The following is a 72,089-nucleotide window of genomic DNA, read 5'->3' as shown; positions in this document are numbered from 1 at the left end:
ATACAGAGTGTGACCATCTTTTACACCTGACAATTATTAGGGCAAAAAAAAGGAAAAGTTTGTGTGTGCATTGGCAGATATATATATAGAAGTTCATCCTTAGCTTTAAAATCCATTGTGCCCAGCCATGTGGAATGGCTTGAGAATGTAGAATCTCTGGCACCCAAATCCTTTTATCCAAATAGGTTAAATCATACTCCTCCCCCCATCCCATTTTTGATGTACTGATGTGTTATGTCTGTCACAAAGACAGTAACCAGCTTTTTTAAGTCTTTTATCACACAGGGGCATTCACTCAGTGAGTCTTACGTGCCATAGCCAGTAACGGAACTAGGTGGGGACGGGCCCTGCTGCGGGCCGTGCGGCCGGGCCCGCCCCCACCCTCATCCGTGTGATTTTTCTCTGCGGCTGCAGCCAACTCCATCCAGCTGCAGCGCGCGCGATCTGCCGGGGGGCCCTGCGGGGGTGCGGGCCCTGGCCCAGTTGCACCCCCTTCTCCCCCGGTAGTTACGCCCCTGGCCACAGCTATATGTTATAAACAGTGGAGAGCAGTGTTTGCTATTATTTTCAACTAGAGGTGGTTGCATTTAAAGAGGCCCTGTGACATCAGCCGTGGATGAATTAGGGGAGATTTTTGGATAAGATCGTGGAGCTCATATCTCACATGGTAAAAATAGTTACATTTTTATTTCCTTTCAGCATCCACTATTAAGAGCTAGTATCATGCTTTCTCTGTTACATTAAAGGGTATGCAAAGGCAAAAAAATAAAATCCCTTTTTTTCTTTCATGAAAAAGAAACCTATCTCCAATATACTTTAGTTGAAAAACGTGTACCGTTTTTATAAGAAACCTGACTGTATGCAGTAAAATTCTCCCTTCATTTACTGCTGTGGATAGGAATTGTCAGACGGTCCCTAACTGCTGAGCAGGGAAACAATCATACTTATGAACAGCAGGGGGAGCCCCCACCTTACTTCCCAGCTATGCAGAATTCAAGCAACTTTGTTTGTTTCCCGTGTAGAACAGTCAGCGACTGTGTAGAGATTTGTATTGGATTTTATTTTGGCTTTACAACCCTTTTACTGTTTCCAGCTCCAGCTGCAGGGACAAAGATCATGGAGCCAGATTTAAACAGATAAACTGGGATTCTATTTTAAGGATTTTTTTGCTGCAGCCACTGCAGAGTTCTGCAGAGTTTTAGAAAGTTTGTATTAAACAATACAAAAACTATAAAATCCACATTAGATTACATGACAACACAGGACCCAGTGCAGTCTGCCTATTCTGATTATTAATCAGTCTTGCTGTATCGACTTCTGGCAGATATTATTTGACTTGTGCTGTTTTGATAATTTATGATGATCCCTAAGCAGCACAGACCACACTGAGCATGTGCACAGTCTTGGTCTTGCAATGATATTTAACAAAGTTACAAGATAGTGACCCCCTGTGGCCAACTTTGAAAGCATAAATCATTTGTTTGATTAGGCTTGTGGTGCAGTAAGTTCATGTTTATGTTTAGAATACAAAATACAGCATTTCTAGCCTTGTTCTATTTTAGACTTTTATTCCCCTTTAAGCGGGATTCATGTCTTCTGCAATACATATTCGTGTTTACTAGCATATTATCAGATATGCCTGGGTTTTGTGGTTTTCTGTAGAAGAGGACTTTCTGTAATTAGGAGTACTGTGCATTGATTAATGTCATTAAAAAACATTTATAAAAGAGTTGCCATCACCATGGATTTATTCCTACTTACTTACAGATAAAAAGTCAGTCACAAAAAATGACTGCTTGTTTACATATTTTATTGTGTTACATTGATTTTGCTTACTATAGATGACGGCAAACAGAGTTCACTGATCATATCTGTGTGACGATTGAAGCAGAACTGATTATATTCCTACCTGCTTACTTGAAGGACAAAGACAAAGGTACATTTTTTGTGTGGTCCCTATCAACTTCAGTGTGCTCAAGCACATTTTTAGATGAGACTCTGGTTAAAATTGCGCCTATCGGGCGACTTTGGAAAATGAAGCACCGGAAAATTCGGCTCTTCTAGTGCAGAGAGTGCAATTGCGCTCGCTGCACTAGCAACGTGCACCGCCCCCGACCCCCTCCAGCACTGAAAAGGTCACAGAAAAGGCCGTCTCCCATAGACTCCATTTTATTCAAATAATCCAAATTTGTAAAAGCGATTACCCTTTTCACTGTAATAATAAAACAGTACCTTGTACTTAATCTCAACCAAGCTATAATTAATCCTTATTGGAAGCAAAGCCAGCCTATTGGGTTTATTTCATGCTTACATGATTTTCTAGTAGACGAGCTATGGAGATCCAAAGTACGGAAAGATAAATTATCCGGAAAGCCCCAGGTCCCATACCTGTATTTAAATGTTAATTGAGAAATCTCAGAGAGAAGCGAAGCTTGTAATGAAATGAATTAATGTATTTGTTCCCACGTGCTGCTGTGGAACTTTCCATTGCCAGGGAGGAATTCACAAAAGTGGTGTAAATTCACTTAAAAAAAATCATTTTTGACATTATATTTCTGACACTTTATTCCCATATTGCTCTGCACATGTACAGTAGAGTAAAATTATTGGATTATATTGTAATAAAAAAAAGTGTGAGTTGAGATTTTGGACATTTTAGCCGTAGCATTTCCAAGTGTCCAGTGTTGTGTCAGAGGATATTGGTATGTAGCATAAAATGTTGATATAAAATCGGACTTTGATAAATAATCCCCCATATGTCGATTTTGTTCCTTCTTTTTCAGCTAAAAGGTGAGTGCTGCATTACATTTGATATCAAAGGTTTGAACATCCAAGGTTACTGAAATGAACCCTTTGTACAAACTGATTCAGGGACTGTTCCAGTTGTCCTTTTTGGAGTCAGGAAAGAATCCCCCCCCCCATGCAAATTGGACACCGTTTTGGATGGAGTTTATTAGCTTTTCTTTGCCTAGAAGTTTAGGTAGGTTTGACTTAGACAAAAGGTTATACTTCATCAAATTGTGATCTTCAACATCCCCTGTGTAACTTTGTGATACAAATCTCCTGCTGCAACAACATCACTGTAGGAGTCATTGATTGCAAGTGAATTTGTGTGGGAAAAAATCCCATAAATTAAGTTATTTAAGTTTCATCATAGGGAACCCTGGGGCTACCACCACCTCTAAACCAGATTCTGGGCTTCTACTAATAATTTATGGGCAAGTACATTGTCTTTACTTGGTAGGCCAGTGAAATACCAGGCAGGTGGCAATAGCAATATGTATAGACTAAGCAGTGCACTCTGTGCTGAACAGACTCGGAAAGAAGTACAGCTGCCCATACATAGCAATATGTGCCCTCTTGGCCAGGACATCAGAAGAGCAGATGTTTATCTAGACTGGTTATCCCATTAAATTTCACCTATTGGATTTCATTAATTTAAATGTAATGAATTTAAATTGATTTTAATGGGGAAATTCAAACTACTGTCATTCTCGCACGTTTAATGCCACTGTCCCAAATCTTTTCACAGTCACTGGGGGGCTAAGGTTAAAGGTTATTAAAAGTAGGTAGAGCCACAGTCAGTCAGATTTCACCCACTAAATTTCATTGGTTTATATTTAATCAACTTGTTGATGGACACCTATGAAAAGTTTACTGAAATGGAAGATCCTGAGAAATAATTTGAAACACCTAGTACACCCTATCTACAGAAGCAACTACATATAATAAAAAAGCACACAATTTTCCCAGATTCAGTAACCAATAAGGTGTTAAATGTTGCAGATAATCCAGCAAAGGTTATAGATCAAAGGGGAAGTTCAACTTTAAATGCTGCTATAGACTATACCTTTATTATATTATTATTATTATTATTATAATTATTCCATCAATAACATAATTCCCAGGCTCAGTGGAGTTTACATCTTAGGGTCCCTGGTTTATTTATTAAAGTCTCTCTCAGCACATGCATACACTGCTATCCATTTGAGTCTGTGATGCACAAATAAAATGTGTCTGTGTGTACTAAAATCTGTTTTTTAAAAGGGAAAATATTTTTATAGCTTTAAAATGAATTAAAATGAATTAATCAGGCAAGCCATATTTCCATTTTCCCAGGATTAGGCGCAAAAAGCCTACAATCAATTCTTTCTAACTTGGTATTATAATGACCACAAAAACATTTTCAAATCTGATCATCTAGAGTTGTTTTTTGCTTGTCTTGATGGTCCTGCTGGATGTGTGTCTCCTATTTGCTGCTGATACTGAAGGTCCTCCAAATTGCTCACTGACTGTTCTCTGTATCTTCTAATTCTTTCTTCTCTCGCTCCAAATGAAGAGTAAAAACGGGTCCTCATCCTCTGTAGGATGTATATTTGCATCCTGTAAAAACCTTTCACAGGTCCTACATACGCCACACTGTACATTCTACTCAAAAACTCTGATCTGAAGCCACATGCACCCATTGCGTCACTAAACAGCATCACCACTTGCATACAAATGAGCAGCTCGTATTAATTCAAAGCACCAAGCCACTACTCTCTTTGTCAGGAGAATATCAGGATAAGTCAGGGGGTCATGATTATCCTGCAAGGACCGGAAGCCCCAATTTACTTGCAGTCTGAAGATACGTATGATCATATGCATGCTATCAATCCATTTGGCCAGTGGGCTAACTGAGCAAGGCTATTTAAAGTAATATCAATGTCTATTCAGATATAATGTCTATGGCTAGAGTGGTTTGGAGACAAGAATAAAAACTATTAGGCAGTAGCCAGTGTTAAAGCCAGATGTAATAGATGTTGATAGCGCTGTGGAAACAGGTAGCTGTACAATACAAACAGCCTTTGTGCTCCCACATGGAGCAGGAAACTAAAACTGGTGGTGGTGGTGCTGCTTGATGGATTGGGTGCTAAGTTGATCATACCACAATATGATCGAGTGGCCATGTCCTTGGCCCACCCAAACCATACCCTATGGCCAATAGTATAAGGGGTAATTTTACAATAAAGGCTTGAATAGAGGTTGTCTTAATTCCTAAGTGTGAGGAATTTCAGGTCCTTGACTCCCTTTCCCTACCTCCCCATATGATGTTACTTTAGGGGAAAGTGGGTCAAGAACTTGCATAACCCCATTTAGATGGTGTCTTAGGATTCTTATGCAAACAAAATAAAATTGCCCCTGATCCCATAGGCTTACCAAAGACATGGTCCCCGTCATAAGCGGAGACAACTGTTGGCGGTAGTTAGGCCAGTGATGGTAGACCCAGTTGGAACAGGTATGGTCTAATAATAGAGGCAGTGATATTGTTAGGCGGAATGGGTAGGACAATTTTAAGATGCAGATGGAGTAGGTATTAGTAAGGTCAGATGGCACAGGTAGTGGTCCTATCAGTTGGAACTGGTGGCAGTATGGTATAGAGGAGCAGGCAGTAGTATGGCCATGTGAAGAGTTTGTGTAGCCATGAGGCAGATCTCCTTAACCACTGCACAATATATGTTATATCAGTGTCTATTCAGATGTAATACTCATGGCTAAGACAGTGGTACAGAGAAGTATAATATGCAGTGGTATATCCAAAAGTATTGGATAGTAGCAACTATTAAAACCAGCTGTAATAGTTGTTGATAGAGTTGTTTTAGAGCAAGTGGTAATACACCCACAGAGAGCAGGAAACTAAAACAGGTGTTAGGGCTGCATGATGGAGTGGGTGGTAAGATGATCAGGTAAATGCAGATCCCATACCAGGTAAAACAGAATGTGGCATGGCCAGATGAATTAGGAGGTAGCACAGCAGATGGTGTGAAAAAGCTTACCATAATATACCAGCTTCAACTTGTAGTACCATAGCTGTTACCACCTGGCCCACTGTCTGCAACATGATATATCCCTGCTTGCTCCATTTGACCCTATGTCTACCTACCTGGACATGTCACCATCTGCACCTAAAAACTTTGATCAATAAATATACCATTGCCTGAAAGCCTTTACTTTCCTGGACAATGGATTCTTTATATTTATGCTAATTGTGCTAACATTTTAAAACTTTGCACAGGATTTCATAACCCAATTCTGATAAGTGGCCATGTCCTTGGCCCACCCATTCCCTACCCTATGGCCAATGGTATAAGGGGTAATTTTACAATAAAAGCTTCCATATATGTTGTCCTAATTCCTAAGTATGAGGCATTTCAAGGCATTAACTCCCAACCTCCCCATATGCAGACAGGTTAGAGAAAAGTGGTCAAGAACTTGATCTACCCCATTTAGATGGAGTTAGGATTCTTGCGCAAACTGCTTAAAATTACCCCTGATCCCATAGGCTTAGGGTAGTGGCCGACAGGGAAATTTGTCACCCGCGATTATTTATGTGCAACTGTGGGCGTCACATCTCCTGAAAATGTGTCTCTATTGGAAATAACTGAAATCACTAGTGGTAAAACCAACATATTGCAAAGTCACTGAAAGTTTCCTCCAGGGTCAGCTTCGGGCGACTTCAAGATATGTTAGTTTTACTGCCAGCGATTTCAGTTATCTCCAATAGAGACAAATTTTCAGGAGAGTTTTCAATCGCAGTTGTGCATAAATAATCACAGACCGTCGACCACTGCCGTTACCAAGGACATGGCCACTTTGTCAGAAGTGTGGACAACTGCACAACTTTTAAGTGTTAGCAAACATAGTAATTTTTTTAAACACCACAGGGCCCATTTACTAAGCTCGAGTGAAGGAATAGAGGAAAAAAACTTCAAATGTTTTTTTTGGCTACTTCAACCATCGAATGGGCTACTTCGACCATCGACTTCGACCTTCGACTTCGAATCAAACGATTCGAACTAAAAATCATTCGATAGTCGAAGTTCTGTCTCTTTAAGAAAAAACTTCGACCCACTAGTTCGCCACCTATAAGCTACCGAAGTCAATGTTAGCCTATGGGGAAGGTCCTCATAGGCTTTGCTATCTTTTTTTGGTTGAAGAAAAATCATTCGATCAATGGATTAAAATCCTTTGAATCGAATCGATCGAACGAATAGCGCTAAATCCTTTGACTTCGATATTCGAAGTCGAAGGATTTAACTTTGACAGTCGAATATCGAGGGTTAATTAACCCTCGATATTCGACCTTAAGTAAATTTGCCCCCCGGTTTAAGCCATGTGAAGTAGCAATGGTGGTCACACATAATAAAAAGCATTTGCTGATTAGCTGCATTTGGAAACAGGCAGTGCCAAATACAGGTCTGAGTAGGTGTTGGTAGATTTGTGGCAAGCTGGTGGACAACACAAATGGTGGTGAGGGAAGATGAAATGGTTGTATGTGCAGCTATTTATACCAATGGATGACTTACAGGTAGGTATAGGAATGAGTAGATAAAAAGTTGGCATACGGTGTTAATGGCTAAGCCATGGCAGCACAAACTTACAAACTCTTACCAGCTGGTATTCAAATATGTAAAGCGTTCAAGGATGGTGTTATCTGAATCTGAAGTGGTGTTGCATTGGAGGAATGGAAGGTCGACATTTGTAAATTCAGGGTGATTCTGAAAAACAAAAGTAAATTGTTAGTGCAATTGTTGCTATACAGAACACACTGCAGGCACAAACTGCTTTGCATCAATATTTCCTAGGAAACCCCACACCTTTCTTTACCAGTTATGACAAGGCTGTTAAATACCAAGGAGAATATGGTATATACATATATAAGTGCTGGGTTCGCACAACCTCAAATCTCAAATGCCTCAGAAAATAATGAATTGAGTATTTAAGATATGAATATTAAGCATTAGTGCTTCTAGGGCTGCATGATCCATTCTCCAAATTATGAATATACAGAGATTATAAAAATGTTGAAAGAGAGCTATCATCCCTCTGGTAACATATTTGGTGACATATTCAGTATGGCTTCTTTGGGTACCTAACATGCACTGTTATATTCTGAGGGTGCATCTCATTGTATAAATGTACTTAAATAGCTTGCCTATGCATACATTTTTATATCAGTCACTGAGGCTACTTGTCTGATACAAACTGGTGGGGGTTAATATCTATCAGAGCCGAGGAAGAGCTAATAGAGTCTAAACAGAAAGAAGTGCATCCCATAATCATTAGCTCACATCTTCGGATTGGTGGTGGAATCCTTTGACTTTCAACATCTTCCCAAGTAGTTTGTGTGGTCTTTTCTTCAGAAGCTAAGAAAGAAAAGAATAGTTGTTGCACAGTTGTTTACATAGTATACAACTCGACTGTCCCGTGATTAGTTGTGGTCAGAGTAGATTAAGTCTGTGACTCCAAATGCCCAATTTTTAATTTTAGTAGGTAGGTATGAGTTATCAAAATCCGAAAATTTCTGATAACTTTCAGTAAAATAGTCCGACCAAATCCGCACTGATTTTTCCCCCCTTTTTTTATCAATACATTTTCCCGAAACTTTCCAGTCCCGGAAAAAAAATTGATTAAATCATGAAAAAAATACGAATTGTACTAATTTTTTAGATTTGACACTCAAAAACTCCAACTTTTTCGAAACCCACAAAATCTTTGGATTGTTGCACGAAACCCAGCAAAACCCAACTCGGCAGGTCTGAGTACTTTTTATTTTGACTTTTAACACCTTTGGGTTTAATACATTTAAGTTTAAAACATACAGATTTTATAGTAAAAAAAGTACAGTGTATCAGTTACCCCATCAGCAGTGTACAGTATACAATTACTCCAATTATTGTTATTCCTAAACTATCAACTATTCCTAAACTATAAATTAATCCCAGCATCACATCACCCCTTAGTTACCAAAACAGTCTATTATAAAAGATGAAATTATCCAGAAAGCTCAAAACATGCCAATGTTATTTTAGTAGACCATTTTATATTTAATTAATTTACCTTTCTTCTTTAATAATTATAATTATCCAGTCAGTAACACCCCTTAGTGCTCATTTAACAGAACTTCCAGTTACCCCCAGTCTTTACCTTACCACTGCCTTTGGTCAGGGGCAGAGGGCTACACAGAGGCTTGTAGAATGACGAGGCAGGCACCTGCCTAAGGTGCAAAGAAGTGGGGGCGCTGGGCAGGTACCTGTTCAAAAGTCTTCTGCCTACTCCTAGTCCGGGTGGCTCTCTCCCCTGTTGGTCTTACCTCCCTCCTCTTTCCCCCCTCCCCTTTATCACTCTCCCCTACCTCCTCTGCCATTCCCCTCTATTACATCCCACACGTACATGGGAGGGGGTAGCCGACCAGGTGCCTGGCCCTGTGCAGAGGCCTGCAGCTATTCCCATACTAACCCACCCATTGCAGAAAATTGGTTGATTGTAGCCTTATCTTACACATTGCACACTATTTAGGACATTGTAAATAATCTCTAACGTGTAGCTGTCAACTTATTCACATTAATATGTATTTGGTGATATGTGTTACAGGGGTCACAAATTAACTGCTCAATCAAAAACATGTACTATAAAAAATGCCCCAATAATGGGCACACACCAAGGACAGGAATCTATTGGGTTGTCACTGGCCATTCATTCAGGAAACACTGGCTTCTCAGTGAGCATGGAACTTCTCACATCCTGTTGATAGCTGTCATCATCAAACGTGGATATTCCGATGGCCATTTCACTATTATCCCAAATGTCCACCAGTCTATTGCTGCATTGTATTTCTTGTTAGCAAGCATCTGAAATGTAAAGAAAAGATGTTATCAAATCGTAAAATAAATTCAAATCATAACTTCTTCATTCATTGAACTCAACTGAAACAACGACAAATCTCCTCTTCTTTGGGGCGACTAATCTCCCAGAACTGCCTTCCCACCGGCTAAATTGTAAATTGACGGTGGGATGGCACTCGGATCGATTTGTTTTCTGAAGTTGCCCGAGGAAACTTCAGGCGACTTCGGAAAACAAATTGCTCCGAGTGCCACCCTGCCGGCGATTTACATTTTAGCCGACGGGAAGGAAGGGAAGGCAGTTCAGCGATATTAGTCGTCCCGAAGAAGAGGAGATTTGTGACTAATCTCTCCAAATCTGCCTGTGTGCTCTGACCCTAAGGGCTATGATTAAGGAGTGTTTCTGAAACGTGTTAGGAGTTCTATGCACTCCAGCTACCTAACTTTTTAAATGATCTAATAAAGAATATTTTTTACTTTAAGAGGTGGTGTGCCACTTAATTTTTTCAAGTTTTGAATTGCTGCAGTTGAGAAGCCCTGCATGATTTTGGGCACACCTGGTCCTCATCAGTCCCTCCAGAGCACTTTGGGAGGGGAGTGTAGGTGAGTCTGTGCCCTGCTATTGTGAACAATAAGTGTAATACATGCTACTCTGTGGGTAACTGAAATTAAATTAATACTTGTAGCCTATTGTTTTAAGCATAAATAACACTTGTTTTTGTTATTTCTTGAGTTAGATTGAAGCTATTCCATGTTTGCTCCTTGTGACGTAGATAAGTAGACTATCAGTGCAAAGCTTAAAGTCCATTATGCAGGGGGATTTTCTGATAATTTAATCATCTGGAGTCATATTTTTTTTCCATTTGCTTATAACTTTCAGCAATCTCATGGTTTGCCTCTGAAGTGAATAGAAGTTTTAAACATATTGAACAGTTTCCTACCTCTGGGGCCATGTACCAGCATGTTCCTGCTTTTCATGGTTTTGTGGTTAAACACTCCTTCTGCTGCAACTCCAAAATCAGCAGTCTTCACATGTCCTTGACAGGTAAGCAGGATGTTTTCAGGCTTTAAATCACTGCAAGAGAGACAATGAATTTGTTTTGTGGCTATTAGTAAATGATAAACTACAGCCCTTCTACCATAGTCCCATAAGGGTAGGACCTAACCTAACTGGGACTATTTTACCCCGTAACTGGGGCTAACTGCTAAGTCACCATATCATGCACTGATAATCATTCTTCCATAGCCTTATAGTGTTTTTCCAGTCCATAATTCCTGTCTGATACAATCCTTCATCCTACCCTTCCTCATTTTAGAACTATTCAGCCCCACTTTCCTTGCCTCATACCCACTAATTCCCCTTCTCCTACCCTAATTGCTCAGTACCCCTTCCCTTAATTCATATACCCCTCATTGAGCCTTTCTGCTTCCGAAAAAGCCTTTCCTCCAGTGGCGTAACTAGATATTACTGGGCCCCACAGCAAATTATTTTTCAGGCCCCCAAAATGTTTAGAGGTTGACTTGTTTCTCCAATATTTATTGAAATTGTATATGAATCAGGGCCTCATGAGGCCCCTATACCTCCTGGGCCCCCCTGCAGCCGCAGGGTCTGCTTCCTCTATAGTTACGCCCCTGCTTTCCTCTAAACTCAGCATCTTCCGTCTCCTTAATTCACCATATGAAGTGAGAATCATTGCCAATTTGCATGTATTGAACTCCTTGGTAGAAGTACCAGTAATCTGTGGTCGCACCTACAAATATAATTTGACCCTCCCTATTGTCCTTTCTTCATTCTGACTCCAGCCCACACAAGACAGCTGCCCACCTCTAAGGATGAAAGCCACAGGAATATAGGGCCAAAAAGTGGTGGGTTTCAACCAGAGAAATGCCAAAACATTAAATCTGCATCATTACCTTAAATATTAACTGAACAATAAAAATTTGTGTAAACAAGTGACCCAACCGTATACTTACCGATGGATGATGCCTAGAAAATGAAGATACTGATGCATATCAAATTAATAATAATAATAATTAATAAATACTCATATTGTATCCTTACTATAAAAAGCTAATTTTACACTACATCTAATTAGAAAGAAAATGTGCCTATGTGCCTCTTCCAGCCTGCCCTTTATGATTACAGTCAATTTCATAAACACCTGATTCTGTGGTGCAAATGGCAGACTACATAGTGCATACATGAGAAAAACATGCACCTGTTTCTTTGTACTTTGCACCCTGCTCTGCACTGTAAATGAGGCCCAGCGTCTGATAAATGTTTCATACCTCTCTGTGTCTTAACTATACATTCCTTGAAGTCCACTGAATTATCATGCATGTCACACTTTTACAACATTGTATGCCCTTTATTTTTTAGTTTTGACAGTGTTACCTCAGCTACAATTCTGGATATGGTGCATCCTTATGCGCCTTACATGCTGTATTCCTAACTCCGTTTATATATTTATTTATTTACATCCACCTTGTCTTAGCGATAGTCTCTGTTTTGACTTAAAGCTGCAGTTTCAAAGTCTTCTCTAAGTACACTAAGCTGTTGTAAACTTCCCATGCACAGTGTGTGATAACCCAGTGCTGGGTGTAGCGGAACTGGAAGAATGCACACAGAGATGCCAGACTGCAGATTAGAAGTCAGATGTATTACTGGCTGCTGTCTCCACACTGTTCACTCCTCCCCCTTCACTTCCCCTTCTTGTGTCCATAACCTTTCTCATTATTCCACCCAGTGCTAAGCTGCTAATGCATATTAAAATGAACATTTAGGGGCAAATTCATCAAGGGTCGAATATTGAGGGTTAATTAACCCTCAATATTCGACTGGGGAATGAAAATCCTTTGACTTCGAATATCGAAGTCGAAGGATTTTGCGCAAATACTTCGATCGAACGATCAAAGGAATAATCGTTCGATCGAACGATTAAATCCTTTGAATCGAACGATTCGAAGGATTTTAATCCAACGATCGAAGGATTATCCTTCGACCAAAAAAAGTTAGGCAAGCCTATGAGGACCTTCCCCATAGGCTAACATGGGGTTCGCTAGCTTTTAGGCGGCGAACTAGGGGGTCGAAGTTTTTTCTTAGAGAGACAGTACTTCGACTATCGAATAGTCGAACGATTTTTAGTTCGAATCCTTCGATTCAAAGTCGAAGTCGTAGTCGAAGGTCGAAGTAGCCCATTCGATGGTCGAAGTAGCCAAAAAAACACTTCGAAATTTGAAGTTTTTTTTCTTCTATTCCTTCAGTCGAAGTTAATGAATTGGCCCCTTAACATCACAGGAATGGACGCAACAACATTACATACAGCAGCCAAATACAGATGAATCCCTAGAGCATAAAAACTGTACCAATATGGTGGAGGCTGAAACGGGATATAAATGGAAACATTTAGGAACTGCGTTAGAGAGATTTGGAGACAGGCAACTAGTAAAACAAACTGTATGGCAGCATTAAATATAACATACGTTGGCTTGTAAGGCTGCCTAGCCATGGCACAAGAATGGACTGCCAGAAGTAACTTTCAGGATTCTGGTCTCCTTCTGGAGCATGCCCTTCTAATGTTCTGTGGGTGTCTTCCTGATAACTTTTACAGACACTCGTTCTTTCTTCATTGGTAACGAAGCCAAAAACACCTAAAAATACAAAATACTGACCAGAAATACTACAACTCTAACTGTAACAGAAGAAGTTTAGAAGCAAAAGACAGAACTCTGTCTGTTAATTGGCTCATGTGACCTAACAAGTATGGTTTGTTGGTTTGTTTGTGCACAGTGATTCATACGATCCCAGGGGATGGCCCTTATTTTTTAAAATGGCCATTTTCTATTTATGATCTACCCAATGGCACATACTACTATAAAAGTATATTATTATGAAAATGGTTTATTTACATGAAGCAGGGTTTTACACATGAGCTGTTGTATGCACTATCTTTTTATAGAGACCTACATTGTTTGGGGGGTATAGTTTTCCTTTAAGGCACTATAATATAATATAAATCATATGAGCTTTAATTTGAGCAACCAATTTTGGGAGTTTTACCCTTGAAAGCAAGCAAGTTCCAGGTAACAGTAGCCCCTGTGTTAAATGTATATGAAGCAATAGAATTCTCAATGAATCAGATGAAAGTGAGTGTAGGACTGACCAGGAATGACTTTGACATAGTTGGAAAGCTTAAAGGAGTTGTTCACCTTTAAATTAACTTTAAGTATGATGTAGAGAGTGATATTCTGAGACAATTTGTAATTGGTAATTAATTCATTATCTGTGGTTTCTGAGTTATTAAGCTTTTTATTCAGCAGCTCTCCAGTTTACAATTTCAGCAATCTGTTTGATACGGTCCAAACTACCCTAGCAACCATGCAGAGCATGCCCATAAAGACAAAAATAAGCAGGTTTTAAATAAGGGCCTGGAATATGAATAAGAGAGGGCCTGGATAGAAAGATGAGTAAAAAAAAGTAGCAATAACAATATATTTGTAGCCTTACAGAGCATTTGTTTTTAGATGGGGTGAGTGACCCCCATTAGAAAGCTGCAAATTGTTAAAAAAAAAAAAAGAAGGCAAATAATTAAAAAAACTATAAAAAAATAATCAATTAAGACCACTTGAAAAGTTGCTTAGAATTAGCTATTCTATAACATATTAAAATTTAACTTAAAGGTGAACCACCGCTTTAAATATATTGCAATATATGGACAAAATATCTGAGTTGTCCTTAATATATTTATAATGGGTTGAGTGCAGAGGACCTCTTGTATTTGTCTATATGAATTTTGTGGTCACGGCCTCATTGCTCCCCTACTTAATGGTTTAAAAATTAGAGAAGATAATATAAGAAGGGTAAGGAGTAATAAGCTGGCTTGATGATCTTTCCACAATCCCAAATTCCATCTCATACTTTCTAGGGAGCACATAACTTACATTGCCAAATGAGCCTTGGCTCTTTCTATCTAAACGTGGTCCCTGTATAGGCAATTTTCCTTCCTTCCTTTCCGGTGACAGGGTCCATGGGCTTCATCACTGAGCCTCTTTTGTAGTGTTACAAGGATTTGAATGCTGTACTTTCTCAGCATACACTTGTAATGCATCCAAGTTGTAATTAAGGCATACACTAGTGGAATACACCTCATGTTTGCATATGTCACCAGCTGTATATAAGTGATGGAATTATGACACAGGTGCATGGTCTCCCGTCCCTCTTAAGTATTCTTGCATTTTCCAGTGACTTTCATAATTTTCAAGCAATTTTGTGACAAAAATCTGCTGGCCACCAAAATATATAGAGGTTGACCTGTTTTACCAATATTTTTTGAAATCGTATATGTATTAGGGCCTTATGGGGCCCCTATACCACCTGGCCCCCCCCTCTGTAGTTACGACCCTGGTGACACGCAAATCTGTCCAATTTTGCTTCATGTGAAATTTGTGAAACAGTGACAATTTTTAAAAAGGTGTATTTTAACATAATTCATTTATTTTATAGAATTTTTTTCACTGCACAAATTGTGCTATTTTTGGGCCACTGTTGAAGTGCCCCTTGGCTAGTTTGGGGCTGGTTTTCTTACTGACTTTGGCTGGTTTTGAAAATTAGACCTTGTAACCCTGGGCACAGCTGCTTTGCCTTTGGTGCACAGCTGGCATCGCCCGGTACTGCTGACCAAGCACCTTTATTTGATCTTTTGACACAACAGCGGATGCCATTAGAGCTAGGACAGCAGAACTTCAACTTGCACTTGTTTTTGCACCTTGTAAATCATTTATGAGACACAGACAATCTTGTCTCATAGCCTTTCAGTCACACATGTCACAAAATACTTTTTCAGCCTAGTGATCTATTCTTCGCTGCTACTGTCACACAGGTGGCTGACTGGATAAAGGTGCTCATACATAGACCTATAAATGCTTGTGACTAGGCATGTTGATGTGGTCCTTGCAGGAAGGCAGGTGCCCAATGTTTGTCACAGAGATTCTGGAAAGTTGATGAAAATATGGGCAGGAAGTTCCTGAAGAAAATAACATGGGATAACATTTATAGTGAACGCATCAATCAAGATGGCGTATGGGTTGCTTTTCCTGTTGTTTGGAAGATAGCACACAGACAGACATGTTGGCACATATCACTTTTATTAATCTTCTAGCTATAAACAATCGTTTCTGCCTGAGCAAGGTATCTTAGAATTGTAAGAGCTGTGCGTATGTAGAAGCCAAACTGCAGTCTACATTTTTTGTAGTGAATAAAAGTGTCCAGCAGGCGTCAGAGGAACGCTGCAAGTCGATCAGTCGCACTTGCATTTTTACAAGGTAGACTGACCCCAACAGCAGCCCGTACCTTATGCAGTAGCCAACAACAGTCAAAGGGCTGAGTGGGAGCCGGCGGATACCAAGGGAAAGTATTTGGCAGCGCTATGCAGTGAGGATTATAGAGCAACACGAGGCTGCTAATGAGTGCCCAGCTTTGCGTTCGTACGGGAAACGGCAGGTAAATACCTTAGCAATGGACGGGAAGTAAAAGTAAGTACGGGCTCTAAATGGTGTTGCTACACACACAGCCGGCTCCTTTGCTACCACTGGACAAATGTACATCTGGGCAGTAGCCAATCAGTTCTTAGCTCAGACAGCTGATGGAGTCATTTATGCAAAGTGTTGTTTGGTTGCCATGGATTCCTGAACTAGTGCTAATTTGTACAGTGGCCTTAGTAACTCTTAAAGCTTCAGGTTGGTTCTTAACTAAAGTATATTCCCCAGAAGCTACATCAGACACCTGAACACTCAAAGGAATGCTTGTGGGCAAAAATGGAAGGAAGGGAAGGAAATAACTTAATAATAGGGCCCATAAGGACTTTTGGGACCCCTACTACCTACTAGCTGGTCTCTCCCACCACACGGGGCTCAGTTATTACTCCTCTGTCCTCCTGCCTATCAATGTAGGTTACCTATTAAATAATGTAGCTACACAATAGCACTGACAACAGTTTTCCCTGCCGAATTATTAGTATTGTTTATATAGTACAGGTATGGGAAACCCATTATCCAGAAAGTTCCAAATTACGGAAAGGCTGTCTCCCGTAGACTCCATTGTAAATAAATTATCCGCATTTTTAAAATTGATTTCCTTTTTCTCTTCAACAATAAAACAGTGCCTTGTACTTGATCTCAACTAAGATATAATTAATCCTTATTGGAAGCAAACCCAGCCTATTGGGTTTATTTCATGTTTACATGATTCTCTAGCAGACTTAAGGTATGAAGATCTAAATTACGGAAAGATCCATTATCCGTAAACCCCCAAGCATTCTGGATAACTGGTCCCATACCTGTACTGCTGTCTCTTTACAGAGTAGGGAGGACAAACACAACACATAACAGTTAACATACAAAGAATGAGAGCTTGCTAAAAAAACACATACATTTAAATACAGACTGAGAAAGGCCGTGCCTAAACAAGTTTACAGTTAATGGTAATGAGGTATAAGGTGGGGCATACTAATGCTTTTCAAAAGTATTTTGTATAAAATGTCAGGTATGTTGATGACAACCAACCCAACAAATTGTTTGGTTAAACTCTTCCAACATATTACTTGAAGGCTGTCAGAGGGTAGTGGGATTTGTATTTCAAAGGAATGTAATCTAATAATCTATATTAATAATAATAATAATAATAATAATAATAATATTAGGTTTCCCCATACCTCTTGCCAGCATCTCTCCCACCCCAGGGGGCTGTAATTAGGCCACTGTCCCCCTGCCTATTTATGCAGGTTACCTAAAGTACCTACAGAATAGCAAAGGCAATAGTTTCCCTTGTGGAATTATTGTTATTGTTTATATAGGAGTTATTGTTTATATAGGAGTGTTGAGTATGGCAGGCAAACACACTTACAGTACAGTTAACATGTACAAACAATCAGCACAAATGTAATAAATTAAGTTATTTGATCAACCTGAAAAGAAGCAACCATTGTACTGAATGAATATTTGGAAATAGAGAGGAGCACTTTTCATGTTACTAGGTGTGATGCAAGTACAAGTTGTTACTGCATTGATACCGAGAATCTGTCTGTGTAATCACACAATGGGAGTTGGGTAGACACAGACAAGAATACAAACACACCTGGGTAAATACACTTTAGTGTTCTCAGTGACCCATATCTCATTATTTCTTAAGACAGTCCATAGGGTTCCCCTATGTGCCTGGATTTATGGCTTATTCGTAAAGCAGTTGTATTGATGACTTGAAAACACACTGTTTCTATTTACCCCCTAGTTGTTGAATCTGAATAGAAAATAATTTTTGTTAACTATGCGGCTTGCACTTGTGGAAAGGGAGCAGTCAATAAAAGTTGTATAAGGGAAACCCAGCAGTGATCAGAAAGGTGTGACCTGTTGGTGATAGATACTTGTACTGCTGTTAACAGATTTACTCACTTTTTGTCATATGTGGGAAATCTGAAAGTCTGTAGAGGATTGTGACTGGACTTGTATGAGGTCAGTGCATTGTAGTTTAGCTCCAACTATGAACAGCAGGCGGACTGGGAAAGGCCAGCAAAACCTGATCTTATGGTGTTATAGAGCCAGTGCAAAGATTTGCTATCTTGCAGAGTAGTAGAAGAAATATATGCGTACATTTGGAATCCATGACCTTCATAATCAAACTGTTGCATTTCAGTTGGTCCACGAATAATTTTGGAAGTAGCATAGATTGTACAGTCGCTTGTTAGTCGGTTGTAGATTCTGGATTATTAGAGGGATTTCCCTGTGATCTGCAGACTCAATCCGTTCTTGAGCATTTTTCAGCTGCAATTGTAATTGTGCATCTTTTTTGTACACATCAAGATTTATAGAAGTTTCGGTGGGCCCTATGATCCTATTTTTTATTCCGTAACCTTTGTTTATTAAATTATTGTAAGACCCCTGTTTATTATAAATTACTGTAAATGCTGAGTAGCTTTCTGGCATTATATAAATAAATGATGATTATGTCAAGAACTGTGATTAAATCATCCATTTTGTTTCTTTAAAGGGGACCTGTCACCCTAAGAAATAATTCCAAATTCTTTCCTATCATGTTAGTCGAGCAAAACAAACTTTTCTTACACTATATTTATTATTTACATTTTTCCTCGAAAATCAGATGGCACACACTAAAGCATTCGTGCTAAATAGTTGTAGTTTTATTGAGATCCCCACAACGTTTCGGAGGCACAGCCTCCTTTCTCAGGTGCTCGTTGTGGGGATCTCAATAAAACCACAACTATTTAGCACGAATGCTTTAGCGTGTGCCAACTGATTTTCTATGAATATATGGACTAAGGATACCAAGAATTGCAGCAAGGATCCCAGATAGAGCACCACCCAACAAAGTAAGCAGATTCTGCAATACTATATATATAAAATTATTTACATTTTGTTTCCTTCAGTCTTGAAACTACACAATCACAACAAGCAGGCAGCTGAGAAGGGAAGGGGTAATGTAAGGAGCAAAGTGACATATACTGTAGAAATTGCTAAATGTAAAGTGAAAGTGATTGACTGCCCCACCTCTATGCCTCAGGCATAGAGGTGTGGAAAATAATATCCGATTGACAGCTCATTTATTTAAACACCTTTATAACAGGTATATATGTTTTAACACAAAAATAAATTGTGGTCCATGTTTCACTTGCAAAGGATTTTATTATTATGCAGGTTTTTATGTGTAGGGGACAGGTCCGCTTTAATGTCTGTGCATTGGCCTACCTCATTCAATTGTGACATTATCTTAGCCGCTGCTCTGCTGCGTATTTTAAATTTCTTCAATACCTCACTGTCATTAGCAGCATTGGTATCAGGTTGAGAGTTGGGTCCTAGATAACTAGTGTAGCCATAACAATAGTAAGCAAGGTCTGAGACTCTCGGGCTGAAGTTGTGACGGATGAGCTATACCTCTTTTTTTTCCTTTTCAGTCATCCAAACAGTTATAAAGCAAAATTAATATGGACAAATCTTCCCCATTGATTAGGGATAAAAAGCATGTGGATGAGGATCAATCTCTAAAGCCACAAGCTTGAATCATTCCCCCATGGCTCCCTTCTAAGCTACGCTCAAAAGAATATAGCATCAAGATTTTATTGAAATAAATATTCAAGAAAACAAGAATTTCAAAATAGGATTCCATGTCGTTAGAGCTCACTTCCTGCCAAATTAAGAAAAACGTAAATGAATATTTCTTTTTGTACAAATTTATCAAAATATCTAAATAAGCCGAATCATATAGTGATCAGTCAATGCATATGTTTTTATACACGTTTTTATGCAATCAGGCAATTGAGATTATTTTTTTAATAAATAAACATACATTTAAGATTTTTGCCCTTCCAACTTTTCTTTTTTTAAATTTTTTCCAAATTTACAACCCAAACTTACAATTTTGGTAAATATGGCTCTACAACTACATTGAAGGCCTCGTTATCATAATAGTACAACCATGACCTTTTTGGTTTGGGTGCCAATAAAGTTAGGCAGCAGAGCTGTCAACCCCCCCCCCAAATTGTTTTGGGAGTTACCAAATTTTGTGCCGTGTCCCCAGTCTCCTGTTACTCTTACGCATTCCCCCAATTTATGATAATGTTTTTCCACAGTTTGCAGGCAAAAAAAGCTGCATTTCTTTATTGTATAAGTATGTATATTGTATTTATATAGTGCTGCTTGAGAATGAAGCACTATACAGCAAAGCAATAAGTAACTGCGTTGTTACAATAATAAATACAATACAAATAAATACATAGTATAGTTATAATTAAGATAAAGAGCTTTGTGTCAAGAAGAGAAGCTGATGGAGGTCCCTGCCCCATAGAGTTTACAATCTAATAAAGGTCTAATGAAAAATGTGTGTGATTTCCGTCTTCATGTAATTGGTTAATTGAGTTAGATGATGAGCTCTTCCTCCCCCCTTGTTGCAGCATACACTTACAAAAGTATATTATTTAGAGGGTTTGCCTGTTCACTGGTAATCTACTTCAAAGAAGTTGAAAACTGAAAATAGTTTTGGTTTCTGAGTATGCCCTGTTTAGCTCAAGGCATGACAAATGTCATAATTTGTTTTTAGCTAAAACATTATGCACAAAGTATGTTCAGTACATGCCCTATTTATTGAATTCGTGTAAAATAAGAAGTATACTGCTCCTTTAAAACTGTAATGACAGCTGCAGGAAACCGCTTCTTTCCAGTTTAGCACAGCTTTCTAAGGCCTCAGCCTGGAAATATCAGGGCCAGTCAGAGATGTAGCATGGGTTCTATGTGCTAACTGGAAGGAAAGTGTGCCAGTATCATTTTACACTTGCATTGAGTGTGCTGACTCAGTTAAGTCTGTGTGTTCCCTTGGTTTTTTCCTGCTTTCAATTCTTAATGGACTTCTACATACATTTGACATCAATAAAAGAATAATTGCCCAGTGTGCAGTGAAGTCTGAATTTACATACTCTGAGTTAACATCAATTTATAATGTATTTTAATGGGTGCTTTTCCCTGATTCCCATGTTTTCCTGGATCTTACACCAAAACAAATTTTGCTCTGGTGTTCCCAAAAAAGGTTTAAAATTCTAACCTCATTCATATTTTGCCATTGTTCTGTCTGCAAATCAGATAAAACAACCGATGGGACTAGAGTGTAATTGCTGAAAAGAATTGCAACAAATAACAACAGTTGCTAATCTATGGAGCATACAATTATTTATCATATTGCTTCATGGATTGCATCAACACTGCTTAGCCAACAGAAAGGAGTGTTGTTCTTCTGGGCTTGGGTGTAGGCAATAAAAAATTTTTGTTTGGTATATCTTAACAATATTACCCTTTGATCCCCCTCCCCCTATTGAGTTATCTTCAGAATTCTTAACTTTATTTGTTTTGTAAGAACAAAGAACACTTTTTGCATTTTTGGGACTACTTCACATAATGAAAGACATTAAATGTGTCAATGTTTTCTGCAGTGGCATAACTAGATATTAATGGGGCCCACAGCAAATTATTTTTCAGGCCTTCAAAATGTCTAGAGGTTTACCAGTTTTACCTATATTTATTTAACTTCTATATGAATTTGGGCCCCTATACCTCCTGGGCTCCGCCCTACAGCTGCAGGGTCTGCTTCCTCTGTAGTTACGCCCCTAATTTTCTAATGAATCCTATCTGTGCCCTTTCTAACAAAAACATACACTGAAAAGATAGCTTTCGAAAAACAACATTGTAAAGTTCAGGAACAGTCAAGTTTTGTAGTCATTCTTTTTCAGCCCTAATCTATTCAGATATGTTCAATACCAATGCTATGTCTGACTCACAAATATTTATACAGTATTAAACACATATATTCAACCCTTTTGTATTTACAGCATGTGTACATAAATATGACCTAACACGTGATCTGTTTTTTATGCAAGTCCTAAAATTAGATAAATTAATAAAATCGAATAAAAACATTATACTTGTTCATTTATTTATTGAGGAATATGATCCAAATTTACATATTTATATGTTTCAAAAATATGTGAACTCCTAGGATTACCATTTTATTTAAGGGGGAAGAGTCAAGTGTTTCAATCAATATCATCATAATTAGCTGTTCGTGTGGAACGTCCTGTCTTAAAGGGCTTCTCTTCTTCTAAAATACACTGTTTACACTGAAAATAATTCACTCTACAATATAAAACTTAATTCATTAACTAACAATTGTATTTTTTTAGTTGTAATATTGGTGTGTAGGTGCATCTCAGGTCATTTTGCCTGGTCATGTGCTTTCAGAAAGAGCCAGCACTTCAGGATGGAACTGCTTTCTGGCAGGCTGTTATTTCTCGTACTCAATGTAATTAAAAGTGTCGCAGTGGGACATGGATTTTTACTATTGAGTGTTGTTCTAAAATTTACCAGGGAGCTGTTATGTGAGACACTTGCCTGGTGGTCTAGTGGGGGTACAACAGGGACGCCCGACGCATCAGTCCCTTTGGTGCCGTCCCCCTGAATGTGTGATTTCTCTTGCTTGCTTCCGGGTTCCCGTCACTCTTTAGCAAACTGGCCATCTACAGATCATGTGGCAGAAGTCTGTTGAAAAAGTCTTCTCTGAACAGACGAGACCGAAAGATAACTTTTGTTTCTAAATACCATGTCCATTTCCATTTTATGGAAAGTCTGAACACATTTCTGAGAGTTTTAGGGTCAGGTTTTATGTGTTAAAGTTTTGATAATGAAGATGAAATTGCCCTTTAAACTGCAAATCTCAGTTCTCCCAAGAGACCTGCTTATCTTACATAGTTACAATTGTTTCTTTGCTTATCTTAAATAATTACAATTGTATCAAAATACAAGTGCTGAGTGTTCTGGGCTCTCTGCCAAAAGCCTCTTATTTTAATTAAGTTTCAGAAACTCAGTAAGAAATCCTTGACTGCAGGCTGAGCTATTAAAATCCAGACTGTCCTGCAAAAAACGGGACAGTTGGGAGGTCTCCTCTGTATATAGAGTATATGTAGCCCTCCCATAAAACACACTGGCTAGATCACCACTTTAACCACAAATGCCTGTAACTAGATGATCATTTATAAAAGGATTTCTCAAAAGCTAAAACATCTTCACCATTTTTACTTTGATAAATTAACATAAATAAGCTGTAACTATTATAAATAATTATGAATCTTCAGGGCTGGTGCAGCTTTGTACTGTTAGGGGGAAATTCATCAAGGGTCGAATTTCGAGGGGTTAAATCCCTCGAAATTCGACTGGGGAATAGAATCGAATAGAATCGAATAGGCAATTCGGGCGAATTTACACGCTGGCGAATAGTCGAATTGGCGAATATTTGCCAGGCGAATAGGCGTTTGAACGAATATTCGCTCGAAGGATTTTCAATCGATCGAATGCCTTTTTATTCGATCAAAACCTTGGAAAACAAGCCTATGGGACTTTCCCATAGGCTTTTAAAGCAATTCGGTAGGTTTTAGGTGGCGAAGTAGGCAGTCAAAGTATTTTTAAAAGAGACAGTACTTCGACTATCGAATGGTGAATAGTCGCAGCGTTTTTGTGCTCGATCTATTCGATTCATTCTACTCAGGCGAATTTACGCCAATTCGATAATCGAGGAGCACAAAAAACTACTCGAAATTCGAAGTTTTTTTACTTCGAATCCTTCACTCGAAGTGAATCGGCCCCTTAATGTCATGCTGAATTTGACCCGTTTCGCTTCGCCAAAAATTTGCCGCCGGCGAAATGTCGCAGACGCCCATTAAAGTCTGTGGGCGTCAAAAAAAATTTGTGGCGCGGCGAAATTATTTTGTAATAATTTTCGGCGAAACGAGGCGAAAAAATTCGCCCATCCCTAATGCTGATGAATCATTATCTAATCTAATCATCCTGCTGGTGAATCACAGGAATTACATTCATGCCATTAATTGCTGTACAATTAGATCAAAGAGGTTGTTTTTGTTCTGTTGAATAAGCAACTGGATTTCAGAGGATGAAGGAACTAGATGTGGTACTTGATCAGGTTGGCTGCTGACCTCCCTTGTGTGCTTGTTTAAAGTGCCATCTGCAAAACCTATTTTTCAGTACTAAAAGGCAAAGTGCAATCTGATGCATTGTAAATGTGTGGTCTGACTGTGAAACAACCCTGCAATATTGGCTTGCCATATTGATCTTTGTTTGACCAGCTTTAACTTGTCAAGATAACTGCGTTCAGCCATTCTGACCCTAACAGATAACAATGTTTGCAATGATTTTCAAAATCAAACAATCTATATCAAGCTTAAAGAGCAAATTGATCTTTGATTTAACTTTTAGTATATCATAGAATAGTCCATTTTAAGCATAATTTCTTATAATTTTTTAATTATTTAACCACTACTTCAAATGGGGGTCATTGACCCAGGCAGCCAAAAAGACTTTTGATCTGTGAAACTACAATTTTATTGTTATTATTTCTCTTTAGACCCTTTATTATTAACGGAGAAGCAAACCCTAAAGTTAAAAAAACCCTACCCCCTACCCTACATTGACCCCCGCCTCTCCCCCAGCCTAGCTGTTAATCTTGACTACCCCTCGGTGCAGATTCTGTCCAGCGGAGTGCACGGGCGCCATCTTCTTCTGTTTGGGAATCTGCGGGAAGTAAGTGTCGTATTGTCGCATGCGCAGTTACAGCAATTTTCTGTTTCGCAACAACTGCGCATGCACCAAAACTCAGTGAACTTCGCTGGACAGAATCTGCACTGATGGGTAAGTAAAGACTTAAAGGGGAAGGAAACCTCGTCGGCGCTAACCCCCCTCCCCCCTCCCGTGTATTGCCCCCCCCTCCCTCCTCCCCCCTGGCCTACCCCTCCCGCTGGGCAAATGCCCCTTACTTGTTACTTACCCTTCTGCGCAGGTCCAGTCCAGGGAGTTCACAGCCGACATCTTCTTCCACGCGATCTTCTTCCTCCTTTGACCGGCGTTTTGGCGCATGCGCAGTAGGAGCATTTCGCCGGTACGGATCTACTGCGCATGCGCCAAAAGTCACGCACATGCGCAGTAGATCGTACCGGCGAAATGATCCTACTGCGCATGCGCCGGTCAAAGGAGGAAGAAGATCGCGTGGAAGAAGATGTCGGCTGTGAACTCCCTGGACTGGACCTGCGCAGAAGGGTAAGTAACAAGTTAGGGGCATTTGCCCAGCGGGAGGGGTAGGCCAGGGGGGAGGAGGGAGGGGGGGCAATACACGGGAGGGGGGTTAGCGCCGACGAGGTTTCCTTCCCCTTTAAGGGCATTTGCCCAGGGTAGCAGCTAGGCTGGGGGGGGGGGAGGGAGGGGTCTATGTAGGGTAGGGGATTGGGTTTTTTTTAACTTTAGGATTTGCTTCTCCTTTAATATTCCAGTCTTTAATGCAAGTCACTGCCTGGTTGCTAAGGTAATTTGGATCCTAGCAATAAGATAGCTGGTGAAATTCCAAACTTTTGAGATAAAGGTCTCAGAATAGTACATATACAGTAGAATAGTCTCAGAATAGTACACACTACATTATAATAAAAGTTAATTTAAAGATTAACAAAGATTTTTTTACATTGAATCAGCATTGTATTTTAGGTTTATTGTCAATTAATACAAACATGATTTTTAAACTAGGAGGTAGAATTAACATTTGAATGGGCATAAATGATTACGGGCATGAAAATCATGCCAAGTGTGTATCACTTGTCATTTAATAGAATGATACCTATAATAATACATGCCAATGGTATTTTCAGTGATGTCAAGTATGGGATCCGTTAGCTGAAAACCATTTATCCGGAAAGCTCCGAATTACAGAAAGGCCGTCTCCCATAGACTCTACTTTATGCAAATAATCCAAATGATTTCCTTTTTCTCTGTATTAATTAAACAGTACCTTGTACTTGAGCAAAACTAAGATATAATTAGTCCTTAATGGAAGCAAAACCAGTCTATTGGGTTTATTTAATGCTTACGTGATTTTATAATAGATGTTAGGTATGAACTCCAGGTCCCGAGCATTCTGGATAACAGGTCCCATACCTGTATTAACTAAAGGCAAAATGAAAGACAGGAAAGAAGGAGTGTTTTGCTTCATTAGCTGTCCGTTGTAGAACACAGAGAGACAACCCCTAAATTAATCACAGTTTTCTTTACTTATCAGACAGTTTCCCTGCAATGAAGTCTTTTTGTTTTGAAACATGATGTTTTTCAGGCTCACGGTCAGTGAAATTGATATTCATTTTTGCAGACGTAACTATATATTTTTCCCCCATTTTTTTGAATTTAAATATTCCATGACTGCCTTTACTAAGTGGAAGATCTAATACAGGAGGCCAAAGTAGTTGTGCTTTTAAAACATCACAAGCAGAACAGGTTGAACATCTGCAAGGAACATGCACATTCTTGAAAATATCCTTTGTCATGTCTTAAACAGCAGATAGCTGTGCGATAAGGCTTCAGCTTTGTTTACATTCCCTTCAAACATATAACTCTGCAGTGAGCAATTAGAGCTGGAAAGGGCTGGGTGTCTCCCAAGCTGTCCTTTTTTTAGAACTTTGCAAGAGGCGACAGATCTGTAAGGTGCTGTTAATTGTAATTTCCTTTGTTGTATGAATTGTACCTTCTTATTTGGTTCTTTTTTTTTTTTCTAATTTTACTCTGTTCCCAAAATACTTTTCACACAAAAAATGTACCTTACTTTTATTATGAACATGAATCTTTTCTTTTTTTCAGTTCAATGTTTCTTTTATTTTTCATTTTTCAAAAAGAAGGGGATTTGAATATGGCAGCCATCAGTATGTGAACATTAGGGATAATAGTGGCCACTGGCGAGTAAGGAAAATAGAAACAGAGAGAAGAAATTAGGGTACAGGCTGTAGTCCATATATGTGAGATGCAATTAACTGTCATGCAATTATTATAGGGTAGCTAAAGTGATATATTAGAATATTGTGTTTGCATAACTGTCCATGTCTATTTATATTGAAGAGTGTAAAGCGGAGCTGCCCTGTGGTTTATCAAGTATAATCTGTTGTCACTAGAAAAGTGTTTTTTAAGATCGTAATGGTGTTCAAGTAAGATAAAATAGTATACTTTTTACCTTGTATTATCACACCATATTATTATTGTATCCTTCAAGTTTTGGTAGTACATTGCTGATTGACCTTGTGAGCAGTTGGATCCCATTTTACATGTTATCTCTCATTCCAACCGTACTTGCATATAAATAAGAGATCTCTGGGCTACCATAAAGGGGAAATTCACCTTTAAGTTAACTCAGGGAGTCACATTTATCAAGGGTCGAATTCCGAATTCATGTGAGTTTTCCCATAAATTCGAAATTCGACTAGTCGAAATTTATTGACAAAATCGAATCCAATTTGAATTATAAAAACTCGATTTGAATTTAAAAAACTCAATTCAAGTTTTTTCCTCCAAAAAAAAACTTGATTGGCAGGAAGGCTACAAACATCGTCAAATTGGTCCCTGGACCTCTACCATTGACTTATACATTAATTCGGCAGGTTTCAGGTAGCGAATAGTCGAATTTGAGTTCTTAAAGGGCCAGAGTATTATAAATCTCAAAATTGGAATTTCGATTTGAATTTAAACTCGAATCGAGTTTGGATAATTCACAATTCGAATTCGAGAGCTTTGGCCAAAAAAAAGAATCGAAAATTCGAATGTTCACTTGACCCTTAATAAATCTGCTCCTTAGTATGGTGTAGATTGGCATTATTTTAGCAACTTTCCCAGTGATTTTTTTGTGAGACCGTGTATTTTCCTAAACAATAGAAAAGTAACATTTGTGTAACTGAATCACAGCTATTTTCAGCTAGTTTCACTTCCTTTAGGTTTTCCTTTCTGAGTACAGCTGGCAAAGACACAGAAGATATAACGGCTAATCAGAAAGGTATACTTCAGTTCCTCTGTAACTTTTGTTAATAATACAATTGTTAAATGTAATTAACTTTAATAACTTGTTGGGAAATATAACTGGAATGTATGGGCACTAGGACATAATTTTGTAGAGGTGTAATGTGTATTCTGTTCTTTTGTTGTGTTTTTTTTTTCATGTCATTCACCAAAGAATCTAAGATGCAGTATTTATATATAAATAGACAATATTATGCTAAATATTTCTCTTTTGCCTCTCATCCAGAGCCAGACGTGTATTTCATTGTAAATTTCAGATTGACTAACCTAACTATAAAATGTTGTGATGGCACATATTTTTTCAGTTGCATTAATGTTAATAAATTTTATTTTCTAATCTAAAAGTGTATACACTAAAACAGGGGTGCCCAAAAGGTAGATCAGATTTACCAGTAGAACTTTAGCTGGTGATCGGTAGATCTCAAAACATGTCAACAAATAGCTTGTCTAAATCACCCTCTTATTTCATGCTTTTCATTCAGATATTTATCATGTTAAGGTTACATAAGAAATAGTTGTTTGTTAAACATAGCAATATATATTCTTTCATAAATCAATATAATATTTCAGTAATATTTTCCATGGAACAGAATACTAATTGCTTTTATGGATGTAGATCATAATGGGACAACATCACTAAAACTAGACCTCGCATTAGTAAATTATGGGCATTCCTGCACTAGAAAATGTGTAGTACTGTGACATTTGCTGGTTGTTTTTTTAGTAAGAGGAGAGAAAGAACTGCCTTTTGCATTAGTCACTTCCTGCTTTGATTTAACAATGCACACGAGGAAGGGAGGAGTTCAAGGACAGGCCTTTTTTTTTTTTTTTTAGCCTTCCGTAACATTACCATGCACTGGCATCAGTCTGTCATTTGTACCAAGGTATGTACATTGATAGCTACACTCACTATTGCCAATGAGATTCTTTTATTCCAGGATAATTCTTGTAAGATGTCTGAGTTTTTATGAGATATACTGGTTAATATTGTTCCTTTTTTGGTATTTTCATGTATTTGCTACCTTATACAGAAAGCTTATTTCTCTTTTCTCTGTAATAATAAAATGGTACTTGATGGTAACTAAGCTGCATGAATCTATATTGGTGACAAAACAATCATATTGGCTTTATTTAATAATTAAGTATTTTTTTAGCAGAGTTTATACTTAATATTGTCTGTTTTATAGTATGTATATTAATTTGCTCTTTTGGGGGCAAATATCTTTCAGCTTTGTGGTCCCACCCATTATTGCCTTAAATATAACCTAATAGTTTGGTTAGAACATGTGAACTGAAATACTTCTATAAATATGCTTGTATAAATGCAGGTATTAAAAATATACATGACACAGCAAAGGTGGAACACTGCTAATGCTCTGTTTGGAACTCCCCACTGTGTCTTTTATGTCATTCATTCTTAACATACAGTATATGTATTATAAGTAGACAAACATTGTGTTAAAAGAAGATCCACAAACCAGGTTAAAAACACTACTAGCAACTTAACCTCCACGGGATGAGATGCATAACCAAAAAATAATACAGCCTAAACAGTATAGCTTAAATTTATCATTAATTATTGTGTCAAAATATGTGAAATCGTTTTTTTTTCTAGGAAGAATTTGCTGAATTGTCTCGTAATGCATTTGTGAAATTTAAAATTCCTAGTAGTCTGCTGCTTAGTCTGTTTATTGGATGGCTTCTGCACTAACTGTGAAGTGTGAGAGCCAAATGCTTATAGATGATGGCATCCCACCTGCCAAGAAACCCAGGTAAGATTATATATTTATATAATTATTTAAGATTACATTGTTTTTGTGAACAATAGTGTGTTGTGTAGCCTCAGCTCTGTGTGTTTTGCTTGTTGATTCCTGGTGACCCCTAATCTAAGCTTCTCATCAGCAGCCTGAAGCATACTGAACATATGCAGGGTGATATTTAAAAGCCTGAAACTTTACTTGTATAGGACTGCTGAATCAGCTGGTTCCATAAGGTCAATATATGAAATAAACATTTCTAGCTATATTCATTTGTAGACTTTCTTTAAGCAATGTAAATATGATATCCTTGTTATATACTGTACATGTGATCAGTGGTACTTTTTCACTAGAAGATATGTCAAAGGGATTTGTAACATATTACAGGTATGGGATCTGTTATCCAGAAAACCATTATCCAGAATCTCCGAATTACGGAAAGGCCATCTCCCATAGACTCCATTTTATCCAAATAATCTAATGTTTAAAAAATTATTTCCCCTTTCTCTGTAATAAGACAGTACCTTGTACTTGATCTAAACTAAGATATAATACATACAGTAAGAAAAAGAACATACTATGGGGTTGAGAAAATGCCACATTTTGAAGCCAACATCATTTATGTTAAAACAAAAAAAAGAATCAAATTGGATTTTAGCCAACTACAATCCATAAACTGTTTGATCCTGCAGTCCTCTGTTGCCATATAATGTGTTCTTGGCCTGCAATATGCTAAAAAAAAGCATTTTATTTTATTTAAAGCATGAATCAACACTCCATCAAAGAACTGAACCGAAGTACAGGTATGACCCTGTTATCCAGAATGCTTGGGACCTGGGGTTTTCCAGATAACGGATGTTTCCATAATTTGGATCTTCATACCTTAAGTCTACCAGAACATCATGTAAACATTAAAGGGGACCCGTCACCCAAAAAAATTATTCAAAATCCTATTTTATCACATTAGTCAAGCAAAATGAACTTTAATTACACTGTAGAAATTATTTGAATCTTGTTTTCTTCAGTCTGGTAATTCAAAATGATAGCAAACAGGCAGCAGCCATTTTGTGGACACTGTTATTAAGACAAGCCTTGCATCATCTCAGAATCTTGTTTGTGCACCAGAATGGGGGACCCGATGTCCATTTCTATGCACTGGCTACACAATTAAATGTTAAAGAGAACGGGGGAATGTGGGGAGAGCAGTGAAATCTAGTAAGTGCTGAATGGAAAGTGAAAGTAATTGCCTGCCCCGCCTCTATGCCCATGGCATAGAGGAGGGGCAGACAATATTTGATTGACAGCTGATATTTTTAAATGAGCTTACAACGGCCATGAATGCTTTAATAAAAAATAGAAATTGGATTTCATGTTTAATTTGAAAAGGACTTTTATTATACAGATTTTTGTGTCTGGGTGACAGGTCCACTTTAAATAAACCCAATAGACTGGTTTTGTTTTCAATAAGGATTAATTACCGTATATCTTAGTTTGGAATCAAGTACAAGGTACTGTTTTATTATTAAAGAGAAAAAAGAAAACATTTAAAAAATTTGGATGATTTGATTATATTGGAGTCTATGGGAAATGCCCTTTCCGTAACTCGGAGCTTTCTGGATAATGGGGTTTCCGGATAACGGATCCCATATCTGTATAATACACAATATGTTTCTTAGTTAATTGTAACAATGTTCTTTAATATCACTGAAGGTATTAAGATTTGAACATTTAAAAAGATATGACGTAATTTACTGCTTTTTATGTAGCAATGAGATTGTTCATAATTTACATTACTCATAGCAGCTTTAGAGAAATGGCAGTAACTAATTTATGAATTAACAGTGTTCAGTAGGAACCAACCAATGTTGATTTATATCAGCTTAAAGAGCAAGCTCTCTAGTTATAGGGCTGCAAGTGGCAAAACATAAGAGGCAGGCAAATACATTTTTTTAAATGGAAATCACTTCAGAGCAAATAATTATTGTTAACTCTCATTGCTGCAAATACAAGTGACAATCCCAAGACCTTCTTGAGGTATGTTTGGGCTGAATAGAAATGTATAGGCTCTTCATAAGATAAGGATTCAGAATGCTTTTCTAATATGAAGGGCTCGTGCAGAGTTAAAGGAGAAGGAAAGGTTAAAACTAATTAACGTTTTATGAGAAAGGTCTGTATAAATACACCAGTAAACCCTGAAAGTAAGCTGCTCTAAAGAAACACCACATTCCCTTCTATTGTGTACACATGGGCTTCTGTATCTGACTTCCTGTTTTCAGCTTCAACCTCCAGGGCTAGGGCTTGAGCATGCTCAGTTTGCTCCTCCCTCCTCCCCTCCCTGCTGTAATGTGAGCCCAAAGCTATGAGTGAGCAGAGACTCAGGTAGGAAGTGATGTCACACCAAGTTAAAATGGCAGCTGCTATCCTAAACAAACAGAGACAGTGTCTAGAGAGGTTTGCTCAGGTATGGTAAAGCATTCGAAAGAATAAAAATGGTGTTGTAACTTGCACTATTGTGGCTATTCTATTGGCAATGAACTGATTTGGTAGCTTTCCTTCTCCTTTAAACATATTATCCACAGGTCTTTTTCCTGTAAAATATAAGGTCATTATTTTCCGAGCCCTGTAAGTCCCAGATGCAGTTACTTAAGCCACTGATCAGTAACAAGCATATTTTTCCTAAAATGCTATATTTAGGCAGGCTTATACCATTTCCTTGGTTGTTGCTGCATGTGATTGTTTACATTTGTTGTGCTTCTAGAGAAATTTCCAATAGAGCCTATTTGACGAATCATAATGTTTTATACATAATACAAAATGTTTGCAAAATACTTTACCCGGTATTTTGAAAGGCGTATACATTTTTATAAGACTATATGAAAAAAGTAGTAAAAATAGTACATAGTCACATTTTAAGGACCAAGGAAAGCAGTGGAGTAGATTCTAAACATCATTTCAAAATCTTTAATATATTTGTTACACAAAATGTTTTTCATTTCAGAAAGCTCTTGCCAAGTTTGAAGACAAAGAAACCTCAGGAGCTTGTTTTGGTTATTGGAACAGGTATAAGTGCTGCTGTTGCACCTCAGGTTCCGGCTCTAAAATCTTGGAAGGGACTAATCCAGGCCCTTCTTGATGCTGCTAATGACTTTGACTTATTGGAAGAGGAGGAAAGCAAAAAGTTCCAGAAATGCCTTCATGAGGACAAGAACCTTATTCATGTGGCTCATGACTTAATTCAGAAGCTGTCACCGGTCAGTGTTATCCAGAGTCATGTTTGATTGGTAAAAATATTTTTTTAGTGCTATTCACAACAATGTACATTACATTACATAACACATGGTTACCGTAAGGCAAACAATTGAGAGGCATTCTTATTTTGTGCCTTCCTTAAAATCCCCCACATCTCAATGTTGTACTCATTGCAATAGAGCTCTGAATTCTAATAGTGATAGGATCCATTATCTAGAAAGCTCCATATTACAGGAAGGCCATCTCGTAAACTCCATCTTATTCAAATCATTCAATTTTTTTCCTACTTTTTGTCTATGTAATAATAAAACAAAATCTTGTGCTTGATCGAAACCATAAGCAACCCATAGCGTAAAACAAGTCTTATTGGGTTTACTTAATGTTATGTACGCGCACCCTGGTGGTCTAGTGCCCGACATTGTGTTGTGGTGCGAAATTTGAACGCATTTAAATTTAAAGGGGCTTCTGGCTGGAAGTGATTGCCCATTGTTAGGTCTATTTCATTAGTTCCTCGGTGCGTTTTGTCAGTGTATTTGATCCTGCTATTGACCCTTGCTTGCCTGACTACTCTGAACGCTGCCAATCCAGACCCTTGCATACCTGACTACTCTGAACTCTGCCAATCCAGACCCTTGCCTGCCTGACTTTTCTGCACTCTACTGATACCAAACATTGCCTGTCTGACCTTGCTTGAACTCTGCCTGTACCGACGCCGGCCTGTCTGACCACGATATCCTGTTTTGATCCTTGTAAAGTTAGTGTTGCCTTCCGTCCTAAATCCTTGATAACGATTGTGGCCCTTTGCTTGTCCAGAACTCTTGCTTGGCTCCTCTCTTATTAAGACCTGGCGGCATCTGAGTAGCTGAGGGCTCCTCCCGAGGCCAAAGGTGGCTGCTACAGGCGGAAGCAGAGCCGTGACCAGGGAGTTACATTAAGTAGTAGAAACAATAACCTGCCAGAAAGCAGTTCCATACTGAAGTACTGGCTCTTTCTGAAAGCACAGGATCAGGCAAAATGGGATGAGATGACTGCCTACACATCAATATTTACAACTAAAAAAATTCACTTGTTGGTACAGTAATAACATTTTATATGGTAGAGTGAATTATTTTCAATGCAAACAATGTAATTTAGAAATAAAAACTACACCATAAAAATAATGACATAATCCCTTGTGGAATTCTTATGTGGAAAACTCTAGTTCCCAAGCAGTCTGGATAACAGATCACATACCTGTATTAAAGTGATACTGATACTAAAAATGTTTTTTCAAAATATGAAAAGTTACCTATATGTCATGTTGATCGTTTTTCGCTGTCAGTTGGAGTTTCTAATTCTAAGACTACTGCTGCACAGATATGGCAGCTCCCTCATAGGGAAAAAAGGGGGTAAGAAAGGTAATGTAAAAGCATCAGGCAGATACTTTTAGGCTTGTGACACACGGGCAGATTCGGGGAGATTTAGTGCAGGCGACTTTTCATTATATCGGACGGAAAGACACAAAGGCATTTCGGGGAGATTGTTATCCAGAAGAAGAGACGATTAGTCGCCAGGCGACTACATCTCCCTGAATCTGCCTGTGTGTGTCACAAGCCTTATGGTAAAATTATAAATTGCATGCAAAGATAATGTTATGATAGATTTTTAGATAAAAAAAAAGTTTTTTTTTCCAGTGTCAGTAGCTCTTTAATTACTAAAGACTGCAAAATGCTCCACACAATAAGATTTTTTTTTCTGTAAAGCATCAGCTGCTCTATTTCATCAACTTCCACAAGGTGGTAAAATGTTCAAATCATTTCCAATTGTTATCTCTAAGCAGCAATGAAGTAGTTATCCAAATGTGCTTTTCATTCATTTTAAGATGTTTGCAATCCATGGCACCCTTCACAAATAACACCTTTTCTGTACAGTGTTTCAGCTTATTCTGATACTTATTTACATAAGTACTATTCATGACTTTAAAAAGTTTTCTAATATTTTTTCGTATACATTACTCCACAGCGTACTAGCAACGTGCGGTCCACCTTCTTTAAAGACTGCTTGTATGAGGTGTTTGATGATCTTGAGTCAAAGATGGAGGACTCTGGAAAACAGCTGTTACAGTCAGTGTTACAACTAATGGAGCACGGAGCCCTTGTTTTAACTACTAATTTTGACAACTTGCTTGAAATATATGCCATTCATCAAGGAAAGCAACTCGAATCATTAGACTTGACAGATGAAAAACAGGTAAGAATTTTTTTGATGAGAATGTTTGAAGATTATTTTTTAGAATATTTCTAATTGCCTCTTCTGGTCCTAAATTTTTTCAAGTAACAGTAACATCAAAAAATAAAAGTGTTTTAAAGAAATAAAAATATAATGCAGTGTTGCCCTGCACTGGTAATACTGGTGTGTTTGCTTCAGAAAAACTAATATTGTTTATTTAAATAAGCTGCTGTGTAGCAATGGGGGCAGCTATTCAAAAGAGAAAGGGCTCAGGTTATACAGCAGATAGCAGATAAGCTCTGTAGAACATAATGATGTTATCTGATATCCACTATTTAACATGTGCCATATAGCTTTTTTCCATTTTCCACCATTGCTACACAGCAGCTTGTTTATATGAACTATAGTAGTGTTTCTGAAGCAAACACATCAGTTTTACTAGTGCAGGGCATGATATTTTCATTAATTTAAAACACTTTCATTTTTTGGTGTTACTGTTCGTCTAAATTCTTTCACCTTACAAAATTTTTACAAATAATTTTCTATCATGTTGGTTAAGCAAAATAAACCTATACTATATCAAATATTTAAATCCTGTTTCTTTCAGTCTTGGAATTCACTATGACAGGAAGCAGATAAGTGCCATCTTGTGGACACTGTTATTAAATCAAGCTTTGCATCATGCCAAAACTTTTTTATGGGATATCATATGCCGATGGACTTGCGAAGAAAGGGGCAATGTGAGGAGTGCAGTGACATCTATTAGCAAGAATAGAAAGTTGAAGATTTTAAAATAATTTTGTGGATGTTTTAACAAAAAAAATTGATTTGTTTCATGTTTAATTTGAAAAAGTACTTTTATTATGAGGCTTTTTTGTGTCTGGCTGACTGTTCCCCTTTAACATAATCCAGAATAAGGCAAGAGTTATTGAACCCCACTGTAAACGATATTATCGTTGTTACTGCTTGATAAAAAAATTACTGGCCCAATATCGTCCTTGGTCTTCCCATATACATATGTTTCCTAATATTTTATTTGAGTGGGCATGTTGTCTTATACACATAGATAAAGGTAAAAGCATGTATACTACAAAATCAGAAAGGCAGTTCAGATACGGTCAGACATTTTGGGGCAAATTCACTAAGCCGCGAAGCGCCGAACGCTAGCGTTAGGCATTTTCGCTACTGCGCAAATTCACTAACGAACGCTGGCGTCGTTTCGCTAATGTTACTTCGCAACCGTACGCCAGGTGAATCTTCGCTAGCGACGAAACTACGCAAATTCACTAACTTGCGCAGTGTACTGAACGCTACCTTTTACGCTAGACTTCCTTCGCCACCTCAGACCTGGCGAAGCGCAATAGAGTAGATAGGGATTGTTTAAAAAAAGTCAATTTTTTTTCTAAGTCCCAAAAAACGCTGGCGTGTTTTCTACATGATGGCTGATAGGCTGAAAAAGATCGAAAAATTTTTGGGGCTCCCCTTCCTCCCCCCTACATTTCCTGTGGGCACATGTGTAGGGCAAAATAAAATTTTTATTTGCAGATTTGAAGGTTTTCTAGGCATTTGTAGTGCAGATACGTGTTCCTCCATTGAAATTTGAATTTCGCGCCGTATGCAAATTAGCCTTCGCTAGCGTAACTTCGCTTTATATAGCGAATCAACGCTAGCGCAACTCCGCAACCTTACGCTACCCCTGTGCGCAACTTCGGATTTTAGTGAATTTGCGGAGCCCTGGCGAAACTACGCCTGGTGAAGTGCGGCGAAGTTGCGCCTGGCGCAACTTCGCATCTTAGTGAATTTGCCCCTTTGTGCATTTATAAACTTGAAAGAGGAAATAATTCAGAAACTGTAACAAATAACCCTGTTGCTAAGAATAGGACATTCTATACTATACTAAAAATAAACTTCAATGTGAACAATTTCTTTAGGATAAGCATGTGTTATTACTAGGGATGTCGCGGACTGTTCGCCCGCGAACTAATTCGCGCGAACATCGACCGTTCGCGTCCGCCGAATGTTCGCCAATTTGGGTTCGCCTTAGCTGGCGCTTATTTTTGCCCTCTCACCCCAGAGCAGCAGATACATGGCAGCCAATCAGGAAGCTCTCCCTCCTGGACCACCCCCACACCCCCTGGACCACTCCCCTTCCATATATAAACTGAAGCCCTGCAGCGTTTTTTCATTCTGCCTGTGTGTGCTTGGAAGAGCTAGTGTATGGAGAGAGCTGTTTAGTGATTTGAGGGACAGTTGATAGTAACTTTGCTGGCTAGTAATCTACTTGATCCTGCTCTGTATTGTAGGGACAGAACTCTGCAGGGATTTGAGGGACAGTGAGTTTAGGTTAGTTAGCTTTGCTGACTAGTAATCTACCTTCTACTGCAGTGCTCTGTATGTAGCTGCTGTGGGCACTGCTTCTGATCTCATCTGCTGACTGCTGTAATAACCCAATAGTCCTTGTAAGGACTGCTTTTATTTTCTTTTTTGTTTTTTTACTTTGCTACTATAAGAGCCCAGTGCTATTAGTCTAGCTGTGTTGGGGAGTGGGACTGGTGTGCTGCTCCTAGTAGTTCAGCACCAACCAGAGTAATTTTTTTTTTAATATACATATATATATTTTTTTTTATTTTACTTATCTTACTGTTCTTTAACGTGTCCAGTGCTGTTTGCTATTCTTCATAGTAGTGCACCAATAGTAGTGCACTTGCAGGCATTGTTTGCCCAGTGTGTTCTTCAAACAACTGCCACCTAGCTGTGTGAGCTTGTTCACATTCTGTCTAAATATCAATAATAATACCGTCTCCAGAAACACCACCTGAGTGACGTTTTCCAAGCAGCAATAATATATTCCGTATCCACTGCTGTAGTGTATACGTTGACCTTGCAGGCATTGTTTGCCCAGTGTGTTCTTCAAACAACTGCCACCTAGCTGTTTGAGCTTGTTCACATTCTGTCTAAATATCAATAATAATACCGTCTCCAGAAACACCACCTGAGTGACGTTTTCCAAGCAGCAATAATATATTCCGTATCCACTGCTGTAGTGTATACGTTGACCTTGCAGGCATTGTTTGCCCAGTGTGTTCTTCAAACAACTGCCACCTAGCTGTGTGAGCTTTTTCACATTCTGTCTAAATAACAATAATAATTCCGTGTCCGTAAACATCAACTGAGTGATGTTTTTACAGCAGCAATAATATATTCCGTACCCACTACTGTATACGTTGCCCTTGCAGGCATTGTTTGCCCAGTCTTTAACCAAGTGCCACCTAGCTGTGTGAGCTTTTTCACATTCCGTGTCCAGAAACATCACCTGAGTGACGTAGTGTGATTTCTGCCCTTTACAGCACAAAACGCAGCGCTGTGTCAACAATGTATTTTTCAGATACATTTTTGCCCTTGATCCCCCTCTGGCATGCCACTGTCCAGGTCGTTGCACCCTTTAAACAACTTTAAAATCATTTTTCTGGCCAGAAATGTCTTTTCTAGCTTTTAAAATTCGCCTCCCATTGAAGTCTATGGGGTTCTTGACGTTCGCGAACCGTTCGCATTTTTGACGCAAGTTCGCGAATATGTTTGCGAACATTTTTTCCGCCGTTCGCTACATCCCTAGTTATTACCATTCCAGTACAGGATATGGGCAAAGCATATGAAAATGTACCTTTTAACTTTCAGCTTAATAACCTATGTTTGATAATGTTATCTGAACAGAAGGGTAAAGTGTCACCCAAAACAAAATGCTAAATAACCGAGATTTAAAATATCAGCAATGAGCAGCTTCATCCTTCTCATATTTGTTATTAAGACAAAATAATACATCATGGGCTATTGCCTCTTATGGGAAAAATAATAACTTTCAGCAGTTTTTGCTAATACTAATTTAGTTGGAGCAGAGCCAGGATCTGCAGTAAAATCATTGCTATTATAATAATAAAACCTTTAATTTTAGTCAGCTGAAGGCTCTCTTTGATAAAACATTTTACATAATTGAATTTAACCCTTTTAAAACAGTAGCTCATTATTTCACTTTGATAACATCACAGTAGAGTCGGTCGCTCAAAACAGGAAACCTAATTGGCTGATGACTTCCATTGCCCAAAACAGAACCCTTTAACTGTTGATGACCCGGTTAAACAAACTGGTACAGAACTAAGATGCGCTTCATAGTCTTGTGAACATTTAACATGTGGTCCACTTGGCTGGATTAATGCAACTTGGTGATCAACATATACATTAACTACAATATCTGGTTGCATGTAATCCTGTTGGTTTAATATCCTAACAAACATCAGCTTCTTAAGACTTAAGAGCTGCTGCAATTGCAGCATCTGTTCCCTCAGTGTGGTCATGTAAACAGTTGGAACCAGAAAAGTGAAAATAAAGGGAGCTGATGGAATAATGAAGGATGGGCAAGTGTCATTCTTTGAGACTTTATGAGACAGTTCAATGAACTAACATTTATTTTATTGTAGGTCTTAGAGTGGGCTCAGGAGAAAAAAAAGCTAAGTGTTTTACACATACATGGAGTGTACACAAACCCCAGTGGTATTGTTCTCCACCCAGCTGGCTACCAGAATGTGCTAAGGAACACAGAAGTCATGGTAAGATTGTTTTCAGTTGCATTGATTTCTATTCAGCCCTGCAATATGCATTTACTAGAATTTGTAAGTGATCTGGTTACCCTACAATTGTTATTGTATTGAGGATTAGCTTATAGTAAATCTGAACAACTTCAGTATTATTGCACAGCTATTGATATATTTCAAAAGGGAAAAAATAAATAATTGAAATAATATTGTAAACATAAAACGAGACATGTCTTTTGCATAACATTGATGTAAGGGACATATAACATCCAAAATTGATTATAAATGTGTTTAAAACAACAAAAGACTATAGACCCTAGTTTTGTTAAGAATTCATCTCGCTATACCTTCAAAAATTCCAAAATAAAAATCAGAACCTTTATCCACACCCCCAGTCCGCCTTTACTGCTATCTGACCCAGATACCACACATTCCCCAGTTGGCAGAGCAGGGCTATTCCTCCTAGTAGATTCCAGATTCCTTTATTTGTCAATACAGACTATATAGTTATACAGCGTATCGAAATCACGTTTCACACAGGCCTTGCCCCACCCCATGGTGCATTTGTATTAAGAAAGAGAGAGCATTTGTGGATACACATAGGTGACAGGTGCAGGAAACAGTAAGTTTTTATAATGTTATTGTGTTAAGCAACTCTAATAGTAGTGAGTTTCTACTAGTACCATAATGTTTATCAGTTTTGGTTTTACTCATAGAATTAGGCATAATGGTGTCAGTTGCCTTTTGCTAATCTGTGTCTGAGCTAGTTATGTTTTTCCATGTCTTATTGAAAACTTGTAGGTGATACTTTTTCTTAATTCTATAGTGATTTACAACCTCAGCCCTGAAAAATTCATGTGGTTTGCACGTATGGCTTAGTTGAATCAGTAAAGGTCTGAATTTTTTCTGTAAAGGAATAGTGTTGTGCTATATTAAACAAGCCAGAAAAAAACAGAAATGTAAAATATTCTTTAATACAAATAACGTTACAGGTATGGGATCTGTTATCCGAAAACCGTTATCCAAAAAGATATGAATTACGGAAATGCTGTCTCACATAGACTCCATTTTATTAAATAATCCAAATATTTTTCTCTGTAGTTATAAAACATTACCTTGTACCTGTTCTAAACTAAGATATAATTCATCCTTATTGGAAGCAAAACCAGTCTATTGGGTTTATATTGGGTTTATTTAATACTTATAGGGCTTTCTAGTAGAATTAAGGTATGAAGATCCAAATTACGGAAAGATCCATTATACTGAAAACCCCACGTCCCGAGCATTCTGGATAACAGGTCCCATACTAAGTTACAGGAGCATATTAATAGGGGAGACAAATTCTTTCGTTGACGGGGTAGAGAAGAAAGATGACAATTTGGGCCCTGGCTGATGCAGTGTTTTGCTTTTTGCCTTCAAAGGAGAGTCGTAAAACATTTGCTGAGTGGACAAGTAATTTATTTACTAACTTTAATGTGACTTAGATAAATAGTAGGTTCCTTTTATGGCATATCTTATTGCAGCCTTGTTTACTGTATTTTGAATTATTGCACCTATAAGTCAATCATGAACTGCATAGTTGGGTTGGGAATATTTTTAATTGTTTTCCCCTATAAGCTTCACATACAATAATTTGAAATCCTTGCTCAGATTGCATTTTAACCCAATTATTTCCCCGTGTAGCGAGAGATCCAAAAGCTGTACGAAACAAAGTCGTTCCTTTTCCTTGGCTGTGGTCGCACTGTGGATGATACAACATTTCAGGCGCTCTTTCTGGAGGCAGTGAAACACAAGTCAGACTTGGAGCATTTCATGCTGGTTCGCAGAGAAGATGTAGAGGAGTTCAAAAAACTGAGAGAGAATATGTTGGATAAGGGCATCAAAGTGATTTCCTATGGCACCGAGTACACTGATTTGTCAGAATACTTTGAGAGGCTTGCTAATGAAATCTCTACTAAAGGACACACGGGTATGTCTAGAACTGAGGCATTAAATAGCAATGATATTTTTTAGGGATGCACCGAATCCACTTTCTTGGATTCGGCAGAACCCCCGAATCCTTTGCGAAAGATTATGCCGAATACCGAACCGAATCCGAACCCGAATTTGCATATGCAAATTAGGGGTGGGAAGGGGAAAACATTTTTTACTTCCTTGTTTTGTGACCAAAAAGTCATGTGATTTCCCTCCCCACCCCTAATTTACATATGCAAATTAGGAGTCGGCTAGGCAGAAGGATTCGGCCGAATCCGAATCCTGCTGAAAAAGGCCGAATCCCGAACTGAATCCTGGATTCGGTGCATCCCTAATATTTTTCTGTCTTTCAGTGCCAAAAGAATTTTTACAAATCATTTTCACTAAACAACTAGACAGTTGTTTTTTTAGCATTTAGTGCTATCATACTAAAAACAATATGTCCCGGGGTGCTCAGTTACAACTTGCATATAAAAAAACCTTGAAACTGGCACACCCTTAAAAAACTCCAATCTTTTTATTTGTACCACATTGAGCAAAAGTCCCACATTTCGGTCCACATTAAGACATTTCTCAAGATCCTATTTTTTTTATAAATACAATAATGCCCTCTCCCCAATCGGAGGTCTTAATTGTAATATATGTTATTTTAAAAAGGCTTTTTAAAGATGTACTGACACCAGAAATGTAACTTTTTTTTCACATCTACCATAATATTGTCTTTGCTTTGCTATTGTTCTGGTCTTACCTCCTATGCCTGATGTCTCCCCATTCTGTTGATCTCCCCCTTATTGATTTGACCAAAAGCTTTGAGGGATGTACTTGACCTTGTACACCTTTCAGTGGCGTAACTAGGGAGGAAGCAGACCCCGCAGGTGCGGGGGGGCCCGGGAGGACAGGGGGCCCGCTGGAACCGCCCACCCGGTGTTCAAACAAACTACTATTAGACTTGCAAGTTCCACTCCCTCACTCGTGCTTCCACATACTTCTAGGGGCAGGCCACAGGGAGCATGTGACTTACGTTTTCCAGCTCTTCCTCTGTCTGTCAGCAGTCCCCGCCTATATGTCCGCATAATCATACAAACAGAATAATGGAGGGAGAGGCGGAGAGCAGAACACAGTTGTAACTGGCAGCAGAGGCCCAGGCTGGGCCCGCCTCTGTCAACCGCCCCTCCACTGGGCCCGCCCGCAAGTTCCGCCCACAAGACCCGCCCACACAATGCAGAGCACACAGTATTGGATAGAGGGCAGAGCATGACACTACATCACGGAATGGCCCTGCCCCCACCTCCCAACCACTGAGTTTTATGCAGGGCTCCTGTCTGACTAATGTTGTGATTTAACCCACAGGCACAGGTAGTAAGTAGAGGGACTCGACGGAAGGGTGATTGTAGCTGTATGGCCATTTCTTCCTACTGTACATGTAAAGGTTTCACCACCCAGAACATTTAATGTAGGAAATAGATTCCCTCCTGCCCCCCCCATCCCTTTTAATATAAAATAGGTGGTGAGACTTCAGGAGTGTTACTGTTCTGGCTTAGGCCTCCCTTAAAGTTCCAGCTGCTAAACCACCAATCAACCCACACACACAGGGAGTCTTCCCAGGGTGACACACAGAAAGTCACAGGTAAGTCTTCACATGCATCAGAATCACCAGCAACAGCAAACGCTGGGCACCTACAAATATGTTTGCCTGTGCCACCTTTTCTGGAAAAAAATACCGGTCTTCCTATATATTTATCTTTATTCCCTATTAATAACATTGGGATCATATCACTGGCCTTTCTATATATTTATCTTTATTCCCTATCAATAACATTGGGATCACTGACCTTCCTATATATTTATCTTTAAATATCGACTAGGATAAATTGGGGGGGCCCATATTTTTTTTTTGCAGGGGGGCCCTGTGACTTCTAGTTACGCCACTGACACCTTTCTTTTCACCCTAATCATGGGACATAAGAGTTATGCCTTTTTCTTTTCTTGGTGTTGATATGATATTCTGACTCTGTTGCCGTGCATCCATGAATACACAGATCCCTTTTAGTAAAAAAAAAACTTTATCTCTTTTTTCTTTTTAACATTTTTGTGTAAAAACATCTTCCTAGGATTGTTGTGCCATAGGCTGACACTGTTTATTACAGATCTTTAATGAATAGCAGGCGTTGCTTGGTAAAGCTGACTTTACTATATGAGATATGGTATAGTATAAAAGCATAAAGCATTTTTATATATATTATTGTAGTGTGCCTTTTATAAATGCTGCTGCAATGAGTGACCAGTGGAGAATTTATTGATTTGCACAGTGAGCATTCACAGGAAGACACTGATTTTTTTGAACAGTAATGTGGTGACTTTACAGAAATATGGTACTATAATACTTTATATATGCACTTCCTTTTAGTTTTTATGTTTGCACATTGAGCATTCACAGGAAGAGACTGATTTTTTGAACACTAATGTGGTGACTTTACAGAAATATGGTACTATAATACTTTATATATGCACTTCCTTTTAGTTTTTATTTTTGCACATTGAGCCAGGACAGAGGGGTGCTATTGGAGAAAGCTGCAAGCAACACAAGCTGCAAGTTATAATTTATTCACACTAAAAAGGACTCATGTATAGTGCAGACTGATCTTAGTATAATTATTTGAATATATTTTTTGGTTAGCAGCTTTTGGTCTGAATTTACAGTTTTAGATTTCACCCCAGTTTTACATATATTTCAATAAATTGTATTTATAGAAATGTTTTGTAATTTTAAATCACATGTCACGGAATAAAAAGATCTTATTTAATAAGAGATAGTAGACAAATTTGACCCTGTAGAAATGTTGGAGTGTTTATTTTTGCTAGGAGCCAATGATTGGTATGATAAGGTGTATATGCAGCACTATGTAGCCAATAAGATCATACCCATTATTATCGGGGATGAAGCATTACTAGCAGAGTGGGCAACATGCTAGAAGAGTGTTCTCTTAAGCTTATGGGTATTTTGATTAGGTATAGAAAAAAAGACTTACTTGAGTTAATAAAGAGAGAGAAGATTTTTCAGAATAAATTGGAGGTATACAGCGAGGATGAGGAATGTAAGAAACTTAACTCCATTATGTCACTTTAAGATAATTATGAAAAGGATCTAGTATTGCCCAAAAATTGTAAACTCATGAAGCGATTATTGTGATTATGAAGGAGGAAAACTGAAGGGCAAAACAACACGTCCCCAACATAGGTCCCATAATATTTCACAAAGTTACAGGGTTACACCCAGCTAGAAAGGGAAGGACAGGGTCCATCCTTCACATTATAGTGAGTCTTGTGTTTCTCACTCCAGGCTTCAGCTTCAGTTAGGAACAAATATTAGGTTGGGTAATAAAACCACTAATAGTTTGTGCTGAACAGGGGACTCAAGTTTGCCCCAAGCAGTGGCCCCAGTACATTTTAATTATACATTGATCTGCAGAAATTTATTTGTAAAGTAACAATTAAGAGATAAATTAACAAGAACCAAAGGTGAAGTAGGTGAAGTTCATACCCTTGACCCTGTCATAAAAAGTTTCATGAGGTACAAAAAGACAAAGAGCCTTGTGTACATTAATGAGTGATCACTCATTATTATTAAACAGGTTGTTAAAGGAGGAGGGGTTGTGAAACAGAATAGAGCTGATTAAATGGAATAAGCATGGACAATTCTGTGGGACACAGATACCCTATGAGAAATTAGGATTGGGTCCTATAAACAAATATATTATGGGTTGGAAACACTAATTAAAGGATATCATTTACCAAAAGTACATAAGAGCTTAGTCAAAACCCCCTGGTAGACCAATAAACTTGGGTATAATTTTGATCACCAGTCATGAGTTCTGAGTTTGTGGATTTTTTTCTGCAGCATATTGTATGCAAACAAAAGTCTTATTTACAAGACACGACTGATTTGTTGAAAAAATTTAAAATCATCATATGGAAGTACACCTTTTGTTGGGTTACCTGCAATGTTTCCTCTTGGTACACCAACATCCCACAGGACAAAGGTCTCAGGGCTATTAGGGAAAAGATGGATACATATAGCTCATACCCTGAAACTTTAAGAGAATTTTTGTTGGTTGGCATAAATTTCACCCTTAGCCATAATTATTTTGTTTATGATAATGTGTTCAACATAAACATGGGACAGCAGATTTGCTCTCTCATATGCTAACATCTATGTGGCAGAATGGGAGGACGAGTATATTTGGCAATAAAACACTGGAGGAATTGCTGATGAAGAGACCCAACCCTAAGGTTATAAGAGATATATTGAGTTTCACACCTGGTTCAATGGTGCCTCTCATAAAGTTAAAAAAATCATACAAAGGCATTGGCCTGTATTATGTGCTGATCCAGTCCTGAATGAATTGAAATGTCAATTTTTTTTTTAAAATCAATAACCCTTATAAACTTGTTGGCACCATCGAGGGTATGGGGCAGGCCAAGAAAATGGTTGGTAATTTTGGTTTAAAAGGTATATATAAATGTGGAAAGTAGTCAAAATGCTACTCCTAGTCAGTCAAGGATAGATGGTTTACCAGTTGTCGTTCCATTTATGTAGTGTATTTATTTGTCTGCCCATGCAAATGTGGGTATGACCATTAGGGCAATGGGGACAAGAATTTCAGAGCACATTTGTAACATCAAGGTAGGAGAGGTAGATCTCAGCCTTTCTGTAACTTTATCATCATCATGGGAGCAATCCCACTGGATTAACTTTTAGGTTTGGAAGAGATCCCATCCAATATAAAGGGTAGGGACTGGTTCATCAGGTTAAGACAACATTCTGGCTATTCAAACGGAATACATTGCAGCCATATGGTCTTAACATTGACATTGACTTGGCTGCTTTAATTTTATTTTTTCAAATTAGTTCCCACTTTGACCACTATTTAGCCTCTGGTATAGCTTCTCCCCAGCCAGTGATTCCCTTCATTTCCAATTATTTTGGTATGAATCTTGTTTTAATTGATTGGTTATAGGTATATAGGAATTGATTTCCAGTATTTAAATGTCCCTATTATGCATAATTTGATACAGATAGTTGATATAGATAGATTTTAATGTTTGAAAGTCTGAAATTATTTTATTGGCATTATCAATGGATTCATTATGTGTAAATATCTTATAACTCTTTGTGTATATAGTAGTTGATTTAAGGTATAATTTATGTGGAGAAAAAATATATATGTGTACAATGTGTTAATGTATGAAGGCTGTGTGTGCCTGAGAGGGCTGCTCTGCAATGAAGGGAGAGTTTAATACCAATTAAGCTTCATCAGTAAGGTCTATATAAATACACCAGTAAACCCTCAAAGTAATGCTGCTCAGAGTCCTCTGTCAAAAGACGCACCACATGTCTTTCCTTCTATTGTGTCCACATGGACTTCTGTATCAGACTCCCTGTTTTCATCTTAAACATCCAGGACTTGAGCTTGAGCATGCTCAGTTTGCTCATCTCCCCCACCCTGCTGTAATCTGAGCCCAGGGCTATGAGCAAGCAGGGAGAAACTCAGGCAGGAAGTGATGTCACAGCAAGCTAATATGGTAGCTGCTAGCTTAAACAATCAGAGACAGTGTCTAGAGCTGTTTTCTCAGGTATGGAAAAGCATTCTAAAGATTAAAAATTGTGTTCTAGCTTGCACTGTTGTGGCTAATCTATTGACAATAAACTGCCTTGGTAGCTTTCCTTCTCATTTAATCTTTTAGATACAGCATTCTCCAGGTTGTATTTAATTGCATGGGAAGTCACATGTCACCTGTATAAACGAGCACCCAATTTCTGCCCATAGTCTGTGGACCCTGTCCACGTGGATACGCATGTGTACACACTTTGGCACACATTTCTGATGATTGGATGTGCTCATGGGGGCAAACATAACAGTTGTGCATGCACCCAAATTCCTCCCTCACTTCTTAAGCTTCACTCAGTTGTGCATATGCCTTTACTCACGCGCGCAGGCTGCATCATTGTTTGGAGTTTAATGAGTTTATAAATGTTTATTGTCAGGGGAAATGTTTTATTCTTTTTGCTACTGTGGAAAGGTGACGGTAATCACGCAAAACCCACTCAGCTACAGGTTGATCTACATTGTGATTGCATGCTGTCACCTTAAGGAACATTGTGAATAGCCTGTATTTGGCAACATAATTCTGTTAATTGATTTATTGCATTATTTGGTCTGGTGATTATTTAATGGAGGTTTTTTCTGTTGGTTTGCACAGTGCACTTTATGAGCAGTCACAGGAAGACATATTTTTTGCACCTATACACTAATGTGGTGACTTGTTACTGAAATACTGCACTGTATTAGAGTATATATGTGCTTCCTTTTAGTTTATATGTATGGATGAACAGGTAATCATCAAATTTGCAAGGTAAATGTTACTCCTATAAGGTGCAAAGAAGATTAGCCAAACAACACAGGCTGGTGTAGCGGGGATCTCCCCTGCACGTTTATTTCGTCAAGTGATGTAACGTTTCGGGGGCGTGCCCCTTCATCAGACATGTCTGATGAAGGGGCACGCCCCCGAAACGTTACATCACTTGACGAAATAAACGTGCAGGGGAGATCCCCGCTACACCAGCCTGTGTTGTATGGCTAATCTTCTTTGCAGATATTTCTGGGAGAGGCGCCGACCCCTCCAGCCAACACCGGGCAACTATTACCAGGAGAGACCTAGGGGAAATTAGGTAATTCGTTTTGCTACTCCTATAAGGTGCTCATGTATAATAAGTATATACAAGTCCATAAAGTTCATTTTCTTGCCATAATTATAAATGTGAATTAATTCTTCATATAAAAAGTATTTGCTCTGTCAGGGTAACAGTTTATTCTCCTTATCTTGGTTAGTGCAGGTGATTTCATGTTCCCTGAGGCTAAGATACTTTTATTAGTGTTAGTATACATTCTCATATATATAAGATGTAGTCTACTATTATACTTTGGTATGATGTCATGCAGAAGCGTAACTAGAGGGGGACTGGCGCAGGACACACAGCCGGGCCCCCGCCCCCCTCCGTACACCCGGAAACTGGCCGGACTGTGCGGACTGCAGGGGAGCCCTGAGGGGGTGTGGCCCCTGGTAGTTCTGCCACTGATGTCATGCTAGTTTTTGTGATAATAAAATAGATCTAATGAAGTATTTTGTTTATTAAGAAATAATGTTATTTGTAACTTTTAATCTAACAGGGATGACAAGAGATATTCCATTGGAAAATGGATCAAGCATTGCAGATTTTCAGAATAAAGGTAGGGAACTAGATATTTCTTCTCCTTTTTGAAGCTGTATTTAGGGAGAGACAAATTTATGCCCGTATCATAAACCTAACTGACAATGTATTAATTCCATTATATGTTCTTTAGCTGCATCGGTATCTTTATGGAATTTACCTTTCAGTGACAGAAATGTGTCACTGATTTATGTCTGTGTATATTAAGGTTTAACTTATGAGTTATATTAGTTTGTTGGACATATTTAATTAGATAGTGAGCACTGTGAAACTAGATGGTTGTTATGTGTGCAAAGTTACATAAAAACTGATTATTGTGAAACCTCCATTTAACATACCCTGATTTTAGGTTTTCCCTCATTTTACACCAATTTTCTGGTCCCCCTAGAAACCTAAAATGGGAGTTCTGCTAAACTTGACTATTAGTGCAATTTAAAGCAGTAAAGTGTGCATCATAAGTAGAAGGGACAAACTGTATGCTACCTAAAATTAAAGGACAAATACATTTACCAAACTCAGTGTGAAACATTAGAATGTACTGCTGGGAGAAACTGTCAGGCAGCAAATAGATTTTATCACCAAATCTGCTGGAAATCATAGAAAGTGCATAACCAGTGTCATCTTGGGTGTTATAATTTTGAGTAGAGGGGCAGGCCATATGTACACCACCTAAATTCAGATAAAACCAGTCAATAAAACTTTCTTATCCTTCCATCTGTCTGTATATGTACAAAATTTAACTGATGGATATGCCTATTTCTTGTAGACCCCTAGAATGTGCAGATATGACAAGAGTAAACTGGTACGTATATGTGTATTTAAAATCAATTACAGAAAATTACAATTACAAAAAAATCTTTATCTCCCTATCTGTGTTAAGAGCCCTGTTTATTTTTTGGCAGTTTTTGATCTTTTTCATTGGGTTTCTTGCTTGTAACCCCTCCATGCCACTCACCGTTGCTGTACATGTTATGAATAGGTGCTAGTTCTGACTGCGTTCCTGCAGGCACACCTGCCACTCTAATCTTGCAACTTTTTAAAGCATAAGGCTCAACTGGATTGATTACTGGATGCTAAAAAACACATACCATTGTCCTAACTTGTCAGATAAATGATAATTAAGCATCTGGTAAGAAATATTTATTTGCTTTCTATCTAGCCAGAACAAGAGAAGGCTGTTATCACATGAACTACATTTCTCTATTTAAGCATTAACTTTGATCACTTTTGAAGATTAATTTCATAAAAGCAATGTTCGTAGGTCCAAACTCTGCGCTGAAGATAGACCTGGCACAGCTGAAAATATATATTAAATCCTCATCCACCCAATTTTAAGCGAGTCTATGGGCGTCATTTTTGTGGTGAAACTCTGTGAAAAATTTCGCTCATCATTATAGATTTGCAATAAAATATCCATATTTTTTTTGCCCTGCTACATATGTTCTATTGTGCAGCAGCTTGGAAACTGCAAAATTCTCAAAGTCTAATTGTCTTTTGAAGAGCTAGCTGTTATAGGGGATTGTTTCTTCAACTAACTTTGAGGCAGATGCTGTCTCATAAAGAAGTTAGGTTCTTTAAATATGAAGATATATCAAGTACAAGATAATGTCTAATACAGAGAAGAAGGAAATCTGTCTGCTTTGTTTAAAGGAGCAGGAAAGCTACCAAAGCAATCTATTGCCAATAGATTAGCCACAATAGTGCAAGTACACTATATTTATTCCGCAGAATGTTTTATCATACCTGAGTAAACAGCTCTAGAAGCTCTCTCTGTTTGTTTAGGATAGCAGCTGCCATATTAGCTTGTTGTGTCATCACTTCCTGCCTGAGTCTCCCTGCTCACTCATGGCTCTGGGCTAAGATTACAGCAAGGAGGGGAGGAGGGAGGGGGATAGGGAGAGAGGAGCAAACTGAGCATGCTCAAGCCCTAGCCCTGAAGGTTTATGCTCAAGACAGGAAATTTGATACAGAAGCCCATGTGTATACAATAGAAGGAAAGAAATGCTGAGTTTCTTTTGATAGAGGACATTACTGGTGTATTTATGCAGACCTTTCTGATCAAGCTTACTTAATTTTAGCCGTACTTCTCCTAGGGCCCTATATAAAAATACAGCTGCATAACAGATATCTGGATAAAAGCATCCGTATAAGATGTAACTGCATAGTCTTAGGTTATAATGGCCCCAATATCTTTTAAAACACCAAAATATAGCACTGTATGGTATGGGAAAACTGTGACTAAAGGGAAGGTCATCTCCCATAGAGTCAATTGAATCAAATAATTCACATTTAAAAAAGAATTCTCTGTAATAAAACAGAACATTGTACTCCATGCTAACTAAGCTGCATAAATCTTTATTGGTGGCAAAACAATTCTATTGTGTTTATTTCATGTTCATGTCATGACGTATGGTCCCAAGCATTCGGGATAATGGGTCCAATGCCTGTATTAGAGTTACAGTGGATATAAACAGACTGCCCACTTGGCCCGTCAGTATTATGAAAGGTTATAAGATATTTTTGAAGTAACCGTTTGGGTGAAATGATTTATAGTAAATGCATAATTGAAAATGTACTTACTTATGAAAAGTTTTCTTTAGTATATTCTGCCTCAAGAATCTTACTACCAATTAGATTTTATAAAAGACTGAAAGCCAAAGTTCAAACAGTGTGATTGTTTTGTCATCAGAAACAATGCTTCTTGCATCTCTAGAAACTATATGTGTTGCTTACACGTCATGCTCTTTACTTGATTCTCATTTATGATGATAAAATTAGAATTCAATCATTCGGTTTCTCATCATAATGCCATCACAGACATTTTCCTTCTGAGAAAGGCACATTGTGCTTCCAATATTTCAAACAACCCCAAAAAATAGCCTTTCAAAAAATAATCTGCTTTTCTTTTTCTGAATGCATAATCTGGCTTCCAAGGGAAGTATATTGTTGCTGAAATGGAATGTCCTTTGATGGTGAGTCGCAAGTTTTGCATCTATTCTCTGTGTTTAATGTATCTCTGTGTTTGATGTATCCTTAAGATAAAGACAAACATTGGAAAATGTAGCAAATATTTCTAAAGTTTTAACTTCTCGTTTTAGGCCAACAATCTTATCACAATCGACAAGAGTTAACAGATGAGGAGCCATTTAATGAAGGAAAGATGCAGTTTTTACAACATTCTGATGATAACACACATGTTGAGCAACGGCCAGTTAAAACGTCTACATGTGTCTGCAGTGACCAACGTGAAACGCTATCTGCAATGTCACCAAGCCCATCAAAACATCAACATATATCTTTGTTGCCAAGAGAGCAGCCTTATGATAGCCTCATAGAACACTTAAAGGGCCTAAAAACTTTACATGTAGCAATGAGAAAGGGAATTGTGCATAGGATGAACACAATGCACATGGACCTCAGCCATCTTAACACAAGTATGAATAAAAATAGCGTTCTTTGTGGAAAAATGCTTAAAGTGGAGGTCAAACGAAACCACTTACTCTGTCAAATGAATGACAACATAAGCAAGCTTTCACAAAGTGTTCTAATGGCAGTTCAACAGAACATTAACCAAAGTGCATTGCACCCAACTTTGGAAGAACAGAGAAGAACTGATATAGAAAGCAACTCTCCTGCACTTCCTGCGGAATCTGCTGCAGACTCTTATTCCTACACTACAGCTAAAATAACACCCCAGTCCACTCCATGTCATAGAAGGTCCAGAAGAACACACTCTTCATTGCCACAATACTGTGAGCTAAGGTCAAAAGTTGCAAAGCAAATCAGAAAATGAAGTGTTCACTTATATGTATTTGTTAATTATATTTCAGTCTTGCTTGTGCTGGAAAATAGTTATCCTAGTTATACCTTTTGTCCTATTAAATATGCATGCATTAATTGTTTTCTTTAAAACACATTTGTTCCATTGAGATTTGGAAACAAAATGTTGGTCTACCTAAACATATTTATTTAAGTAGATATCATGTGTCTTCTGGCTGTAATAGTTTCTGTATTATTTGTGGAGAAAATGTAAAAATGGGCTTTATAAACAATTTTATGCTTCATAGAACTAGTATCTTCCTGTAAAAATGTTATAAACAGCACACTGTCAACACTTTGAAGAAATACTGTAGACTTAAGAATTTAAGTTGGTCACATCTGTTGATATCATTGAGATGATCTGAAGTCTGTAGAGAATTGAATGGAAGGCTATAATGTATGCATTATTATTAATTAAAGAACTGCACACTTATTATGATTGTTGACTTTTTAATTGCAAAATACATTTATTGCATGATGCTGAAACAATTTCATAGACAGGTATGGGACCTGTTATCCAGAATGCTCAGGACCTGGAGTTTTCTGGATAAGGAATTTTTCTGTAATTTGGATCACCATGTCATGTGTATGAAAAAATAATATCAATATTAATTAAACCCAATAATATTCTTTTACCTCTAGTAAGGACTAAATATAACTGTCTGGACCGAATATAAGGAAATACTTTTTAAAATTGTAATTATTTGATTACAATGGAGTCTAGTGGAGATGACTTCCCATAATACGGAGATTTCTGGATAACCTGTTTCCAAATAACTGATCCTATGCCTGTATATAAAGATCATTGGATTAATTACTTTTAAAAGGCATAATACCATCTGAATTTGTTTTAATATGAAGGAATGTTCACTAAACAGACAATACAGTTATCAAATATAGGTGCTGAAACCATGCTGTATTTACATCCACAATCACCTCAACTTTTTTTTATTGCTGTCTTGGCTTAAAGGAGAAGGAAAGGTTAAAACTAGTAAGCGTTATCAGAAAGGTCTATATGAATACACTAGTAAACCCTCAAAGTAATGATGCTCAGAGTCCTCTGTCAAAAGAAACCACATTTCTTTCATTTTATTGTGTACACATGGGCTTCTGTATCAGACTTCCTGTTTTCATCTTAAACCTCCAGGGCTTGGGCTTGAGCATGCTCAGTTTGGTCCTCCCTCCTCCCCTCCCTGCTGTAATCAGAGCTCAAGCAGGGAGAGACTCATGCAGGAAGCTATTATGGCAGCTGCTCTAGAGACAGGGCCTAGAGCTGTTTACTCAGTATGTAAAAGCATTCTAAATAATAAAAATGGTGTTCTAGCTTGCACTGTTGTGGCTAATCTATTGGCAATAAACGGCCTTGGTAGCTTTCCTTCTCCTTTAAAACGTTTTGTTTTCGATTGAGCTATAATGATTACAACATAGAGTGTTTTTTGGGAATAGAAGAAAGTACAGAAATAGTGTTGTACTGAATAATATGGATGTAGTAAATTTGGTCTGAAGTAAAATGTACTGAGCGCTTCCTGTGAAATAATTGTTTGCAACAGAAATTGAGCTGTAATAGATTGGACAAGGGTAGGAGAAAAATATTTTATATCGGGATTTAGGTTTGTGGCATTAATCCTTACCATCCAAAAGGGACTGTTAAAGCTCCTTTGATCAGGTGTGAAATAAAACTTGCATACCCAAACCTAACTGACTCAATTTGGAAAGAACCTTCAACCCAGTAACAAGAAAAACATACTAGTCATAATTGTTTGACAAAAGAAGGTTTTAGCTCTGCTACAGTTTACCTTTTAGGGATATATTAGTTTTGTCCCAGCAGATGCTATAGAGACAGTAATTAATCCAAAGCTGAACACATAGACCCCATGTTGGGTAAGGAGGAACTAATATCCCTCCTGGAGCCAAGATAGATGAACAAAATTGAAAACTGCAACTGTGATCAAATAAAAATATAGCAGAGACTACAAAGGAGGGGCTTCTCGGAACATCAAAAAAAGAAAATAAACAAATATAAGCAGAGCTTAAATATCGCAAAAGTGGCAAAATCCAAAATGGATTTGAAGCTCTTTAAATATACTGATATTGTGATAAGTATACAGTACACGAACATTAGACCAGTATAGCAGGCAGTGCCTGAACCCTGTGGCTTCTGGCCAGCATGTATTTTGTATTTGGAATGACATGTCACCATCTGGTGACTGGATTCACCTTTTAGTAATCTGCTCCCATTATAAAAAGGGCAATATATACATAAGCTTAAATGAGAAGGAAAGGCTAAAATTAAGTAAGCTGTATCAGAAAGGTCTATATAAATACACCAGTAAACTCTCAAAGTAATGCTGCTCAGAGTCCTCTGTCAAAAGAAACACAGCATTTCTTTCCTTCTATTGTGTCCACATGGGCTTCTGTATTAGACTTCCTGTTTTCAGCTTAAACCTCCAGGGCTTGGTCTTGAGCATGTCAGTTTGCTTCTCCTCCGCTTCTCCTCCCCTCCCTGCTGCAATTTGAGCTCAGAGCTATGAGCAAGCAGAAAAAGACTCAGCCAGACAGTGATGTCACAGCAAGCTAATATGGCAGCTGCTATCCTAAACAAACAGGAATAGTGTCTAGAGCTGCTTATTGGCAATAAACTGCCTTGGTAGCTTTCCTTCTCCTTGAAAATAAACACAAGAAAATTAGTTTAAAAAATATTGAAAAAGAACCTGACACTCAAAATAACCAATTCATCTGAATTCTGCTGTTCTTTGTTCCTGCAGGTAGCTGCACATGAAGTGGAGTGAACACAAGTTGTTTTTTTCATCTTTAAGAAGGGCTTTCCCGAAGATTGTGATAAAGTCAGGATAAACAGGCCAACAAAGAAAGAACCAGCGTAAACACATCCATGGGGAAGACAGCTGCTCTGTAGTGCAGACATCTTGGCCAGCTTGAATGTAGCTTTATTTGCCATGGCTTAATCGGGCGTTTTGTTGTAATCAGTTATCAGTAGTTTTAATTTGACTTTGACTTGATTCATTATGTTTGTATGGTTGAGCATCTAAGGGTCCCCATAGACGCAAAGATTTCTCTTGCCGAACGACCGATTTTAGGGAAGTCCGACCAATCCTTCAAAATTATCGTGCTGTTAGTGGGATTCGAACGATCGTACATCTTACGATTTTCCGGCCGACATCTGTCAGGAAATTGATCGGCCAGGTCAAAAGTGCAATCTATCTATGTTTGCAGGGCCAAGCAGGCAGCTCCCCTTTGTTTTCCTGGCAAATTGGTCTTTTTAGTTGATGGTCAATTCGTACGATCGTTCCGAGAAGATTGTGGTCTCACGATCAGGATCTGATCTTTTAAAAATCTCAACATCTATGGCCAGCTTTAGTAAAAACAATGTAATGGATTTACAACAATGGCATACTAGTGATGTAAAGGTGGGCCTTTTACAGCATTGCCTTTACTCTACTTTTTATATAATTCCAGTATGAATTCACATTGTATGTCAGCAGTGAATGGAAACCTGCATCCTTTGGTATCAAAGGAGTATCCATCAAAAAAAAGTCTAGTATGATTATAATAATTGAATGAGTCATATCATTGACTTTGTGCACTTTAATTCTGATGTCTGTTCTCCAGAACATGTGGAATCTGATTATACCAGCTCGTTGGCAGCAAACAAGAACTTAGCAGCTTCACCTGTGGTCCTGATGACACAAAAGGGCTGCACATTATATTTCATAGTGGTTGTAGTGCAATGCAATAGATTTTACTAAAAGAAAGATACCAACAATTTATTTTGAGAAACTTTTTTTTTTAATTGTGGGTTGTACAAGCAGCTGCTGGAGGGAAGCATTGTTCTATTGTGTTTCAATCAAAGGTGACAGTGTGAATGAGTTTACTTTTGTGTACGTATTCAAGTATTTAAGCATCTTAATAAAATCTGTGCAGGCGGCAGATATAGGGACCCTTGCTAACTAGGTACAGGTATGGGACCTGTTATCCAGAATGTTCGGGACCTGGGGTTTTCCAGATAACGGGTCTTTCCGTAATTTGGATCTTCATACTAGAAAATCATGTAAATAAACCCAATAGGACTGATTTACCTCCAATAAGGATTAATTATATCTTAGTTTGGTACAAGCTACTGTTTTATTATTACAGAGAAAAAGGAAATTATTTTTTAAAACTTGGATTATTTGATTATAATGGAGTCTATGGGAGACAGCCTTATGTAATTTGGAGCTTTCTGGATAACGAGTTTCCGGATAACAGATCCCATACCTGTACTAGAAGAAATAATAGAGCTACTATGATCTAGAGCAGGGCTGCGGCATGCAATCCCCCTTTGTGTGGCCCCTCACCTACCATGTGTAAGCTTTAAATGATTTCACTACTGAGTTTAATTGGCCCCTGCATTGTGTAAACCTCTAAGGGAGGAACTCCACGATGCGTCTGGAGCCGACACGTCGCCGTTGGATGAAACGCATGCAACGCGTCAGATGTTCTGAAAATAACAAAGTGAATGAAAAATCGCAGGTAAGAACTACATTTATCCAACTGTCGGATGAAATCTTGACTTCCTGTTATCTTCAGAACATGTGACAGGTCACATGCGTTTCATCCAACGGCAACGTGTCGGGTCCAGCCGCATAGTGGAGTTCCTCCCAAATTCAGACTAATCCCATGTATTGTTCACACCTGTGACACCTCTATTGTTCACACCCTAAAGCCCTATACTGTTCACACCTGAGACCCAGACTGAAACTGCCCCCTTTGTTCACCTGTTCACACTTTATACAAAATGCTAATGGGGCACCAGCACTGTCACTGTATGTAGCACATCTTAGAGTGGTCCTGATATGTTTTCCTGTCTCTTGCTCTGTTCTGCCTGCCCGTTGCTCCTTGCCTTGTGTGTGCCTTACTCTGCCTGTCCTATGCTTTGTGTGTGCCTTATTCTGCCTGTCCTATGCTCCCTGTGTGTGCCTTATTCTGCCTGTACTATGCTTCCTGTGTGTGTCATACTCTTCCTGTGTGTGACATGCTCTTCCTGTGTGCCCTGCTCTGCGTGCCCTATGCTCCATGTGTGTGCGCCTTATTCTGCCTGTCCTATGCTCCCTGTTTGTGCCATACTCTTCCTTTGTGTGTCTTACTCTGCCTGTCCTATGCTCCCTGTGTGTGCCTTATTCTGCCTGTCCTATGCTCCCTGTGTGTGCCATATTCTGCCTGTCCTATGCTCCCCTTGTGTGCCATACTCTTCCTGTGTGTGACATACTCTGCCTGCGTGTGCCCTGTTCTGCCTGTGTGTGTCCTGCTCTGTCTGTGGAACATGAGCCTGGTATTTGTTCGCATTTGAAAATAAATTATTGCTAGGGGCCCCTAAGGTGATTAATCATGTGCTGGAGGTGCTGTGTTATCCAAGGGGAAGATGAGGCATATGGATTTAAGGTTATGTCTTAATATGACAACTTTTTTCACATATGAGTGATAAGTGATATCCCTGTAGTGAGCACCAACCATTTGGTTTTTTGGTGTGTTACCACCATTAATGTGGACATGGTCTTGTGGTAACATGGGTGTGGTTTAAAGGAGTGGTTAACACTGGCTTCCATTATCGGCCTCCAATATGTAGGCCAGAAAAATGTCGGCCCTCGGTACCACAGAAATTGGACAGCACTGATCTAGAGAGTGCCAAAGCAACTTGGAGTAAATATTGAGTCACTATGGAGTCACCTGTCCTTTCTCATTGAGCATTCAGTGCAGGTCATCTAAACAGTTATACATTTTTAATAGCAGTGATCATTTCACTCGCCAATAAACTTTGCACTTTTGAGGTTTAGGAATATACACTGACACTAGTCAGTTTAGCAGAGATTTGACAACATGATGGCAATTTAATAGTCTTTTGCTTGGTTATTAAGCATGGAAGAAACATTTTTTTCTCCCTTTTAGTAATTGCTTTACTTTTCAAAAGGGGCAATATAGACATAATTTTTAAAATCATCAATATAAATGAAGGTTTATGGGTTTGAAATGTGATCAGCTTAATTAAAAAATTTTACTGTATAGAAAAGACTCAGGCCTACCAAATAAACTGGTGAGGACACAGGGAGACACATTTATCATGGGTCGAATTTCGAATTCATGTTAGTTTTTTTTTTAACTCCCCTAAACTCCCATGAATTTGAAATTGTTGTTAATAAGATAACATTTTTTAAACTCAGACAAATTTAAAGGACCCGAAAACTTGAATCGAATGTGATTCAAATTTAAAAAAACTTGAGTGTCAGGAAGGCTACACCTCCCATTGACTTATACAGTAATTCGGCAGATTTTAGGTGGCGAATAGTCTAACTTGAGTTCTTAAAGGGCCAGAGTATGATAAATCTTGCAATTCGAATTAAAATTTGGAATCAAGTTTGGATAATTCCCAATTCGAATTAGAGAGTTTGACCAAAAAAAAACAAATTTGAGAATTCGAATTTTCACGTCGACCCTTAATAAATATGCTCCTTTCTTGACTCTTACAAGGCTTTCTGTTTTATCGCTGTAATGTGGGCAAGTAAGGTTATTTTATTGAACAATAAAGGGATTCTTTCACAGAAAAGCCATCAGTTAATATAGCTGCTCCAGCAGAATTCTGCACTGAAATCGCATAAAAATTCAAGATAGCAAACAGATTTTTTTCATATTTAATTTTGAAATTTGACATAGAGCTAGACATATTGTCAGTGTTCCAGATGCACCCAGTCATGGGACTTGAGCTCTGATAAACTTCAGTCGCACTTTACTCCTGCGCTGCAAGTTGGAGTGATATGACCCCCGCCCCTTTCCCCCATCAACAGAAAAGTGGGAATGTAACAAGATAACAGCTCCCTGGAAGATATTACTGTTTTTGGTAGAAATTATATTTCTACATGGCAAATCATTTACTAGTATGTGTAGTAGAGTTATAGAAAACCAACAGTCACGACAAGCATGCTGCTGATTCTGTGTAATTGAATTATTAATTGAGGCTTGTTCAAAATAATAATAGCAGGGTGGAATCCAACCAGTGAAGTCATTCATTCTGTAAATAAACAGGTGTTAGTTACTGGTTATAGTGCATTTCTCTATGAAAATCATTCTAGGTTGTTCCAGACAGACATTGTTCAGAAGAACAGTGTACTTTGATTAAAAGATTAATTGGAGAGGGCAAGAGAAGTGTAAATGATAGCCTGCTCAGATAAAATGATCTCAAATGCTTTAAAATGGCAAGCAAAACCTGAAAGAAAACAGAAAAATACAATTTGAAGGAATGAGTTTAAGAAAAGCCTGGTTATTCAGCTTTATGCCGATATACTGTATGTGACTATGGGCCATTTAAGGCTGTTCAGAAGCATAATGCAAGTACTATCTATGGCTACTGAGTTTATGATCACTGAGGAGTTTCTTTTACTTGGTGGAAAGAATATTTTATATGACCCAACAGGAAAGTCATATGTGCAACAGGACAATACAGCATAACAGATCATTTTTGTAAATGATTGTATCTGATCTGTAATGTATTTTGCTTCTTTTGACTGATGAATAAAAGCTTTCTTTTATACAGTGAATTCTACATGCTGCAGATAGAACATTTAGGGCTAGTCCACACGGGGAGATAGCGACGCGTTTGCGGTCGCGGCGACAAAGCGCCGCGACAGTCGCCGCGACCGGCGCAGGCGACAGTTTTGTATGGGCGCCTATGTAAAAACGCCTGTGCTAACCACACGAGGCGATGCGCTTTTCAACAGTCGCCTGAAAAAGCCTGGCGAGGCATTTTCAGGCGACTGTTGAAAAGCGCATCGCCTCGTGTGGTTAGCACAGGCGTTTTTACATAGGCGCCCATACAAAACTGTCGCCTGCGCCGGTCGCGGCGACTGTCGCGGCGCTTTGTCGCCGCGACCGCAAACGCGTCGCTATCTCCCCGTGTGGAATAGCCCTTAAGAACAGGATCAACACTTGTTTGAAGCAGGTTAGCAGTTAACCCAATAGAAGACATACAGCTCCCTGGGAAGGAATGATCTTGGTTTCTCAGCAGTGAGCAGATGAAACAGGCACATAAACATGATCACAATGATTGGAATGGGACAAGTCACATAGAGCTACTGATATCAGCAACTTCTTTAGCATCAGACTGATGTGTGCTGAACAGCATAGGATTCCTTAGAGATTGCTAGAGAGTGGTTACATGCAGGAATATTGTTTTTTGCGATTTCGCAAGAAAAATCTCAGAAGGCCTTAGTGTGATTGCTTTTTTGGGTTTATGTAGCCCTTAAAGGAAAACTATACCCTCTGAACAATGTAGGTCTCTATAAAAAGATATTGCATAAAACAGCTCATGTGCTTCATGTAAATAAACCATTTTCATAATAATATACTTTTCTAGTAGTATGTGCCATTGGGTAATCCTAAATAAAATATTGCCATTTTAACAAATAAGGGCCGCCCCCTGGGATCGTAGGATTCAGGGTGCACACTAACAAACCATACACGTTAGGTCACATGAGCCAATTAACAGAGTTCTGTCTTTTGCTTCCACACTTCTTTCTTTTACAGTTTTCTCAATAACTAAAGCATACGTTTTTTTTTTCTCCTTATTTATCAATACACTTTCCCGAAAATGTTGTTTGCGGGGAAAAAACCTGAAAGATTTTTGAAAAAAAACGAATCTTATGAATTTTTCGGATTTTCCAACAGAAAACTCAATTTTTTTGTCCAAAAACCACGAAATCTTCAGATTATTGCACAAAACCCATCGCAGATCAAAATATCTTTTGGACTTCTCCTATTGACTTATATGCAATGTCGGGTGGTCTGAGATGCCGGATTTTCCGATTCTGACTTTTTCCATCCTCGGGGTATAATAAATCCCGAAATATTTGTTTGTTTAATTTTCCACTAAAAATTTTTATTTTATACTAAAAAAAAAAGCTTAAATATTAATTTTGGGGGTAAAGTTTTCCTTTAAGTCCTACTGTCCTACTCACCGTAAACTCCATAAGGGACTTCAGACAGAAAACAGACCTCTGTTATTTCCACATGCAACACCCCAATACTTTGTAGGATGCTCCATGCTAAAAATCTAATGAAGTAAATTTGAATGTTTTGTGTTTTCAGGTATCTGCATTTAGGGGCAGATTTGTCAAAGTGTGAGATAGAACTCTCCACAATAAAACTCGCTCACTTTCTATTTATTCCTATGCGATTTTTTTTAATTCTATTTATCAAATGGTGAACTCCACTGATAAATACGATTCTAAAAATCCCATAGGAATGAATAGAAAGTGAGTTTTTGTGTGGTGATTTCTAATCTCACACTTTGATAAATCTGCCCCAACAGTCAAAGATACACTCTCCAAATGTTATCTTGGTGGATTAAAACACAGAATGCAGAGTTTCCTCATAGTTGTGTTATTTTTAAACATGTGCAGCTACATCTAACCATTAGGGCTTATTTAAAAAAAAGTACGAAAAAAACCAAACAAACACAAAGTGCTATTTTCTGCACTTTAATGCAATGTGTACATTGCGCCCTCAGGCACAACTCTTTGCTCTCCAGTGGGGAGCCCTGTACAAACTGCCTTTGCACATGTGTGAACTGCACTCTCCACCTTGTGTCAAGTTTTTAATCCACCAAAAGGTGCATTCTCCCGCCGATGCTACAAGCACAAGTGCTCTGAGTAGGAGTGGTGAGGCTGTGCAATTTTCACCTTCATTTTGGTCTGTGGTAGATTAGCTCTGTAATGTGTTACAAAAAAAATGTATTTCCAGAACACTCATTTAAAAATAACATAAAGCCAATTGTTTCTTGTTATCTAATACATTTATTCTCTTGTAAATTATTGAAAGTTTTCATTAATGGATTGCGATCCATATATTGCACGTGAGTTTAGGATGGTGCCACAAAACAATTTACATAAAAAAAAACAAATTCTGAAACCTATTTACTATTAGAGGATCCTTCACCTTCATTGTACTGTAGAGTAAGCCTCCCTCACATCACAGTGTAACAGCAGAAGTGTGTTTCTAAGAACTGTGTATGTTCCTTAAACAATACTGACATGTCCCAAAAAATCTAAAGGAATGTGTCCGAGTTTGTGCATCAACCTTTTTTTATTTTGGCCCCCTCCCTGGAATTACATAGTTTAGGGGACACCCCAGCACAGTTTAGGGACTTTTAGGAATCTGGTACTTTTGCTCCCATCCTAGGCTTGGTTTGTAAAGTGAGGTTTAGCTCTTTGGGTTGAGAATAAAACTGTAATATACTGAATAAAGAGGGGCAGCTTTATTTAGCAGCAAAACCATGTGTTCCTATTAGGGCACATAGCCATCAGCTGACCAGCTTTAACACTGCTAGTGAGACAGCACTAAAACGATATTGTGTGTAATAATGTCTTTTCTGCAGATTACACCAGGCTTCCGCTCTACTGATCTGTTAGTGAATCAACAACCACAGGGGAGCTTTGTGCATTTTAGCAGACTGTAGATTGGTAAAGGAATCATCATTTTACATAAGACGTCATAAGCAGCATTGAAATTGTAGGCACAAAAGAATAAAACTGAGAAGCAATCTATTGCAGAAGACTGTGGTATCTTTGTGAAAGGCTAAATAGTCCAGATAGGACTTTTAAGGATTTAAAGGAGAAGGAAAGGTTAAAACTAATTAAACTTTATCAGAAAGGTCTATATAAACACACCAGTAAACCTTCAAAGTAGTGCTGCTCTGAGTCCTCTGTCAAAAGAAATAGCACATTCCCTTCCTTCTATTGTGTACACATGGGCTTCTGTATCAGACTTCCTGTTTTCAGCTTATATCTCCAGGGCTAGGGCTTGAGCATGCTCAGTTTGCTCCTCCCTCCTGCTGTAATGTGATCCCAGAGCTATGAGTGAGCATAGACTCATAGGAAGTGATGTCACACCAAGTTAAGTAATATGGCAGCTGCTATCCTAAACAAACAGAGACAGTCTCTACAGATGTTAACTCAGGTACGGTAAAGCATTCTAAAGAATAAAAATGGTGTATCGGTAGCTTTCCCTCTCCTTTAAAGTAGTTCAGGAAACTGGAAGCTGTTCTGCAATAGCAAATGTCTGGTTGATCATTGCAAAACCATATTCTGCCTTCTGGGAAAATTGTATCTATCATTGTACAGGAAGGCAAGGACATATGTCTCTTTTATACAGATCAAACAGAGACAGCTTGTGGGTTCTCAGAAGCAATTTGTGGGTTTACCACACAGCAAGAGTAAAGACTGGACATTATTAGGCTTTCATCAGTGCAGCTACCACTGCCTTGGCTTTCTAACTGCGAAGATCACAGTAGGTCTGTCCTGTTCCCACAAACACAATGGGCTGGCCAGTGATGTACACCAACCTGAAATGAAAGAGGTAGATCAGTGCTTGTATTCTTAATAGATATGCTCAGATCTGCTCCAGAAAATAGTTTGTTTTTTTTCATTGCTCAGCAATCCTTCTACCATGCAAAGTAACAATCAGAATAATTCAAAAGACAATAATAAAATGTGGTTTGCATTAATATTCAATTTCTACAATGTAACATTTTGAAGGGTTAAAATTCCTTATCTTATAAGCAAAATCACAGGTTCATTTCAGTAGTCAGTTGCCTTACCATGTCATCAATGGTGTCAAACTTGGCGAGTATAATGCCATCAATGAGACGTGGCTTATCTGCCATAGAATGATCAGCCAAAGCCTTGTTAAGATTCACTTGCAATACAGAGTGGCCTTTCTGAAATAAATCTTAAAATACTTGTAAAGGCTACATTTTCCTACCATGTACATAAGTTGGGCATATCTTCCCCACCCAAGAAACATCATTTGTATTGCACATACCCCCTCCATTCGCCAGCCCCATCACATTTTCCTAAAACAAATAGCAGCTTTCAGCCGGAGACCATTTTCCCTCTGACACATCTGCAAAACAGGACATATATGCTATAAAGTTCATGCAATGCAGATTTACACAGGCACAACACACTTTGACAAGCAGTTCATGCATTAACTTACATGGCATTTAATTCTATATTGGACAGCCCTGGAAGCAGCACAAAACTAATGAACCCACTCCTGAGTTGTAGTGCTGCCAACAGAAAAACATACCATTGACTCATTTCATTCACCCAAACACTTCTTTTACCCACCTGTGAATTCTTCCATTACCCCGCCTGCATTTCTCCTTTTCCTAACCAGGAGCATTTTACCACACATTTTCCAAGCATTAATGGGGGTGCAGTGGTTAGCATTGCTGCCTTGCATTGGGGTCTTATATTTGACTCCAGCCAGGGCACCCAGTCTGCAAGGAGTTTGTATGGGTTTCACCTGGGCATTCCAGTTCCCTACCATACAAAAAAACAAAAAAACCTTGGGCAATCACAGCACTTATTTGGCATTCCAAGAACATTTTTCATGCTTGTGTTGCTCCCCAACTCCTTTGACTTCTAAATGTTGCTCACGGGTTCAAAAGGTTGGGGCTCCCTGCCCTAAGGTAATGTGCCATTGCCCTAAATTCCTGAAAGAAATAGTACCACTTTAACATTGACTAATGTCATACTGATATTCGAAACTTAGTAGTAATAATAATAATGTTTACAGTAAAAAAAACTGTTCTTCGACTTGAGTTTATCCTATGCTACTGGCCAGGGCATTTCCCTACTTACATTCTTTTTTGGATCCCTTGTTCTTCCTGTTATTCTCCTTCATTTTGTCACCTGGCTTCTCAATCGTGAACTTTACAATTTTCTGGGAAATTTTTTATGCCAGAAGGAGCCTGAACTTTGCTGGTTTCCTCTGCCTCTCTACAAAGAGAAACATTCAATTGAAATTGTATATATACTTATCTGTACTGGTTTTATGGACACTTTTGATTACTGCATTAAAACATGTTTGCAACATAAATAACACATTTTACCAAAATAGAGGAATGCCTATCACACAGAGGGAATGGATATCACTCAAATGAAATTGCATCTGAGCCCTAACAGTAAAGATTAAACTGAATATATAATTTCTAAATATATGTGTTAATTATGGGCATGTTCATTAGGTCCCCATTTCTGCCACATAAATTAGATTTTGGGATGATTTTGGGATGATGATGAAGGCTTGTCTTGGTAACAGTTTCCACAAAATGAATTATGGAAAACGTAATAAACTTGATGCACTGACACTGCACTGATTTTTGAGATCTCCAGTGGATTTAGTGAGGACACATTACTGTGGAGGAAAAGTTATTCTTGCTCCCCCCCTTAGTGGAGTGAACAGTTTCAAAGTGCCCACGAGGCAGAAACTTCTAGAAACTGGTTATGTGTAACATCTGCTGAGTCGGTTCTTATCAGTATCCTGTATTGTTTTTGTATTCTGTGCCTAGGAGAATCATCCTTGAAGCTCACCCACAATTACTCCTTTCTTTTTCACATGAGTTAATTGGACACTGAAATCACTCCCTTACCTGCCTTCTCATGACGTTTCGTACCAGAGGGTATAAAATGTCTGGTCATTCTGTATTCTGTCTCTCTCAAGTACAGGATCCACATAGCTTGTGTATGTTTATTATATAAATAATAAACTTGGATTAACCCTTTCACCTTGCAAGTGATCTCTGGTCTTTGGATTTTTCCCCAACATTACAGATAAGGGAGGTAGAGACTCCTAGCACTGAAAGCTGGCCTCCAATACACTAGACTTTATGAACACAAAATCTGTTAAGTCTTTAAAGGGAACCTGTCACCCCAAAAAATTATTCCAAATCCTATTTTATCATGTTAAACAAGCAAAATATACTGTTATTACACTATATATATTATTTGAATCTTGTTCCCTTTGGTCTGGGAATTCATAATTCTAACGAGCAGACAGGAGCCATTTTGCGGACATTGTTATTAAGGAAAGCGAACGTAACTGCCCAAGGCATAGAGGAGGAGCAGGCAATATTTGATTAACAGCTGAGATTTTTAAATTCGTTTACAACAACTATGAATGCTTTAAAAAAATAATTTGGATTTCATGTTTAATTTGAAAAGACTTTTATTATACAGCTTTTTAGCTCTGGGTGACAGGTCCCGTTTAAGGAATTTGTTGATCACTGCCTGTATATTCGAATTGCAGATTCTAAAAGAATGAAGGAAACTGGATTTAAATAATTTAGTGTAAGTAAAGTATATTTTGCTAAAATAACACAAAAAATGCATTTGGAATTATTTCTTAGGGTAACAGACCCTCTTTCACCAAAACCTGTAAAACCAATACATGGATATGGACCCTACATGCCTTCATCATAAATACTGAATAAACTGATACAATTATTTATCTAAGGAGACAGTTATCAATAGTGATAAAAAGAACTATGTTACCTAAGCATAGTGTGAAAATCATCTTGAAACTCAAAGGAGCCATTGAGCAAACCCAGCGTTCCATTCTGCCGTATCTGATTGCGATATTTATCTCTGAACACTTTATGAACATCGTCTAACAATTTATCCACATAAGTTAGGGTTAAAATCTTCTGGATTTTTGGCATTATTGTGGGTGCTGGATCAAATTTTACTTATAAATTTCCACATAGAGCCGCACTCCAATTCTCAGTGTGTCGAATCACATTAATTGCATAAAGCTGTGTCACAGGACACAGACACGGGCAGTGTCAACCAATTCCACATCACATGTATAATAAGCAAACTGGGGCACTTATGCACATGCATGTGATGAAGGATTGGTTGTGGGCAGAATAGTAGACCAGGGTACTTCTTCCTGCTTCTTTCTTCTTTGTGCCTGGTGCACATGTGCAGTGAGAGAAAATCCAAACTTAAGCAAAAAGCTGTCTTGTCACTCTAATGCACGTGTCTGGGCCACTGAAAAATGAAGAAGTGAAAGAAGATGATTACTCTGTGGTGCTTCAAAAATACGCAAGGCCAGTGCAGTTTTCTGCTAACAGAAACAACAGCCTGGGGTATCAGGTAAGTGATTATAATCACTACGGGTAGAACTACACGATCGATTTTACCTGCGATAGCATCCGTTCAGATGTGCTGAGATGAATTGCAGGCGTCACGTCTGATGCGCCGAATCTAAGGTAGGTAATAGGAATGTCGGACATGTTTGCTGCGTGCATCTGACGTGGCGCGGCAGTCGGATGAGACACAACATGCAGCGTTTGCATCCGACAGTTGTGTCGTGTCGGATGCAAGCATCAACAAAGTCCCACATTCTTATTATTATTTTCATCTCAGCACGTTGGAACGGATGCTATTGCAGGTAAAATCACTCATATAGTTCTACCCTAAGGGATGCCTCACAGTTGCCCCGCCCCCCCATTTATTTCACCACTCCTTTTCCTTAAAGCAAAGCTGATGTTGAGACCAATGAGCGAGCTCTGCATATTGGGTAATAGTGCTAAATAAACAATGAGAATAACTGTAGGAGAAAATTAGTGATTCACTGATATAGAATAGAAGAAAGACTGCACTAGGGTTGGCTAGGTATATGAAAATGTTGGGGGGGGGGTTTTTGTGCAAGGCATCAATAAATCACTTATCTGCTTCATCTGAATGTTAGGGCGCTCAGTTTCAATCATCCTACAGAACCATAACAGAACCCTTCTCAATACATGTGATGTGAATACCTCTCATCACCTGACTTACACAATACAAAAGATATAAAGGTTGGACTAAGAAAACGTTGAGGCGGTGCAAAGCAGAAGTGCTAAAGGTGGCCATACACGGGCAGATAAAGCTGCCGATATCGGTCATTTAGACCAATTTGACAGCTAATCTGCCCGTGTATGGGGGCTTCCAACGGGTCTTCCCGATCCATATCTGGCCACGATATTGATCGGGAAGGTTTGATTTTTACCCGACTGACCCGTCGGAGCCCCGAGGCTCGATCATTTGACCATGCGGCCGAACTTTCGAATTACCCCCAATATAGCCATGCCGTTAGTGGCATATCGGGGAAAGATCCGATGTCACCAAACGAGCGGATCTTTGAGTCTATGGCCAGCTTAAGATCCATGTGTCCGAGTGACACGAAGTGAGAATAAGGCATATACACGTTCCCCAGCTTGAACAAATACTGTAGCTCTTGACAGTATAACCTGTAAACCATCGCTTTCCAGCTGTTGCACCCACTTCCCCCAGTGATGCTGCAGTACAGTACAGGTTATATGAAAATGTAGGCGCCATACAATGTGAGGGAAAAGGTGTGAAAACATATGGCAACAACATCAGCTCATCCTTGGGCTTCTCTCACCTGTAGGATGACAGAGAGGATCAGAGCGTTTTACTGGGCAGGTAAAAGACACAGGTACCCCTTGGAAGCACCACAGCACAATTCCCCCTTACTATATATTGTAAAAAAGTCCTCTATCCTACCAAGCGACTCCATAAACACGGCTAGCTGTGTCCCTTGCGAGTGCGACACATCAGAGATTCACAACACTGAATGACATCACATCCACAGAGAACGATGCAATGAGCTGGAAAGGAAACCCCGGACGTCTGCAATTGAGTTTTGGAATTGGAAAAGGAGTCGCACAACACAAATTTTCTCGTAGGTGGGGAGCTTGCCTCTTTTATTGGCACGACAAGTGTTGTCAGTATTGGACTTGGCATCTTAATACACCCACTGAAAGTGTATTTGCCATATCAGTACACTCTCTGAAAGCGTGCCCGCCCTATTGGTACACCCTTCCGACGCCATTTTGGTACATTTTCTTAGCTGCTATACACGTTTTTCTTATATAGGAGCCTGAGGCACCAAGTTGTTGAATACATGAATATAAAACGCTATTCCTAAGTCAACTGCAGCGTGATTTTTCCCTTGCATGCAAACTCTCATGTGGGTTCAGTGCTCTGCTAAAATAATTGGACGTCTGCTGGGTCTCAGACTGATGACGTAATGTGAAAGTGACATATTAAACAGCGAGTAGTGATACAAGGTTTCAGACTGATGACGTAATGTGAAAGTGACATATTAAACAGCGAGTAGTGGTACAAGGTTTCTAGTAGTGCGCTGCTATGTATATGGGCAGGATGTTTGTCAGTTCATTGAAGTTCCCGTTCCTCGGAATTGGAGTATGGAAGGAGGCTCGGTTATGGAGGTCTTTTGGTACCAGTGCCTGCATCCTGAAACAAGATGATTTCACTAAAGGCAAGTTCTAATCACTTCATTGATACCTGATCCTGGGCTTGTCCCAAAACAATGTCAGGCTCTCAGAGGCTCACCTTCAAAGAAATAGCAAAAAAAAATCAGTCATACGAATTAAGTCATTGACAATATAAAACTGTATTGATTAATAAAGTATAATATATACTATAAAGTATAATATAAAGCATAATCAGTGTCGGACTGGCCCACCGGGATACCAGGAAAACTCCTGGTGGGCCCATGTGTCAGTGGGCCCTCATGCTGTTAAACATTTGGCCTATTTCAAGGCCATTCCCTATTTCTATTAAGATAAATAGATGGAATAATAGTTTATAGTGTGTAAAGAATAGAAATTAGAAGAATAGAGGTTGAGTTAGAAGAGGAAAAATAATAGTACTGAGAGTGGGCGACGGGCACATTTTTATTTGCAAAGTTTAGCTCTTTGCGAATGTTATTACATTTCCCTCGATGAGTTTTATGATCCACTTGCAGCCCCTTTGAGTATGCACACAGTTTTATATTATCAAGTATATGTGTATATAAAATAGCATTATATATTTTGCAGTGCTGTATTAACAAACCGTTAATGCCCCGCAGTGAACCCGTGGGGCATCCCTTAATATATTTACAAAACAGACATTTACAAAGGCAATTCTGGAACTGCATTTCAATAAAAGCATAATTACATCTTGACAGTAACAGCTCTATAGGGAAAATGTGAAAATTGCGACCACAAGGTGCATGACTTTAGTTGGTTACTTTTTTTGTTCTTGTCTTTGATATCTCTCTAGAATTGGATCAGAAGTTTGTGCAGTTTCAAAAGAAGTTGTCGGATAGTCTACCAACCAGCAATTGGAGTCCATTTACACCCACTGCAGACCTACCACCTGAGCGAGCTGATATAGTCATTGTTGGAGGTGGAGTGATGGGATGGTCTATTGCATATTGGCTAAAGCAGAAAGAAAATTGCAGGGGTGCTCTCAGAGTTGTGGTGGTGGAGAGGGATCCAACAGTAGGTTGCCAAGAAATTATGCATATGTATTATTTAACATTTGTGTAGATGCTATAGACTATGTCATGTTAAGCATCCACATAAGAAAACAAGTACCTTTATGTTTTAAGGGGCTTGGGGCTGGATAAATGAGAAGCAGTGAAGTAAGTTTCCCAGGCCACATGCCACTGGGCAGTACTATCACAGATAACAGATAATGATGTGTTAAAACGGACTCAAAGTTAATAATATGTGATGAAATAAATACAACTGAGTTATCTATTAAATTATAAAGGCATGCAAAAATGTAATGCTCTACTAGGGTCGGTGGTATGTTAAGCAATAATTGTTTAACATGAAAAATTTATTTTTTGCTTCTTTGCTAAAAAAAACCTAGCAGATAAGCACTGTTGGTTATACAGTTTGGCTGCCTCATGTAGAGGGAAATGTAATATTGGTCACTAACGCAAAAATCGTTCACATTGCGAATAAATGTTCTCAGAGTCCAAAATTTTGTCTTTGAGAACACTTTGCCCCTCATGCGACAGTAGGACAGTGACTGCGAATTTTATAGAGTGAGCAGGTTATGTCATAAAATTCTTAATGAAAAAGTTCTGGTTTTTTTTCCAAAAGTTTACTCCACCTTCAAGCTAGAGTTTCCACCTGGCCGGTATTTTACCGGTCTGGCCGGTATTTTACCGGTCTGGGCGGTAAATGTGATGGTTCATCCCGATGTTACTAATAGGAAAAAATTATAAATATATAGGAAGGCCCTACCCCCCCAATGCTATAAGCCATGACTGAGCTGAATGTTTATAATGTTATCAAAATGTTATTGAAATACTATATTTTCGAAATCACGATTGCAATACTCTCTGCTTTAAGGAAACATGTATGAATATTGAATGTGATTATACTTTATTATCTACAATAAAAAACAAGTTATAAAAAAAAAAAAAAAATATATAG

General features: G+C 38.4%; 1 protein-coding gene across 17 annotated transcripts; it reads left to right on the top strand.

Annotated features, from left to right (window-relative positions):
- Positions 1–15,973: 15,973 nt before the first annotated feature.
- On the top strand, positions 15,974–66,569 carry fam118b.S (family with sequence similarity 118 member B S homeolog). Of its 17 annotated transcripts, XR_005963038.1 has the most exons (12): positions 15,976–16,161; positions 28,016–28,074; positions 29,713–29,869; positions 32,853–33,105; positions 35,105–35,332; positions 39,784–39,912; positions 41,581–41,866; positions 48,767–48,806; positions 49,101–49,160; positions 49,908–49,943; positions 52,076–52,113; positions 52,240–52,368. XR_005963038.1 is itself a non-coding variant. In XM_041571342.1 (11 exons), exons 3-9 carry the CDS (start codon positions 29,793–29,795, stop codon positions 49,156–49,158), a joined length of 1,071 nt encoding a protein of 356 aa, XP_041427276.1. In that variant the 5' UTR covers positions 15,976–16,161; positions 28,016–28,074; positions 29,713–29,792; the 3' UTR covers positions 49,159–49,160; positions 49,908–49,943; positions 55,726–56,097. The 17 variants fall into 17 exon arrangements, 15 of the variants coding, with proteins under 15 accessions (XP_018083290.1, XP_018083292.1, XP_018083293.1 ...); XM_041571342.1 differs by lacking the exons at positions 52,076–52,113; positions 52,240–52,368 and adding an exon at positions 55,726–56,097; XM_041571341.1 differs by lacking the exon at positions 52,076–52,113 and having other exon boundaries at positions 52,240–52,378.
- The last annotated feature ends 5,520 nt before the right edge of the window (positions 66,570–72,089 follow it).

The sequence above is a fragment of the Xenopus laevis genome, chromosome 7S, assembly GCF_017654675.1.
Source record: "Xenopus laevis strain J_2021 chromosome 7S, Xenopus_laevis_v10.1, whole genome shotgun sequence".
NCBI lineage: Eukaryota > Metazoa > Chordata > Amphibia > Anura > Pipidae > Xenopus > Xenopus laevis.
This window is presented reverse-complemented; position numbering and strand designations above follow the sequence as displayed.

What these genes read in the sequence shown, in the direction of transcription:
- fam118b.S (XM_018227804.2), top strand. Translation starts at nt 29,793, where the DNA reads ATGGCTTCTGCACTAACTGTGAAGTGTGAGAGCCAAATGCTTATAGAT. An exon ending in ACTTGACAGATGAAAAACAG is followed by an intron (nt 35,333 to 39,783) that starts GTAAGAATTTTT and finishes ATTTTATTGTAG; the next exon opens with GTCTTAGAGTGGGCTCAGGA. An exon ending in CTCTACTAAAGGACACACGG is followed by an intron (nt 41,867 to 49,100) that starts GTATGTCTAGAA and finishes TTAATCTAACAG; the next exon opens with GGATGACAAGAGATATTCCA.